Raw genomic sequence first — 62950 nt, 5'->3', positions numbered from 1 at the left:
TATATATATATATATATATATAAAATTGTAAACACTCATTTAATTAATGAGTAAACATATCTTAAATAATATTTACACAAAAATAATTTATTTATAGAATATATAAATATATTCATAAATTTTCCACAAAAATCATTTTAAACTCATCCTATATAAGAAGAACTTATAAAACAACAAAATAAAAAAATCATTTTAATTTTTTTTGGCATCCAAGCATTCTTGGTGCGATACTGTCAAAACAAAAATAATATAAATGACCTTTACGATTGTAATTTGTACAATGAAAATGTTGAAATGATTTACGTTGACCAATTGGTTGTGCACGTGAATCATTTGTAAAAATAGATTTTTCTTTAAAATTGTTTTGCAAATGGGAAACTCTTCTCAAATCAAAACAAAACTTGGTCAAATGACCAAAACGGCCATAAAATCACATTTATACACATGGGCATCTTTATGATGATCATTAAGTGTGTGTACATATGAAGATGAAGTTTGATGGGATGCACAAACATGATTAGACTTGATGGCCTTTTGTGTATTATAACAAAATTTAGCAATATGGCCTTTACGGCCACAAATTGAATACTTGTAAATCTTGTTATACATATGTGTATAGTGTGTAGGTTTCTTGGAAGAATTTTCACGGGACTTTGCACATAAGTCCATAAGTTTGTTGCTATTAACAATGCAAGTTTTTAATGTTGAATCTAAGGTGGATATTCTATTTTTAACATGATTCAACTCATTATTTTTTACATAAGCATTGTTATTAGAAGTAGAACATGCATGATCATTTTTGAAAGAATTAAGCTCTTTTCTAATATTCTTAACTTCTAATATGGTATCACATTTATCATGAAACAAACTAGCATTTTCCAATGTTAATTTTTCATTGCTTTCCTTGAGATTTACATTTTTTACTTGCAATGACATCAAACTTATAGGCTAGAGTTTCATGAGTGGATTTCAATTCAACATGCTTGCTTTTTAAGTCAATAAAGCTACGTTGTAATTTCTTATAATCATGCATCAATAATTCATAACCATGTGCGAGTTCATCAATAGTAAGATCATTTTTGTTATCGGACTCGCATACCTCACTAGGGCTATCGCCTAGTGGCTAAGTGCATGATGATGATGCTCCAATAGAATTTAAAGAGGAAGTCGTCAAAGCTTGTCGGATCGCCTTCAAGTTCCCTTGATGTGCTTCTATGAATTTTTACAATTTGTAAGCACTATCAAAAAGAATCAAGCTTGTTAGATAAAGATGAATCAAAAGCATTGTGTAAAATATCTAACAAGAGCTTGTTCATTGTAAATATTTTATGATCATTTTTACTCCACTTGAATTTCTCCGAAGTGGGTACAATATAAGCACAATCTATAATTTTTCACAAATCAAAGTGTCTAGATATAACAAATAGCTTAAATCTAACACACCATTGAGCATAGGGAAACTTATCTAAATGATGAGCAATATTAATAGCATAACCTAAGCTAGGTGCACCGTGCATATCCATAATGTGTTATGCAAGCAAAAAGAAATATCAAAACAAGATTAGCAACAATATGAAAGCTTGGATCTTTAACTCAAGGCGGTTAAGCCACAAATCAAAGAGCCCGTGTCCTCTTCCTCAAGTGCTCGAATTTACAACCTCTATAGGCTTTACAACCGATGCTACTCCTCTTGGAATCAACCTCATCTCTCACCAACCACTCCTCTCGGTGTACAAGTATAATACAATGTGTAATTCACAATTAAGGCTCAAATACAAATGATTTGTTTTCTATAATGGATGATAACACAATGTAAGCTCACTCTCACAATATCACAATCCCACAACCCAATATATAATGTATGAAATACTAAAAGCTCAAATAGGGATGTGTGCGATAAAATGAGTTCAATAAAATCTAACTCAAATAATAAACTAGCCTAAAAGCTCAAATAGGGATGTGTGCGATAAAATGAGTTCAATAAAATCTAACTCAAATAATAAACTAGCAATGATATAGATATGAAAATCAAGAATAAAATACTAGATAAATGAGTTAGGAAAACTTCTCTATAAACACAAAGAGAGGATGAGAGTGATTAAGGATGAAATTCTCAATTGACAATGTATGCCTCCTCTTTGTAAACAAACACCAAACTTGAAAAGAAACTTAAACGATCTTTTTAAACCCTTTGAAACTCTTGTTAAAACCCACTTAGATAATTTTAGAAGTGAAACAGTAAGGGGGTATTTATAGGATGAAAAACCAAAGCCCAAAAACCAAGAAAAACCAACAAAAAGACAAAAAATAGAAAGCTGGAAAAACTAACCGTTACAGGCATCAGCTGACTGATATTGTTCATCAGTCGACTGATGAGCTGACCGTTACAAGCAACTGGCAGTTCATCTGTCGACTGATTACTCATCAGTCGACTAATGAGTAATTAGTCGACTGATAGTTCATCAGTTGTTAAAACAGATAGTTTTGATAATTCTGGGTGTTTTCATTAGTCGACTGATAAGGATCATCAGTCGACTGATAACAGGTTTTCAGCTTGTTATGAATAGTAAAAATAAATTTCAAACCTCTTTTAAAAATAGCAAATAAATTCTAAAAAATATAAAACTTTAGAAAAACTTTATAAACATAAATATGAACATGTTAGAAAAGGAATTTTTTAATTTGCACTTACCATTTGTGAAATCTCAGAAATATTCAAAAAACACTAAAATACACTTACCATTTGTGAAATCTCAGAAATATTCAAAAAACACTAAAATACATGTGTATTTAAACATGTTAAATTTGACATTTTGCTCAAATCAAGTTTTAATACATGTGTATTTAAACATGTTAAATTTGACATTTTGCTCAAATCAAGTTTTGAAAACTTGTATAATATTTTTATGGACTTAATGAAAGATGTTTATAATGTTTGTTTAGTCCAAAGCATATTAAAATATATTTTGCATAAAAACACCTATGATTTGAGAAATTTCACAAATAAATGTGTGTATAAATTTGAGTTTGAAGAATTTGCACACATTACATATAAACCTATACTAAATATACCAAGAGTAAATCATATGAAGCTTAAACTTGATTGGTTGACTTGGTTTGCATAGGCTTCAATATCAATGCAGCTCATTTTCATGTGTATATTAAACAACACAAAACCAAAATACTAAAACAAATATTAGTTATAAATTGTTTATTAAATCATTATCAAAACAAGAAGGCCAACACCAAGAGCTTGGTGTCATTGCGAGTAACCCCAAGGCATGAAGACCAATCATTAGGAGCTTAGTCGGTCTCGACTCAAAAGACCTTGGTACCCTCCCAAGATAAATCAAGGCACACAATGACACGGCCGACTCGTAAGACCTTGGTATCGCTATGAATAAAACTAAGATACTCCATCAAACTCTAAGACCTTGGTATCCTCTCGGGATAAAACCAAGGCACACAACGACACGGCCGACTCAAAAGACATTGGTATCACTTTAAGTAAAACCAAGGCACTCCATCGACTCTAAGACCTTGGTACCCTCTCGAGATAAAACTAAGGCACACAATGACACAACCGACTCGAAAGACCTTGGTATCAATTTGAGTAAAACTAAGGCACTCCATCAACTCTAACACCTTAGTACCCTCTCAGGATAAAACTAAGGCACACAACAACACGGCTGACTCGAAAGACCTTGGTATCACTCTGAGTAAAACCAAGGCGCTCCATCGGCTCTAAATACCTTGGTACCCTCTCGGGATAAACCGAAGGCACATCATCAGCTTGGTCATCATCGACTCAAAAGGCCTTGGTATCACACTATTACTTGAGTAAAACCGAGGAACTTTGCCAACTAAAAGACCTAGGAACCTATTCAGGATAAAACCAAGGTTTGCTGATAGCACAGACCTTGATGCCATCACAGAAGTCCACAACATCGAAAGCAGTCATGATACTTGTCATACACACAGTTGAGTCGCTTCGACCTAGAGAACCAACTCATTTCAATTATAAATCTCAAAACAAGGGAAATTGCAAATAAATATAAATAGAAACAAAGAGGCATGCTAGACAAGAAGACAAAAACACAATTGTCATTCATATATCAATATATTTACATCACTATCTAAATTGGTATTTACATTGACAAAAAAAGAGAAAGATACATGAAGCTTTAAAGGAGATTGGTTCGGATCAAGAGTAAGATTGGGCTAGGTGGCACCTGACTCTGGGTTGAAGTCAGCTGAGAAGAAGAAGGGATATCCTCTTCATCTTGATCAGAGCTTACTTCCAACTCCTCGACTCCCTCATCCCCATTGTCAACATCCAGGACTAACCTGCCTCCTTTCATCTCTATCTCCTTCAAGAAATCATGGTAATTGTCAACTCGGGAGGGATAATGGAGATGATTTGGGCTTGGTCGAGATTCGTGAGGGAGCTGGCCCAAGAGGAAGTCAAGGCTAGCTTTACAAGCTAGAGCTACCCCCTATCTTGACTAGAGGGCTGTCGTGGTGTTTATCCACGACTTCCACCCTAAAGGCCTCAGACTCAAGATAACTGAGGCGACCCTGTAGTGCTTGAACTTCAACGAGAAGCGACTCTCACTGCTTCTTGACCTCCAATGCCACTCGGGTCACCTCTTTCTTTAGCAGCTCATGGGCATCCACCTCCTCTTTAAGCTATATCTGGAGATTATCAACTTCTAGGCGAGTAGACTGGGTGCATTCAAAAGCAATCCTGCTCTCTCCCTCTCAAGTTCAAGCTCACTCTCCAGGTATTTCACTCGGCCATCTCGCTTGAGAATCTCATGCTGAAGATGGCTGATGTCTTCTTTAAGCTTCTTAATGGTGGTCGACTTCTTATAGTTGTGGGCCTTGAGTTCCTCGATCATCTTGTCCTTAGTCTCTATCTCTCAATGTCACTTGCCATCACTCCATTTCTAGGCATCCAGCTCAACCTCCATGGCAGTAGCTTTCTTCTAGGTCTTCTCCTTAGCCGCCCTGTCATCCTCCCGCACCTCTTGAAACATAACGGGAGGTCTCATGTGAGCTAGAGCTGAGAGAGCAACTCTTGCTCAATCAGAGACCCCTGCAAGAGATAACCCATTAGGGCTTGGTGAAGACTAACAATGTGCATCCCCTCAAGGAATTTGTCATCCCTGGGGAGATAAAATTGCTCCAAGGCCCGAGCATGGACCATTAGGGCCTCCAAGACCGAGCTTTTCTTGTCAAGAGACCACTTGGCCACGTATTGGTTGTCCGAGGATGGCTCCCTATCATCTCGAGGGCTATCTATGGACGAGTCTATTGGCATATTCTTCAGCAGCCCCCACACATTCAGGTCAAGCTCGTTGATACGATGGGGAAACGACCACTGGAAGTTGGTCCCTAGAGTTAGAGCTTCCCCAGTCGACTCTTGGCTGGTGAATATGGGTTGCCCTTCCTCGGCCGGTGCCTTGCCTGGCCTCTGGACGCGGCTCAAGTAGGGAGCTTGTGTTGTCTCCTCTTCAGGCTCGAACCTCGCCTCCTAGGCTCGAGCATTCCTTTTCCTACAAGCCTAGCAGTGGATGCTTCATCAAGTACGATAATCTCGGTTGGCTTAGAGAGGGGAGCGCTTGGAGCTGGAGGGTGTTGGCTGATCTTCCCTGATGAGGGCAGGAGCGCTTGCTTCCACTCCTCCTTCTGACCGAGCCCGAGCCAGCTTGATACTTCCATGAGGACCTCGATCACTCACTTTCCCTAGCCTTCGCCTCTTCTTATTCTCCTATCTAGCACTCGGCCTTACTAGTCCAGCCGCCATCTCGGCAGCATTCGCCACCACTGCCTCAGCCTCTTCAAGAGCCAACTCACCGCTCAAACACTTTTGGGGCCTAATTTTCGACCACGGTTGTGCCTCATTGCATTCTTCAACATTGGATCCACAATTGTCGAGTAGAGTTGCCCTCGAAGATTCATTTCTAACTCCATTCTTTCATAGCTATGCTTAAATCACCAGATTGATAAAGAGCTATAAGATCTTTCCTTTGCGCATTTAATTGATAATGATTTTTGCATTACAAACTTTTTTTTATATGATCATGTGATTGGATCTGTGCGGCACATGCAAGCTGGATTGAGTCGAGGGTTATGGTTACTAGCTGGGAACAAGGGTTATAGCTATGTGAGATGGATTAGTGTAGATGACTAGTTTGAGTAGACTAGGGTATTGTCCCATATCACTTACAGGATTAGGGTTTGTATTCTAGGAATTCTCATGTAGCGTGAAGGAAAAGTGGATTTAGATTTATCCAAACCGCTATAAAATCCTCTGTGTTTTATGATTGTGGTTGCTCAATTTTTATATTGTTTATTTTTTGGTGCATCTCTTTATAATTATTTTAATTTGTCAAAACATTTGTGCATCCCTATTTTCTCATTCCTACGATTACAGCTAAGGGGCTGTTTGTTTGCCTAAAAAACAGAGGGAAATCAAAGAAATGGAAAACTATTTCTAAGAAAAATTGTTTTGGGAATGTTTGGTTGGAGAAAAAAAAAGGAAATCAAACAAATGGAGATGAGATGATGTTAGTTGTTACCTTATTATAGGATGATGTGAGTGATTTTTTAAGAAAAAATGTTTTGATGTTGTTTGGTTGGCGAAAAAATAAGGAAATGAATTACAAGAAATCTATTTCTTGTAATAGGTTGTTTTCTTTTGTTTGGTTCATTCTTAAAAATAAGAAAATAGATGAGATGAGATGAGTTGTCATTATATTATTGGATGATGTGACCCACACTTAAGGAAATTGTTTTCCTAGTTTTTTGGGAGGAAATGAGTGGAAATAAAATGTTAATGAGATGAGATGAGTTGTCACCATCTTATTGGATGATGTGAGTGATTTGAAAGAATGAGATGAGATGAGTTGAGTGATGTTGTGGATAAAAATAATATTTTATTAGATATGATGGATGAGTTGTTGGGTAAAAATAATATTTTATTAGATATGGTGGATGAGTTGTTGGATGAAAATATTTTTTATTAGATGTTGTGGATGAGTTATTGGATAAAAATAATATTTTATTGGATGTTGTGGATGAGTTTTAGGGATGAAAATGTATAAAATTATACTTTTTGAGATTTCTACTTTTTCATTTCCATTCCTTGGTTTTTAGGAAATAACCAAACAGACCCTAAATATGCCAACATGGTAAATTGGCCCATAAAAAAAGGGAAAAATATGTCCAGGCCCTAAAAACAGAAACTTCATGTGCTGCAACCCCTCTTAGTTTCCCCCATGTGATTCAGCCTCTTGAAGTATGACACTTTGTACTGCAGCCCCTTTTTAGCAATTATTACATGCCAGCTAAGCTAAAATCCCCAAAATAACCTTATCTCATCTCTTAAATCCCTCAAACCCGGCTCTCTCATCTCCCTATGTTAGTTCTAGCTAGTTGGGCAAGTTAGAACTAACAATATTCGAAGTGATATAACGAGAGATAGAAAATGAGCCCAAGTGAAAGGAAGATATCGTGTGATAGACAATATAAAGGGCTACACACGGGAGAAGACAGTGGTAAAAACGGAGACCGGAGGTGGCCAAAAAACGCCCGCGAAGTCGGCACGGCGCTGCTATTTTCTGCTCGCTGCTGCCGTCGAGTGATGTTTCGGACGTTACCGAGAGAGATAGAGACCGAGTTAGAGAGTGATACAAATTAGAGGTGATAGGCAACATATAGGACTAGTCAACAAAGAAGAAATTGACGAAAACGGAGATTGGAGGTGATCGGAAAGTGCGTGCGAAGTCGGCACAAAACTGTAGTTTTCTACAGTGTAATTTCTCGCCGTTCGGATTTGTTCTTCACTGTTCGGTGCTTTTCACAGCTGTCCGGGCTCGCCGGATGTGGGAGGAGGTTGTCGGGGTCGTCGGGGTGTCTTGGTGGGCTCCGCCGGAGGTGGGAGGAGCTTTTTCTCAAGTTAGTTCTAGGCTCTTGGACTCTCAAGTTAGTTCTAATTTGCCCCCATGTTAGTTCTAACACGCCCCATGTTAGTTCTAACACGCCCCATGCTAGTTCTAACTAGTTCTAGTTCTAATTCATCTTAGTTCTAGGTTCTTGGGCTCTTAAGTTAGTTCTAATTTGCCCCATGTTAGTTCTAATTTGCCTCATGTTAGTTCTAATTCGCCACATGTTAGTTCTAGCCCACCCCATGTTAGTTCTAACTTTCCCCATGTTAGTTCTAACTTTCCCCATGTTAGTTCTAACACATCACATGTTAGTTCTAGCCCCCCCATGTTAGTTCTAGCCCGTCTCATGTTTGTTCTAGCCCGTTGGGCAAGTTAGAACTAACAATATTCGAAGCGATATAACGAGAGGTAGAAAATGAGCCCAAGTGAAAGGAAGATACCGTGTGATAGACAATATAAAGGGCTACACACCGGCGAAGACGGTGGTGAAAACGGAGACCAGAGGTGGCCGAAAAACGCGCGCGAAGTCGGCACGGTGCTGCTATTTTCTGCTCGCTGCTACCGTCGAGCGATGTTTCGGACGTTACCGAGAGAGATAGAGACTGAGTTAGAGCGTGATACAAATTGGAGGTGATAGGCAACATGTAGGGCTAGTCAACAAAGAAGATATCGGCGGAAACAGAGATTTGAGGTGATCGGAAAGTACGTGCGAAGTCGGCACAAAACTGCAGTTTTCTACAGTGTAATTTCTCGCCGTTCGGGTTTGTTCTTCGATGTTCGTAGCTTTTCGCCGCTGTCCGGGCTTGCCGGAGATGGGAGGAGGTTGTCGGGGTGTCTCGGTGGGCTTCGCTGGAGATGGGAGGAGCTTTTTCTCAAGTTAGTTCTAGGCTCTTGGGCTCTCAAGTTAGTTCTAATTTGCCCCATGTTAGTTCTAGCACGCCCCATGTTAGTTCTAACTAGTTCTAGCTCTAATCATCTTAGTTCTAGGCTCTTTGGCTCTCAAGTTAGTTCTAATTTGCCCAATGTTAGTTCTAATTTGCCTCATGTTAGTTCTAATTCGCCCCATGTTAGTTCTAGTCCGCCTCATGTTAGTTCTAACTTGCCCCATGTTAGTTATAACTTGACCCATGTTAGTTCTAACTTTTCTCATGTTAGTTCTAACACGTCTCATGTTAGTTCTAGCCCGTCACATGTTAGTTCTAGCTAGTTGGGCAAGTTAGAACTAACAATATTCGAAGCGATATAACGAGAGATAGAAAATGAGCCCAAGTAAAAGGAAGATACCGTGTGATAGACAATATAAAGGGCTACACACCGGCGAAGACGGTGGTGAAAACGGAGACCGGAGGTGGTCAAAAAATGCGCGCGAAGTCGGCACGGCGCTGCAGTTTTGTGCCGACTTTGCACGCACTTTCCGATCATCTCCAATCTCCGTTTCCGCCGATTTCTTCTTTGGTGACTAGCCCTACATGTTGCCTATCACCTCCAATTTGTATCACGTTCTAACTCGGTCTCTATCTCTCTCGGTAACGTTCGAAACATCGCTCGACGGCAGCAACGAGCAGAAAATAGCAGCGCCGTGCCGACTTCGCGCGTGTTTTTCGGCCACCTCCGGTCTCCGTTTTCACCACCGTCTTCGCCGGTGTGTAGCCCTTTATATTGTCTATCACACGGTCTCTTCCTTTCACTTGGGCTCATTTTCTACCTCTCGTTATATCGCTTCGAATATTGTTAGTTCTAACTTGCCCCCAACTAGTTAGAACTAACATAGGGAGATGAGAGAGCTGAGTTTGAGGGATTGAAAAGATGTGATAAAGTTATTTTAGGGATTTTAGCTTAGCTGACATATAATAATTGCTAAAAAGGGGCTGCAGTACAAAGTGTCATACTTCAAGGGGCTGAATCACATGGGGAAAACTAAGAGGGGCTGCAGCACATGAAGTTTCTGTTTTTGGGGCTGGACACATTTTTTCCAAAAAAAAATCCAAAAACCTCTAAAAATAAAGACAAACACTCTTGGTAAACAGGAAACACGTCACTATCACGTTGGGTAGTGAAGCCCGATGATCCAACGGATGAGATCATCCAAAGGGTAAATATCATCGGATTCGCTCCCACAAGTTCCTATCGAGTCCATCTCCCGCTGTCCCCCCGCTATATATACAAACCGACCGGGGAAAAGCTCGTCGGTAGACGACCCCTCTTTAAATTCTTCATCGGTGGTAAGCTTAATTTCACTCTCCTCTCCTCTCCTCTCCTCTTACCGTCGAATTCATAGTCAAATTTAGGTTTTTTTTCCTTCTAATTTAAGGTTTTATTCAAGCTTTCCTGTTGTGGATCAATTTTTAATTAATTTGAGAGGAGATTATGTTCAAGTTTCATCTGTGTTTCTCATTCTTCTTGGTTGATCTTTTAAGCTAATTTAGGCGCGTGATTCTAATATCGATGCAGTTGCTGTTTTTAGTTTAGGGCTTATGTGGTTTTTATTTGGACTTTCCCATAACTACAAAGGTTTTGCTAAAGTTTTAGGGGTTTTAGGTTTTTCCTTTGATTTTTTAGGTTAGTTTTTGGATTTTTTTTTTTGAGGTGTAATTCTTATATTCTTGCAGCTGATGTCGAATTTCCCGCTAATTCTGGGCTTTTGAGGGTTTATTTGAGTTTTCCCCTCAGTCTATGGATTTACGGATTTTGAGGTTCTTTTTTGAAGGTTTTCCTTTGTTTTCCTCTGATTACATGTTCGATTCGATTCATCGCGGTTTAGGGGGGTTTTTTTTTGATCGGATTTTTTGTAAAGATACTGGTCATGTGATCAAATTCAAATCTTTTGAGATTTTTTAGGTTTTATGTTAAATTCATAGTTGGTTTCCGGTTGTTTTGGCATCAATCTAAGTTGAAGCTGATCTCTTATAAATCCGATGTATTTGATAACTATGGTTATTGTTTCTAAAACTGTCAGTTAATCTACTTACTAAGTTTGCTCCAAGTCTGTTTTCAAATTATTAGATTTTTTTGCTGTAATTTCCTTTAAAATTATCATACTCATTGGTTTGTAATTAATCTATTTTTTATTTTCCTCAAATTAATTTGATTTGGATTGGCAGGTCAACATGGGAACTGCACTTAGGGCTTTTATTCCGTTTCTTGCCCTCTCAGTACTTGTCCTTCCTCTGGTTCTTCCTGCTTCGGCTGAAGGACTAATAAGAATTGGCCTGAAGAAGAAACCTTTGGATGAGAACAGTAGGCTTGCAGGCCATCTCTCTTCTAAGGAAGGAGAGCTCTTAAAGAGCTGGAGAAACGGCCGACGAGGAGGTCTCAGTGATGGATCAGACCCCTCCGATATCATCTCCCTCAAGAACTACATGAACGCTCAGTACTTTGGGGAGATCGGTATCGGGACTCCCCCACAGAAGTTCACGGTGATATTTGATACTGGCAGCTCTAACTTGTGGGTTCCATCTGCCAAGTGCTACTTCTCGGTGAGTTTGGAGAAATTGGGCAGTAGTTATATTTATTCTGCGAGCATCTTTGGATTTACTGTTTTTTAATTTGTTTTGCAGATTGCTTGTCTGTTTCATTCTAAGTACAGGTCAAGTCGGTCAAGCACATACCAGAAGAATGGTTGGTCTATGCTTTTCCTTTGACCTTTTGATTTCTTGAGGGTTTTTTGATTGCGTGTTTCATTAATTGCATGTCTTCTTAGTTATAAAATCGCTTGTTTTACTTGATTATAAATGAGTTTTCCTGCTTTATTTTACAGTGTAATACCCTTTGTGAGCCATATGAATAACTGTAACATTTGAAAGCTATTTATAGAAATGTCCTTTATTAAATTTATGAGGCACTTAGCTTATATGTACTTGTTATATTTGTTAAGCTATCTCTGCACCTTACAATATGTATATGATATCTGTTCATGTTCTTTTCAATGTTTACGTGGTGCTCTTGTCGGATTTTTGATGATCAGGGGAGGCCGTCAAACTTGTTCAGACTTCAGAGTATCTTTTAGTAGCCTTCTGCTATGCTTTAGTCAACTGTAGAAGCTGATTTCTGTTGGTGTTATCCGAGTTATTGCTGAAGTTTCAATCAATCTGGGTGCTTAAATCTAGCGCTAAATGATACCGTATCTTTGTACTTTCAAGAATAGAGTTTTAACTTGTGGATCTCTGTGATCATATAACTTGAGCATTAATTTGAAATTAGGATGTACGTCTCTTTTGCTTCATGATAAATAGTTTGATATAACAATTTTTAATTCATAGGTATTACTGTAGCAATTCCTTTCTTTTGTCAGGCTTGTGTGCTTTTAATTGGACTTGTTGGCATAAATACTGCTCATTAGATGTTTCTTTTTCGTTGATTTTTTTTTGTATATATTGTACTCATTTTAATACTCACCTGCCAAATGGGGGTACTTCCTCCTAAACTTGATCAGTAATTTCTGAATCTGACACAATATGATTTAGATTTCTGTCATCTCTACAGGAAAATCTGCAGCAATTCACTATGGGACTGGATCAATAGTTGGTTTCTTCAGTGAAGACAATGTTGAACTAGGTGACCTTGTTGTCAAAGGCCAGGTTTGTATTACTATGACCGCTTACAGCTTATTTGTTCTAGTCAGGCATGAGTTTTGTGGTTGAATGACACTCATGGCGAGATATTTAGGAATTTATTGAAGCCACGAGAGAGCCAGGTGTCACTTTCTTGGCAGCAAAGTTTGATGGCATACTTGGGTTAGGATTTAAAGAAATCTCAGTTGGTAATGCAGTCCCTGTGTGGTAAGCTTTTCTCATTTTACCAGTGTATACAGAATGATGCTCTAGCTTTATGTGCGTTAATAAGTAATTGAATCTTAGCTTCCAAAGTCTGGTGTTGGTTGCCAAAAGTTCATTTGGTCAACAGCATTGGTCACCAAAGTATTGGCATGATGGCATCTTGATCCGACATTAAGGTCAACAGCATTGGTTCCTAGGGAAGCCAACATGGTCTAAAGTTCATTTGGTTTCAAATTAATTAACAGCTAAAGTCAATTGCAAACTTTCAGAATTAATTATTAATTCCATATAGCAATTAGAAAATTGCACCCATAACCATATTCGCGGACCTAAAAACTTTTGGGATACCCTATGGAGAGATGGGACACCTCAACTTAGAGCATCTCTTTATGAAATAACAAAATCTATAATATTTCTGTATAAGCGTGAGTAGTGTCTGTGGTCTGTATATTTTCTTCTAAAAAGACAGGCATGATCTACTACTGAAATTTTCACTTATAAGTACATGGTTTGTAATCGAGAGATCTTTTAGTGCTCAATGCAATGTCTTTTGGTGAGGTCTCATTTGATGAGGGTCCATTTGATTACTCTTTGGATATATGAGTTTTCCTGAGTTAATGCAATTGAGAATAAAAAATCTGCACATCCGGTCCATTTGATCTACTACATGCAGTTTCATAGTTGCTTCATATCACGTCTTGGAGAAAATGTAATTCTCTTAGCAAGCTTCTGAAGAAGCATATATGCACTTTACTCGTAGTGTAAGCATTGTAACTTTCCACTAGCACAAAAGGCTTTATGGAAAGCATCTTGCTGATAGGTTGATTGGCTGGGGAATTTTTTCCAATCTACTGAGGGGCAAGGGGGTCACAGGCCCCCTCGCTTGGCTCAATTGCAGTATATATACACTCTTTTATAGTTTAGTAGCTCCTCCTTGGCTACAAAAGAAAACTTAACATACAATTCTTCAAATCTCCTTCATGATCTCATATAATATTTATACTTATGTTTGAGGTTACAACTTTTTTTAATGGAAGTTTGGGGCTTAAGACTTATTGATAGTGAAGGGAATTAATATAACGAGAGAAGTGTATGAGAAACAAGTGATAGGTATAAATTAAAAATCTATCTAGAAGGCTGCAGCGCCAGATGAAAGAGTCACAGATCCGCTGAACATAAAGTGTTTCTCTTGATGCTAGCAGTAGCTAATTGTACATTCTATAGTTGATAGAACGAAAAACAGTAATTTCTAAGTTATTCTTGAAAACCTAGTTCTTTTTAGATATGATCTTTAAGAGGATGTCTAAATATGTCATGGTTGAATTTTTAAAATATTTTTGCTTTATTTTCAGTTTGCCTAAGATTGTATTGTCAATTACACAAATATACTATACAAATCTGATTGCATCTAATTTGTTATTGTTACCTTTTTCCTTTTGTAAACAATCATTTGATAAATAGTATTTGGTTGGAATTTAGAATTAGAGACCCTGTTTCTGTCTCTAAATATATCTTCAATTATCTAATGTGACTATTATTGCAATAATTTTTAGTACTTTTTTATAGGAGAACCGGGGTTGGCCTCCCAAGCTCTAACTCTAGGCTACGCCACTGCTCCAATCTAATGGGGTTTTGTCTAGGTTGCTAGTTGGTTAGTCATAGCGTTTTGTTAAACCTTGTATTTAGTGGTGGAAATGCACCAAACATTTAATAAATAGCTCGGTGTTTATTCTCTTAAATATTCGGTTATATTTGATTCGACAGCTCATTTAACAATAATCGAATATTTTTAGTATTATTCGGTCATAAATGAATAGAACTTGACCATAGGTATATTCGATTTGTTTGTTTAATAAACTATCCATTTATATTTTACGCTTTAATCCAATAAATTTTGTTTATTACATTCTCTAGGCGTTCTACACATCCCAATATATTTGTGTTCATTCCAACTCCAAACTACGCTACCGCTCCAATCTAATGGTGTATTGTCCAGGTTGATAGTTGGTCATAGAGTTTTGTCAAACCTCATATTTAGGGGCGGAAACACACCAAATATTTAACAAATAATTTGGTATTTAATCTTTTAAGTATTCGGTTATATTCGATTCGATAGCTCATTTAATATTAAACATATATTTTTTAGTATTCACTTCATAAAGGAATAGAATTTAACTGTAGGTATATTTGATTCGTTTGTTTAATAAACTATTTGTTTATATTTCCTTATACTTTAATCCTATAAATTTTATTTATCATGTTCTGTAGACATCCTAAAAATTTATTATGCATAGCTTGATATAAATAGTTTTTGATATTTGAATATTATGTTTTTTAGTAGGTTGCATATTCAGTGGCGGTTTTCCCTTTTTTATTCTTTAATTACAACAATTGATAGTAAATGCCATGGTTATAGAAAACTTGGGCGCTGGACTAGCACCTAGGTAGATTTCTTTCTTCATTTAGGTGGTGGTGGTGGAGGATGTTTTGCTAAAGGTCGAAGGAGGTAGAGGAGGTGTTCATAGTTGGCGGATGGATGAGTTTGGAGGATGTTGAGGCTGCAACGGAGAAAATCACGATCAAGTCCCAAAAGGCGTAGTCTACGTATTTAGACCATGCACCCCTAGGCGCTTCCAAAACTTAGGTGGGTAGTCTAGGTATCGCCTAGGTGCTAGGCGAGCGGTCTAGGTTCCGCCTAGGCCTAGGCGTACGCTCAAGCGGGCTAAGCAGAGGCTTCTTAAACATTGTGCAAGACCAGGATAGGATAATAAATATTTATCATTATCTACAGAATATGAACTGAATTCTTAAAGAGTAAGTAAACACTAGCAATTTGACAATAGTTTTCTAATATTCGAATACTATTTGAATCGAATTCGAGTGCAAGTTTCCTATTCGTTTTGAATTTATATACGAATTTGAATAGTCAACTATGAACAGAAAATAAATACGAATAGTGGGGTATTAGATTCGAATTTGGTTCATTCCATCCCTACTCGGCGGCTTCAATGTCACCAGAGATTCAGTTTTCATCTTATTCATAGCAAGTGGGATATTCAATTCAAATTCGATTCATTTCGACATCGCGGATATGCAGTCGCAATTCGACATGTCTGGTGTTTCTTCCATAAATCATCCGGATTTACGCCGTATAGCAACAGATCATGGTTTCGAGGGTCATCCATTATGAAAAGACTTTCCTCTGAGTGGATATGTGGAAGTATGCTATGATGATCCAGAGAAACATGTAGTTTCTGAACCCATTGGGATGACCCAAGAATTTTGCTATTTCGATTTTGCTAGTCCTTGGGAACAATGTAGCGATGGATAATTCAAAATCATAGGTCCAGCCCTAGATCACCTACAAAGAACCACTTGCAATTGCCTTTCAACACACCACATCTCTTAGACACTTGGTTTGGCAAATTAAGTTGGATTTTGTAGCAATTTGATTTCTTTGTTTGTCTTGCCTAGGTTCTTTGGAACCTAGATCGAACAACTGCTTCGCCTTGGCCTCCTTTATTCTTGCTTTTTCTGATGCTGCAATTTTTATTGGTTGCGTGGTTCTTCAACAATCGCCCAAAAAGTGTCTTTACTATGGCTTGACTTCTGTTCTCGAGCAAGCTAGTAATTTCTCGATTTTTTCTTGTGGTGATAATTTACTTGTGAATATTGATGACCCATCCTTCTTGATCGTCCTTTCTCACTTGTCGCCATGTCGCTGGGCTCCAACACCTTGTCTTTGGCAACTCTGTGTGACTAGTAGTCTAAATCTCAGCATACTCTTGGACAACATCGACCTTGGTACCATTGCATAACATGGTCTTTTCATCTCACTGGAAAATTTTTTATTTATTGTCGTTGGTTGTGAAGCCTCTTTTATCTTCTGTCGTTCGCGAATATCTTTTATTTTCATAAGTCACTCGCGAAGTTCTTTTTCTTGGCATTATTTTCACCTCTACTATTTAGCTGTTGACTGTTAATGGGATTGAGTTCGTGTCAGTCTCACTTTTACATTGATAAGAGTGAGATACCACGAGGAGAAAATTATTCGATTCTTTTCGAGAGAAGCTGGATTTCACTAATCTCTACCCTTCAGCTTGAGGAGAGCGTAGTGGAAGATCTCATATTATTTGTTGCCTTTAATAAAGGTGTCTACTTTCAATGTAGTAGTTAAATGTAGTATCCTTCTATCTAGGACTTCGCTGTGTTATATGTTTCCATTCATGGAGATTCTACAAAGTGTGAGTACGGTGGTATTGCCGACTTTTTCATGGTCAATAAAAATATAGATTTTCTCTCTTTCTTTTATTTCAACAGTTACAAAGATATACTTCCTTCTAATATATTTTATAAAATAAAAATTACACTCCACTAGAGGTTGCTGGATGCATAGAGTCAGTATACTCATAGGTCATGAGAATCATGACACTGATAGAGGATTTACATACTCAGCCTTCTTGCAGGTATAATATTGTTGAACAAGGTCTTGTTAAAGATCCTGTTTTCTCCTTCTGGTTGAACCGGAAAGCAGTGGATGGTGAGGGAGGTGAAATTGTTTTTGGAGGAGTTGACCCAGCTCATCACAAAGGTGAACACACTTATGTCCCTGTTACTCAGAAGGGTTATTGGCAGGTAGGTCCCTAATTCTTTGTTGTTTTGACCACTGTGGACAATTCTTTTAATGTAGAGCTTGTCTATGTCAAGATTGTTTTCTTGACTTGTAACTTTGTTATGGGCTTCATCAATGCAGTTTGACATGGGAGATGTTCTTGTTAGGGGCCAATCGACTGGTAACCGTTGAATCCCCTCCATATTATATTGACTTGTTGTGGATATTTATTTTCTGAATTTGGACCTGCCTTAACATTTATTATTTCCAGGATTCTGTTCTGGAGGTTGTGCGGCAATTGCAGATTCTGGAACTTCTTTGATTGCTGGTCCAACAGTATGTATTTGTACTCTACATTTGCATAATAAATCGGCTTTTCACCTATTGTTCTTCTTCCATAAGACAATGCTAAAGTGTACTCAAAAGGGTATTTGAGTACTTTCTATACCTATTCCCCTCATCCTTCTTGGAAGGATAGATACAGATGATGATACTCAGCTTTTTTGCTTCTTGGTATCTAGCTACTCTACGATCATTTGCGTCACCTTGAGAGTTGAATTTTACGTCTTCCTTTCATGCTCTTCTATTCACAGTTGATTCTGAATTGTTGCTTAGCTTTTTAAGTTGTTACCTTTTCCTGAGCACGACTTGCACATGAGCATATAATTAGCTGTACAAGTAAAGTCCAAAACGTTATGCTTACCTTTAACACGGTTACCTTCTCCTAAGCACCATTTGCATGTGAATTTATGGATAACTTTACAAAATATCATGTTTATGATCTTACTTTCTATCTCGATAAACATTGAAGCAGGTCAAACTACTTAGTATCTGAAAATATAACATGCTTCTAATTGTTGATTTGGTTGCTTATTATCTGAAATATCTCATCTAAACTTGTAAGTTAAGGTGAGGGCAAGTTACTGGTGGGTGCTTCTATGTAATATCAAAGAGGTCTCCCTGTAAACTGTTTCATACCTTGAGTTCACCAACTGTTTACAGTCCTCATATATTTGTTATTTTATCCTGCTTTCCTTAGAAAAATTCTCTTAGATGTTTTCCCCATAGGGAATTGGTCCATACGTCAGTTGAGTTTTTTAAAATGGCACGACCACCAAACATGTCACATGTCTAGTTTAATCCTTCATGGTTCCCCATCTCGTAGACCTTTGTACCAAATGTGTTCATTGATTTTCATTTTTTTCTGCAGTAACTTCATATATTTTATTATGATATTTTATGGAAAGCATTCATATACTATACATGTGTGTGTAGGCTATGAAGCACGGATACTCCCCCGATGGCCACGAATCTGTGTCTGACATGAATCAGACACGGATTCGTGCACGACACGTGAAAGACAGGTGTCGGACACGGGTCAACGGGTTAATTGAGGGGGACACGGTCAAACAAGGGGCGGGATACGATTTGGATTCGCCGAACAAAGAAAAAACGCTGAATGCAGACAACCTGTAACCCGAAACCCAAACTCAAAAGGCTAAAAACCCTAATGTTCACTTACCTCAGTCCTGCCGCTCGCCCTCTTCATCCATTGATCTCTTCTCTCAGATCTCGTGCTCATCCTCGTTGTCCTCGCCCTCGCCGAGATCAGATCTCGTGCTCCACTCGTCGCTTGTCCCGTCGCTGCTCTCGTGCTCCTTGGATAGGCTCCACCCGTCGCTCGTCCTCGCCGAGATCAGATCTCGTGCTCTAAAAGACAAAACTCGTAACCGAAACCCAAACGCAAAACAAAACCCTAATATTTTCACTTGCCCGAGTCCCACCGCCGCTCGTCCTCGTCTTCTCTCAGATCTCGTCGCTCGTCTTCTCTCAGATCTCGTCACTCGTCTTCTCTCAGATCTGTCGCTCGTCTTCTCTCAGATCTCGTCGCTCGTCTTCTCTCAGATCTGTCGCTCGTCTTCTCTCAGATCTCGTCGTCCTCGTCCATCGATCTTGTCTCTCTCTCGATCTCTTCGTCTCTCTTTCTCTTTGTCTCTCTGATTCTCTTTCTCTCGAGACGCTAAGGATTTTGGGAGCTTGAGAGTTGCGGCTGATGAGGGAACGCTTAAACCCCTAGAAGCAGTTTATATACAAGGCAGATGACCTCTCGCAACCGTTAGATAATATTTGGATTAATTTCAACCGTTGGATAGATTACTGATGGGTTAATTGCATAGTGGTCTCTTAACTCATCTTTAATTGCCAAATAAGCCCTCACACTTTCACTATTTGTTTATTAGTCCGTTAAGTCTTCAGTTTTCTTACCAATTAGTCCCTCGTGTTAAGTGGTGTTATTATAAATTTTTTTATATATAATAATAATTTTTAAAAAATTCCTTGTCGTATCATCGTATCCTATTTTTTTGGATTTTGCCGCATCCTGTATCCGTGTCGTATCCGTGTCTCGTATCCGCATCATATATATGTATAATGTATGTATATAAAGATGCCCTGTGCAATATAGGTTACAGAACATTATGCTTATAGTTTTTCCTTTTCCGGAGAGAGAACTTCATTTTAGTTTAATTGCGACTAGTTTTTGTAGTGCATGAGGCTTCAGCATTCAGCAATGATTTATGTTCACTAAGTAGTTTTACACAAGTTGCTATTGAACTGCATTTTTGATGCTTTATTTCTCTGAATCTTGGTGAAGTGGTAAGTTTACGGATGCATCCAGAGTCTTTCAGAATTATAATACCTTCATCAAGTTTTATTTTGCTTCAAGCATGATATATCAGACGTAACAGGAGAGCTTGTGCTCTCTTTCTCAGGGAACTTAGGTAAGTAGTTTGATGGTCGGTTTCTTGAATGATTTGATTATCTTGATTATGATGCCCCAACAGTTGTACTCTAAGAAGTAGCGTCTGGATTTTGCAGGATTTTGTAATGTCTTAGCATGTCTTCTACAAATTTGATCCTTCAATGTTAACTTCTAGGCAGTGTCTTAGAAGCAAAAGGCGAGGTTAATGCAATGAGGTCCTATCTTGCCTTAGGCAAAGGGCGTCAAAAAAGGGGTGATCGCGTGAGTGAACCAAGGCGATAAATATTCAAAAAAAATTATACATATATATAAATAATATGCAAATATCAATAAATAGCAGCAAGACAAATTAATCAGTACCAAGTTTTGAAAGTTGCAAATCTAATAATTTTTAAGCCATCTAAATGAAATGATAAGTAATTTAACAATTACTAAATAGTAATATTAACTAGTGCTGATAACACAGATTATTAAGCGGCAAACTTTGAACTTTAAGGTTCAAATTTTGGCATGTCCTCAAAATGATACAGGTAACAAAGTACATCACAACAAAAAGGTAAAAAAACTTGACCAACAAAAAAAGAAATACAAAAATTAAATAATAAAAATAAACTTTACTTTATCGGACATCTTTTACACCCTCAAAATTATGAACCAGAGACAAACACCATGCATCTTGCATCATATGCCTTAGATTAGCGCCACGCCTAAGGCGCCAAGGCAAGGTCATGAGGCGCTAAGGCGAGCTCTTGTGGTGTCAAAAAGTGGTGGCCTTGGTAACCTTCATCGCCTGGCAATGCGCAATACGCTAAGTTAGAAGATTGCCTTGCGTAAGCGCCAGAGGCGCTAAGGCACATCACCTTTAAAACATTGCTTCTAGGTTCCTTGGCCTGAAGGAAGAGCCCACACCTTTTGCCGGTTTTACCGGTCCAAGTAGATGACTATCAGTGGCCCAAGCCTGAGTAGATAATTATAAATACACATGGGCAGAAACAGTGTTTTTTTCGCTGCTGCTTTTTTCCTGCTGGGGGGGAGGGGGATTGGGGGTTTCGTTATGCGTGCGTGCATGCATGCAACTAGGATATTGATTTAGTAATCCATCCTTCTCTGATTTGTAAAGCTGATGTAATTACTTTTGCTATTTAGAATCATTCGTTCACCAAGGTGGTGAGATTAAGAATGATATGATCAAGTAAGGATTGTTAAAAGTGGATGGATGCTTCTGGTATCCTCTGTAATCATAGGATACCTATGAAATTGAAGAACAATTTTTACAGGACAGCTATGCTTTGTTGTTCAGAATGTTTGGCAACTACGAAACAATATATTGCAAAAAATAATTGTTGTAGAAATTTGAATGTTGCAATGGACGTGTGGATATGCTAAAAGAAAATGTTAAGAAATGAGGGCACTTACAGGAAGTTAGATGTTGATTTGATTGAGTTTAAAATGCTAGAGTATCAGTTGAGATTATTTTTATGTGCAATCTAAGGTCACTGAGTGCTCCAGTTAAGGGAAGATAAGATTATAGCTAATGGAGCGAGGAATAGAGATAGACTTAAGAAGATGTTTGGAAGCAACCGAGAAGATATATGCTGGTTAATTTGATGCAGAAAATAGCCCTTAACAGAACCAAATGGAAGAATAACTGAATGGATTATGGAAGAATAGGATTGGTAACCAACCCCAAAAACTTGGATAAAGGTGTTTGTTCTTGTTATATGACTGGTGCTGAATGTTATTGTGGTAGAACCAGTTGGCAGATAAGAGGCACAGTTGTAAATGTTGCAACAATCTTTGGCAGCTGAAGAGGGTGGAGGAGTGCAAGCATTTGCCTATCTTTAGTTACTGGTAACATTAAGAATGATCCTGATTTGTCGAATGGACCTGATGAATCTCCTAGATATCTTTTCCATGTTCAAATGTTTCAGTTCGTCTGTTAGCTTTTAAGGATTCTTGGGTAAGATGAAATTTGAAATAGGTTTGTGATGAGTTGTCAATTTTGATTTACTGAGTTGGATATTAAATTCACTATTTCACTGGTTATAATTTCAATGACACTTTTCAGACATTCTGTGTAGGTTGACTTCTGATTTTAATCTAAATCTTTCTTGCAGACCATCATCACGGAAATTAATCAAAAGATTGGAGCTGCAGGTGTTGTCAGCCAAGAGTGTAAAACCGTGGTTTCACAGTACGGGCAACAGATTTTGGATTTGCTTTTGTCCGAGGTTTGCAAAATTTTCCCCCTTGTTTGCATATTTGATGACATGCTCAAAACTAATTATAACCATTATGCTTTTTCGTTGCAGACGCAACCAAAGAAAATATGCTCTCAGATTGGTCTTTGTGCCTTTGATGGAACTCGGGGAGTTAGGTTAGGCTCAATCCAAACTTTTATAGCAATTTAATTAATTTTTAAGCTTTCATGTTTTTAAGCAATTCCTTGCCATATGGTTTCTGATTGAGCCTCTTCTCTCTGTCTCTAGTATTGGCATTGAAAGCGTTGTGAGCAACGGAAAATCATCTGTTGGAAGTGATGTTATGTGCAATGCTTGTGAGATGGCAGTTGTTTGGATGCAAAATCAGCTCAAGCAGAACCAGACTCAAGAAGCGATATTAAACTACATAAATGATGTGATTTTTTTTCTTTCTATTTCACTGTATATCAAAACATTATTGCTTCTTTAATCGTGTTTTAAGACTTTGTTTCATTGCAGCTATGTGAACGATTACCGAGCCCCATGGGAGAATCAGCTGTTGACTGTAGTGTCTTATCCTCAATGCCTAGTATTACTTTCACTATTGGTGGCAAGACATTTGACCTCACGCCAGAGCAGGTACTAGACAGTGCATCATATTTTTAAGTAATCTAACTGTATTGAATTTGGTGGGATTTTTATTGTTGGTCTTCTTCTTTTTCCCCCGGCTTGCAGTATGTTTTGAAGGTTGGTGAAGGGCCTGCAACTCAGTGCATCAGTGGATTCACAGCTATGGACATGCCACCTCCTCGCGGTCCTCTCTGGTAAATCGCCCCGTTGCCATGTTATGACTCACCCTGAGCTTCGTCATTATTATTATTTTAACCATAATTTGAATAAAAATGTGTGGCTGTAGGATTCTGGGTGATGTTTTCATGGGAGTTTACCACACTGTGTTTGATTACGGCAACATGAGGATTGGATTTGCTGAAGCAGCATAAAAGGATACGAGAGTTACTACGGTAATATCCTCAAATACTTTGCAAAGGGATTTTACCGTTCTGCAGGTAACTATGTCTCGCGTAATGAAGTGGGTAAGGTGGCTGGTATTGTACATACTCTGAATGAGGGCGTCCCTTGTTTAAGAAGCTGAAACTGTAACAAAATTTCTTGCTTTTGCTGAACATTGCTATGCAGTCTTTTGTGAACTTGTAAGGTTTCCTCGTGCGGTTTCTGTTTTATTTCTCCCTGCATCAGTTGTAGGTTCTTAAGAGTATCCACGCGCATGATCCATCTGTTTTCAACAGTAGTTGGGGTGATCAATCGCTTATATTTTGAGATATTTTCTTCAATAATTTCTCTCTGAAAAAAATAATGTAGATGGAGTTACTACGAGGTTTACTTGGGATTATTTGTTATTGATTATCCTGTACCTGTGTTCTTTGTTCCTTCACTTTTTTGAGGAATGATATTAAGAGAGCGAGAACAAGGAATAAGATCCACCATATCTCCGGAGACTATAATGTTTCTGAGACCGGAAGCAATGTCAAAAGGAGAATAAGCTCTCCATTATATTTTTCGCTTCTCTGTATGTAAAGCTAGATTGTGGATCCGTACTTGATTATCAGCCAACGACAAAAATGCGCTGAGTCCACATCAAGCTACAAGAATAGACAAATGTGACTTCCTAGTGGGAAGTGGGTCCCTTCTATTGCTTTCTCAGGGTTTTTTGTGAGTGCTTTCTCAGGGTATTTTGTGAGTCATTCTTCTGTAGACTAAGGGGCGGTTTGTTTGCTAAAAAAAAAATAATAATAAGAAAACCCCTTGTCACGTCAAATTTTAAGAAATTCCTTTCTGTTACGTAGAATTTTGGTCTTAATTGATTTTTAAGTCACATGTTTGTTTCGTTTTGTGATTTAAAGAAATAAGGGTGTCACGTAAGATGTCATGTCCAATTTTTAAGAAAATTGTTTTCACATTAAAAACCTCTGAAAACACTTGAAAATATCACTTCAATGAATTTTTAATTATAAAAATACTGTTGAAACAGTGATTGTGAATAAAACAGATTATTTAATTGCTAAAAATATTGTTACTGTTGTGGTTTATTTTTATTACCTTTTTTATATTCAAACAAACACAAGAAACGAAAATTGAAACACTGTATTTACAATATCATAGTATGTGATGTGGCGGTGACGTGACAGTGATTTCATTGCGAAACAAAAAAAATACGGGAAATGTCTTGAAATCTTTTGAAATGAGTTAAAATATGAGTTTTTCATTTTTGATTTTTTTGGGAAAACAATCAAACAGCCCCTAAATTAATGTTTCTTCTCCCTTCCACGCTTGGGAGTAAAGCCAAGGCAACTATGCTACAATCTTCCCATCTACCACCCTTCATTTTTGTACCCCACTGTTAGTGGCCATCGTAAGGGCGCAGTGTACGAATCCACATATATCTCAAAGCAGTAGGTTTTTCGGTGTTTTCAATTTTCATATGAACCTAGCCATTATAATATCTTTTATCTGTACAGATAGCTTACCTTTTTATAATTTACCATACTTTTATACCTGTGTGTTTAGCCTACATCAAGCATATTTATGTACCACAAGATACGAAAATGTAAGTTTTCTCTTAAAAACTACATTGTGCGCTTGTGAGCTTTTACAGACCTGTAATTCTTATCTCTTTAAGCATAATAGTATTGGAACTCTTGTAGTTTAGTAAGCTAGATATGTCCTTAGAAGAATGCATTTTGTGTGTACAGCTCTAGTAATGGATGGATGAGAACCTCTTAGAAGAACGAAAGTTTATGTTCTAATACTAAATAGAATCTTTGATTTCCGTATAAAACGGATTGTTTAGCAAAATGCTGTTGTTTGTGCAATCAGTATTGTAATTAATGTGGGATTTGGATCCTCTCTCTGTTGTGCGCAGCGGAAATTTCGGCAGAGTTTCTGATGCACAATAAGAGAGAAAGATCGATAAGAATTCTTGTTTCTCAAAGGGAACAAGAATCTGAAAGCCTAATAACACATCAAAGTGGGATATTTGCTCTTCCTCTCGTCAACTCTAGGACTGCGCGTCGAGGGATCCTAAAAACTATTACAATGGCCACAAACTCAAACAACCAATTTTACGTGGTTCGGCAAACTGTCTACGTCCACGGGACAAGGAGCAGGAGATCTACTATTAGAGAGAAAATACAATAGGTTTACAATCTCACAAAATAAACCCTCAAACTAACTGGTTTACAATCTCACAAAATAAACCCTCAAACTAACTCTCTAATCTCTCACAAAATCTCTCTCAAAGGGGATACACAAACCCTTGCTACAGCCTGCCTTTTCTTCTCTGCACCCAGCCGCCAAAAGAGAACAGATTTTTCCCTTCGGTTTGCACACGCCTCCAAGCACTGTTCCGCAGCCGCACAAAGAAAAAGCAACAATCAACCTCCTGCTCGCTCACGAAACCCTAGACAAGGGTTTATATAAATCACTCGGGTGGGCCTTGTTGTTCCGCAACTAGAGAGAAACCGCTAATCACGTGGGTCTGCGTCTGTGGGTTTCACTTCGTGGTCCCCACGTCCCACTCGTTTACAAAAACCGCTAATCACGTGGGTCTGCGTCTGTGGGTTTCACTTCGTGGTCCCCACGTCCCACTCGTTTACAATTCTCCGACACCGACCAAACAAAATGTCTCACTTGTTGTGTCCAGTACACCATGAAACAATTCACGATAACAGACTCAATCCATAACAAGTCGAGAACCCAAATGAGAATGCAAACACTCTCCAAATGTCAGTATCAACTCACCAAATCGATCTCACCCCCATCAAATAACCCAACCCGACTGCATCATAAAGACTGCCTACGTATCCTCTTCCCCAAGGAATCAAGCCTAACGTAGTTCACCTCAATCCACTAGAAGAGTTCGCAACCCTTCTCCAATATCATCAACTCTGCGGCTGATAGCACCTCCAATGGCCTCAAACACCTCCACCTGAGGCGAACCAATGACCATATCCAAACTACGTCTATCAGCTGCACTCGAATCAAAACTCAACTCATCATCTGCATCCACAACAAATTGATCTCCAAACTGTGTCACCTCAGCTGGAATCCCAAACGATGCAATATGATCTGGAGTATTCTTCACCCAATGTGGAGTAGCATCACTCTCTACCCGTTGTGATACCTCTAAGGTCTGTCCAAAACTCTCCACCTGCTGAGAGTCAATTGGCTTCCTCATCGAAGCCTCAACCAAAGTGACACTACCAGACCTATCTTCCAATGGAGTTTTACCTCCAATCACAGCAGTTGACAACTCTTTAATAGGATGACCCAAATATGTCGAAGCCTCAGTCCAGAAACTCTTCTGCAGACCATTGCTTGACAACAAACACCGATCCTCCTCCAGCAAGGCACGGTTCTCCAAATTTGTCACCCTATCTAGCTACCCCAAGATTTCCTTTCCAACGAAGTGTCTCGAAATACCGTGAGCTCGGCTCCAATACAGAAATAGGTCCATCTTGTACCTCCCACCAGAATGGAGTACCTTCACCTTTCTGTCAATATCATACTTCTTCAATCTGTTAGAGACTACTAGGACTTTCTCCAATGGGGATTTGGTTGCAACCCAAACACGCCTAGAACAGCCACCAACAAAGGAAACCAAACGCCTATTACCTCCCAATGATGCCCCCTTGGAAGGCCCCCAGACATCCACGTGAACTCCTCCAGAACGACCCTTAGCACGGTGAATAGAGGTGCCACACTTCACCTCGGTCTTCTTGCTCACATCAACATGTTCACTGGACTTCAAACTGCAGGTCTTTGCACCCTCTTTTAATCTATGCGAGGAATCAATACTGGAATGGTCAAGCCCTAAATGCCGCAGTCTAGTCGAATCAACAGAAGTCGTCAGCTCTCCACCTGCCACTATACCTCCAGTCAAGTAATACAGGTTATTTCTCCTGACGCCCTTCATCAAAATACGAGAGTCTCTCGCAATCTCGAGAACCATGTCCTCAACACGAACCTTCAGACCCTCTCCAACCAAAGCTCCAATTGAGATCAAGTTCTTCCTCAAAGAAGGAACATATCTCACATCGTTTAACTCTCTAACAGTCCCGTCAAACATCTTTATGCGAATTCTTCCTATCCCAAGGATCTGGCATGCACGGTTATCAGCCATGTACACCACACCACTATCCACCAGCTTCTCAAAACTGGAGAACCATTCCCTTCTAGGGCACACATGATAGGTCGCACCACTATCCAACATCCATTCAGATTCCTCCGAATAGCTATCTGTAGGACTGATAGAAAGCGAATAAATAGAAGAGTCAGAATTATTACCATCCGATACGATGTTTGCTTCTGATGATGGTTGCTTCCCTTTTCCCTTCTGCTTATTCTTCATCCATTCGTCGAGCTTTGGGCAGTCTTTCTTCCAATGACCAGTCTCCTTGCACCAAGCACACTGATCTTTTCCTACTCTAGACTGTGACTTCCAATTCTTTCGGTTTGGACCCTTCCCTCTTGCGACCAACGCCTCCGCTACCGGCTCAACCGAAGCCTCCTTATCCTTCTTTCGAAGCTGATAATTCACAAGTGCAGCGGTGACCTCACTATACGAAAGTGATGCCTTCCCATTAATCAGAGTAAGAACGAAGGTCTCATATTCCTCGTCGGGCAAGGAACTCAACAACAGCAACGCCTTGTCCTCATCTTCAATCTTGACATCCACATTCGCCAAATCCGCAAGAAGCTTTGTGTAGTGGTTCATGTGATCTCTAATGGAGGTTCCCTTCTTCAACTGGAAACGATAAAGTCTCCTCTTCAAATGCAAGCGATTTTCCACACTCTTGGTCAAATACTTGCTTTCGAGAATCTCCCAAATCTTCTTCGCAGAAGTCTCATTCATCACATCATATTTTAGATCTTGAGTCAAACAAGACCTAATCACACCACACGCCGTTCGATTCATCTTCTTCCAAACCTTCTCTTCAATCTCATCTGGCTTGCCATCTAACTCCAATGTATCCTCCAAATTCTGCGCGTTCAGCGCAACCTTTATCACCAACGAAGCCCTAAACGAGCCTCCAAATTGATCTACTCCTCCAACCAAACCCTAGATCTGGAATCTGGGCTCTGATACCACTTGTTGTGCGCAGCGGAAATTTCGGCAGAGTTTCTGATGCACAATAAGAGAGAAAGATCGATAAGAATTCTTGTTTCTCAAAGGGAACAAGAATCTGAAAGCCTAATAACACATCAAAGTGGGATATTTGCTCTTCCTCTCGTCAACTCTAGGACTACGCGTCGAGGGATCCTAAAAACTATTACAATGGCCACAAACTCAAACAACCAATTTTACGTGGTTCGGCAAACTGTCTACGTCCACGGGACAAGGAGCAGGAGATCTACTATTAGAGAGAAAATACAATAGGTTTACAATCTCACAAAATAAACCCTCAAACTAACTCTCTAATCTCTCACAAAATCTCTCTCAAAGGGGATACACAAACCCTTGCTACAGCCTGCCTTTTCTTCTCTGCACCCAGCCGCCAAAAGAGAACAGATTTTTCCCTTCGGTTTGCACACGCCTCCAAGCACTGTTCCGCAGCCGCACAAAGAAAAAGCAACAATCAACCTCCTGCTCGCTCACGAAACCCTAGACAAGGGTTTATATAAATCACTCGGGTGGGCCTTGTTGTTCCGCAACTAGAGAGAAACCGCTAATCACGTGGGTCTGCGTCTGTGGGTTTCACTTCGTGGTCCCCACGTCCCACTCGTTTACACTCTCTTGGTACAAGGTAGTGTGGAGAGGCTACTATTTTTATCATAGCCTTTGATTTGATTTTCTTAGTGGGTGGTTATGACTTAATATAAATGTAATGCTCATTGTACTCCCATGAATTGTACATTCTTAATTTATGCCGGAATTATAATAACCCACTAGATATATCAACAGTTGTGATACAGTAGTGATCTTTCGGCTAGCTTTCGGCAGTAAAGCATCCAAATACTCAGCTAGTCCTTGAGGTAATTGAGGAAGGGTAGGCTCTAAACTAACATTTTTCAAAAGTCAAACTAACCGTATCGGATTTTAATCATGCTAATGTAATCTAACATCACTACATGCACATTTTTTATCTACAACATAATGAAGATTGTTCTCTTTTACTCGTGGGAGAGAACAAGGGGGTGCTTTTCAAAGCCAAACAGAAGTTGATATGGGTGCAAATACAATTAATGACGCGTTAGAGCTCCTTTTAAATCACTATCACGGAAACATCTTGAAGATTTGTTCACTCAGATGACTGATGAGACTCCAATACTGAGCTCCAGCAAGGGGAATCCTTGTAACAGTGGGAGCACTGATTTAAGAGAACAAGAGAATCTAATGTGATGTGGATGGATATAAGTTGGCAGGCAACTAATTAAACAAAAGAGAGAATAGCATATGCTAGTAAAGAGTGGGTATTTGAGACATGTGAGATGTATATATATTCTTTGCGAATTGTTAATTAAAGATGAGGATAATGTGGCAAAGGCTAGATATGTTTAGTGGATTTGCATCCCCCCCTCCCCCTCTTTGATGCTGTATATTAGCGATTGGAGTTATTTAAGCAGGGACTGCTGAGGTTTGACTTGCTTTAAAAAAGTTGGTTGGTTGTGGGAAGTTCCAGGTTCTTTGTGCGTAGCTTGCGTTGCGGAAAGGGAACTGTGCATATAATTCTAGTTAATACAACTGTTATCATGTGTAATTGTACTTGCAGTTGTTTACGGTTTAGTTTTTAAAAATTGCAATTTGCAATTGCAGTTGTGGTCACAGCTATTTGTTTTGAGAAATGAATTTTTGGGGACTTCTATTGAGTGTTGGTTTCACTCGAAATAACAATTTAAATCTCTTCTATTACTTTACAATTGTCATTGAAAATCTCTTTAATGCTAGTGCAATCATAATTGTATATATAAGTCACAATGAAACAAATAATTGCGACTGGTCTAAAATGTTTACCTGTATACAATTGTAGATGCAGCCCCCATACAACTAGAAACCAACCAGTATAAAACCATGGTTTAGACAGAGGAAAGCTAATGATGCGCGCATATATGCTGGTAAAATGACAGAATTGTATAGTTGAAAGTTTAAGGGCACATTGGCGAAGTGCGGAATTAATAGTTAAAATTTTCAGATGTGAGAATAAAATTCAAAGAAAAAGTTTCGAAAAGAAGATGGGTGGTTCTAAAGGATGGGAAGAAAAGAATCTAGGAAGACTATCTTGGTTTCTTTGATTAGTAGATTAGGAAGCCTTAAAATATGAACGAAGAAAATCAACAGGCTCTGGTGTTTACTATGTATCTGGTGAAATTTTTATTTATTTATTTATTATTATTATTATTATTATTATTATTATTTGGATAGGAAAGGGAACATTGGCAAGACACGAGGATTCGAGACCGAAGATCGAGTTTGATCCTAACTTCTATCAAGTAAACCCTGAGTGTGTGGGTCCCATCATCCATTCTCACACTTCAAGATATAGACAGGATCGAACCAAGAATCTGGGGTGTTGGCAGTATTACCACTATGCTTTCAGACTACCTACGCTATCTGCGGTGGGTATATTTGATGAAATATTGCTTAATATATCTATAACTTTGTAATAAATGCAAGGAATTTGTTTACAAAATACACCTAGAAACTATTTTTACTGTTGACGACTTGTAAATGCATGGTTAGTGATGACTTGAATACAAACGTCAAACTACTTTTGTATTACAAGAAAGTATTACAATAAACAAAAGTATGAAGTTTATTCTTGGATATTGTCATTCAAATTAATGTGCTATAAGAACTCCAGACTTATGTTTTCCGCAATATGACTGCAGTTTTGAAATTTATAGTGCGCTTATCATTTTCCTTAATTACATTGTTCTTTTATAATCTATTACTATTATTTAAGATAAGTTTATTTTGGTATTCTACCCCTATGTAAGTCACGGATTCAGATAATTCCACAAAATTTCCTCATTTACATAGTTTAAAAATCATGAAAAATAGTAAACTTAGAGATCTTAAAAGGCTACCATTTTAACTTCAGCCATCCATGTTCTTTAAAACTGCTCCTATTAACCACCACTAACTATCCTAATACCCCACTTATTCATTCCTCCCTCTAATTTCTCATTATTTTTTAACCTAAGGGCTTGTTTGGATTGAGGGGAATAAGGGTGAAGGGAAGTTAGGGGAACCATTCACCTTGTTTGGGAACATTTAGGAGGTGAAGTTATTCATCCTACTTCTCCTTGGTTCACCCCCTAATAGTATAAAATTTGTTACCCCCCAAATTGGGGTGTAACCAAGGGGAAGGGAACTCCCTTCTCTTCCCTTCCATTCTCTCACCTAGTTTCCCTTAACTTCCCTTCACCCCATTAAAATCCAAACACACCCTAAATGTTGAATTATGTGCACATTATAATGTGCACAAGAAATACTAGAAATATATGACTACAACCTTTATTAGATAAGATATAGGAATGAGTCATATGGTTTAATGGCACCCAAGCCTAAATAGATTTAGGACATGGCAATAGCTTTCCCACTCCTTAAACATGTGTGGGGCCTTGAGATACTTTTACAAAATTAATATTGAAATGCCTTACAGATTATTGATTCTAGTAAGATTTTTATATAAAAACCACCTTAACTTTTATTTAAATCATAACTTATCATCTTTTTTATTTTAGAAGCCACCTACATTTACTTTCATGTTCTCAATGTCACACTTTCTGATAATTTAGTTTTTAAAAATGTGAAGTTTCCATTATACCCTAATCTAAACCAACAAGGAGAAAGAGAAGAGGAGAAAAGAAAGGGGAGAGGGGGAGAGAGGTCAGTGGTGATGGGGTTGGCGGCGGGAGAGGAGGAGGGGAATAAGGAAGAGGAGAAGAAGAGGAGGAAAGGAAATGAAAGGAAGGAGGTGAGGGAGGTGGAAATGGAGGAGGGGAGAGGAGGGAGGTGGAAGAGGGAAGAGAGGAGGGAAAAAGTTAGGGTTTGAAGAAATCCTAAAGGTGGAGGAGATGATGGATGAGGTAGAGGACGGGGGTAGGAGAGGAGATGAAAGGGAGGAGGAGGGAAGGGGTTAGGGTTTAGAGAAACTTTAGAGATGGAGGAGGGCGGCGAGAGTGAGAGGTGAGGAAAGGAATGAGGTGGAGGAGGAGGGGGAGGGGAAGAGAGGCAAGGACGGGGAGGGGGGGGGGAGAAGAGAGGAAGGGGTAAACTAGGTATTTCTAAAAAAAATTTTGAACTGGAAATTGAAAAATGTGTGACATTGAGAACATGTAAGTTGTAGGCATAAAAATTTGCCTATAGGTTCTCGCACACAGCTCAAAGATCAAAAGAACACAATAGTAGCTCTAAACTGCCTCAGAAAAATCCAAGACAGTGTGGACTGTCTTACACGCGAGACAATGTTAACTGTCTCACACGCGAGACAGTGTGGATCATCTCACATCAGGAGACAGAGTTGACTATCTCGCGATCCGAGACAGAGTGGATGAGCTTTCCGTTGAAGTATATGCATGACATGTGGCTATTAACTGTCAAAGAATGTGGGAGACGTTGTGGGCGAGCTTTTCATTGATAACTACCAAGATAATGGTGTTAAAAATTTGGGAGAACGGTTACATAAATAATTGCTGGGCAGCTCAGGAATTCCGAGACAGTCAGTGATGTCTTGGAAGCCGTGAGAGTAACAACTGTCTCGGCCGCCGAGACAGTAACAACTGTCTCGGCCGCCGAGACAGTCACGACTGTCTCAGAAGCATAGTTTCCCCCATGATGTTCTATTGTAGTTATAATTTTTAGAGGCTATAAATTCCCCCCTGGGATTATTTATCAAGAGCTCGGATTACAGAGCATAGAGCACAGAGAGCAGAGAGACTTGGACAAATTTCAAGAGTTCTTCTCTTTCCGACAATCAGGAGGTTCCTTAAGATCTAAGCTTTTGACTTGATCTTGAGAAGAGTGTTCATCTTACTTCGATAAGATATTCACTGAAACTATTCTTGCTTATAAACGAAGGAAGAATCCTCAAACCCTTCACGATTTAACCAGAATCTGTGATTCGGTCGTCCACAGACTAACGTACCCCCAGCACATGCGAAGATCCTACAAAAGCAGGAGTTGATAAACAATTTATGTGTTATTTTCTAAAGAAATTGTAACCTTTTTTATTTTTGTTGCATAATTCATTATAAACGACTGAAGTTTTATGGATTCCATGATTAAAACGATTTCTGACGAAAATAAACTGGCGACCACAGTGGGAGCCAACGGTCTCACTGCCAAGATCATCGTGTCGCAGTCGATCAAGTTACCGGTTGAATCCATGGTCGAGTACAAATTTGACCAAGCGAAGTTTGAGAAGTATTTGTCATCCTCATCTGCAAAATCTTTCTTGCCTCGTAAATGAAGGAAGATTTCATCTTCTGAGAAGGTTTTCAAGTTTTTGACTCTGCCGAATGCTACGGGTGAAGACTTTTGTTTGATTGTTGCTGAGGATTTTACTCGCAACACCTCTGTTCACAATGACTCTTCTCCAATTAAGGAGTCATTGAATCAAAACCTACCGGCACTGACGAAGAGGGCTCGTCAGAGACAACGTCAGCGTCGTGCTCGCCAAATTGCTAAGGCCCTTGAACAAACCGACGGAGTTCGTTATTATGCGGACTTAGAATTAAGAAAATAACAAGTGATTCGTTCAACACAACGACAAGCCACTCATGTTTCTCACAACTCACGATGGAGGAATGGACTCTCATCAAAAGAACTCGTTCAACTATTAAAGAACGTATACAGAAGCGTCGTGCAAACGTCACTCGTGTCCGTGCTCTCTTGCAACAAAGGCGAAAAGGAAAAAAGGAGATGGTGCCTAAAGAATCACCAAGAACCAGTCAAGTTTGGATTCCAAAATCTAAACTTGCACAAAAATCAAGTCGATGAGATGCATCCTTCAACCGAGACACTTGTAAGTGTCTCGACCAAAAGAACTTCACCTGAGACACACATAAATGTTTCGGCCAAAGAGGTTGTGTCCGAGACACTTGTAACCGTCTCGGACAAAGCAGCTTCATCCGAGATAGTTGCAATTGTCTTGGCCAAAGGGTAGCTTCCAAAGCCTCTCCTTCGAAGTCGTCGACATGCGTTCCTGACCCATCTATCGCAACCACATCATCTACGTCACCGGTGAAGCCTTGGGTCAGTCCTAACCTGTCAAAATTTAAAATCATAATGGCGGATCACCTTGGTCCTTTACCTGATAATCGAGACAAAGCCCCAGTCAAAGAACACTTGAGTCCGGTGGACAAACCCCGAGTAAATTCTTATGTTGGGGGTCGTAAGTATCTTCCTATCAGGATGAAGCAATCCCAGGAGGGAAAAACTCTGATTTCCTCTCGTTTAAGGCCTGTAAAGACTCCATACCCGCAAGGGGGTAGATCTAAACATATAACATTGGATCACTCAGAGGCGACGATAAGTCGTCTTGGGTATGTCAATAAAGTTCAAACACAAAAACAGAAGATATGTTGCTTTGGTCATCATACTGACGAGCTGTACTATCAAACTAAGGGTGGAAACAAGTCATGGAAGAGGACTGTTCGAGAAACAAGTCCTTATTGTGTATGTGAGAGGCTTATTAAAGCAGTGTTATCTGAGGAAGAGGACTGTTCGAGAAACAAGTCCTTATTGTGTATGTGAGAGGCTTATTAAAGCAGTGTTATCTGAATGTAGTTGCTCTAAAGCCATTCAGTCCTTATTGTGTATGTGAGAGGCTTATTAAAGCAGTGTTATCTGAATGTAGTTGCTCTAAAGCCATTCAGCCAAGAGTTTCTGTATTCCAGAGACTTTCCACCGAAATATCAAAGCCCAAGGCGAGACGTTTCCGTAAGAAGCTTGCTGTTCAAGAGGATGAATTCCCTAAAGTCACCATCAATATGGCTGATAAAGGAAAATCTAAGTGACATCCAAGTGAATCAAATCCCGACTTTTCCCCGAGAGGAAAAGTTAATTCAAGAATTGCTCAACGAATGTCTCGACTCCAGTTAGGAGCTATCAGACGTAGAGACTACAAGAGAATGCATGAAGGAATGTCCTCGGAAGATGAACTCTCGAACACTTGTTCTGTGATCACTTCGGATGATACAATGTCTATCTAGCACGAGACAAGCCAGAGAAGTGTTCACAATCACTCCTGATCAGTTTGCTCAAATGCTTCAAGAATCTCTAGCCAAGCAACGTGAAGAAATAAGAGCTGAGATGAAGACGAAGATGGAGTTGGCTATCCAAAAAATGAGAGAATTACAAACTCAACGGCTTCAACCCCCTGAGTCCAGTCAGTGAGCTGAATCCAGCCATCGTACTCATAATGTTATAGATGACAGTGATCCAGAAGTGGATGAAGTCATTATAACTGATACACCTCCTAATAACAATAACGCTGGGGGTGGTTCAACGGATCCTCCTAACAACGATATTGGAGATAGTTCAATTGCACCTCTTAATAACACTGGGGGTGGTCCAATTATTTCTTCTCAACATCACTCAAAGAGAGATAAAGATGAGGACAAGAAAATACAAGACATTGAAAACAAAGTCAATGCTTTGATGTTCGCTCAGGAAGTAAAGAAGACGGGTATTCCGTGTCCCTATCCAAGAAAATGGGATTCAATTCCATACTTGGCAAAATTCAATCTGATTAACTTCACACCATTTGACGAGAAGAACTCGCCTACTCATCACTTGATTTATTTCAAGTCTTATTTGGGCATGATTTCTGAAAATGAGGCTTTAATGGTCCGATCATTCGTTGGCACCATTCGTGGACCCACCTTCGATTGGTACCGACGTCTCAAGCCTAAGATCGTCAACTGCTGGGATGACATGAAAAGTTTATTCCTCAGTAATTTCTTCGATGATGATACCGAAGTTGTAGGCGTCTAAAATTGTCTACGAGAGCCCGCACGAAATCCGAAGCAATGAACGGGCGAGTCAAAGAGATTCACCTAATCAGCTCACGCACGCCGCTCGGCGCACTCACGCCATTCAACCTGTGCGCGCCGGTCAACGCGCGTACGTCAGATCATCTCGTGTGCGCTGGTCAACGAGCACACATCAACAAACTCGTGCGCCGATCAACGCACGCACGTCAATCACCTCGTGCGCGCTAGTCAATGCGCACACGTCAACTAACTCGTGCGCACCGGTCAAACGCGCACACGACAAACCGCCTCGTGCGCGCCGGTCAACGCGCGCACGTCAATCAGTATGCGCACATCAATCAGCACGCGCTCATCGATCAGCACGCGTACATTAACCAACGCGCGTTCAACGATTGGTCTCACGACGAAGCATACAAATCAACAAATCTATCTAATACGCGACATGAATAAGTCTCGGAAGAAAGAAACAAAAAAGGGGAAAAAGTCGGCAAACCCGCGCTAAGCGCAGGACGGAATGATCCGACCCGCGCAAATGCGGGACGGATCAATCCGACCCGCGCAAGCGCAGGTCGGATCAATCCGACCCGTGCATGTGCGGGTCGGATCAATCCGACCCGCGCATGTGCGGGTCGGATTAATTCGACCCGCACAAGCGCGGGTCGGATGATTCCGACCCGCGCAAGCGCGGGTCGGATTATTCCGACCCGCGCGAGTGCGGGTCGGATTATTCCGACCCGCGCGAGCGCCGGTCGGATTATTCCGACCCGCGCGAGCGCCGGTCGGATTATTCCAACCCGCGCGAGCGCGGGTCAGATCGTTCCGCCACGCAGTCTAATGTTTCAAAACACGTTTTGACGGTTTTAAGTTGGTTTTTTGCAGGGTTTATCGGTTCCAGGGGTTCTTAACTGACTTGAGATCACCCCCAAACGTTGTTAGGCTGCTGTTGACTGAAGATAGAGCCAAATCCCTTGTTCTTATCCAAATAACCGCATTTTGAGGCCTATAAATATGAGCCAAAGGCCTCCATTTTCTGGATCTGGAATTTTATCAAGAGGACGAGGTGCTGCTGGATTGGAGAGTGAAGGAGCACGAAATTTCAGCAAAGGACAGCGAGATCCCGGCGAACTTCAGCACAAAGGAGAAGCCGTTCGAAGGATCTGAAGCCCGTACGTCCGTTCCTTGAGATTAGGCTTTGTCTTAATCTCGAGAAGAGCCCTGATTTCGCTTTGTCGATTTCAGGACTTCAAGCAAATACCCCCTTGGTGAGGTAGAAGCTCTGCCCAATTTCCCATCAACCGGATCTGATTCGCGGTCGTCCACGGATTAACCCCGACACCAGCAAAGAACCCACGTAAGCAAGAGCCGATAAACGGATCTTGTGTTTATTTTCAAGAAAGTTATAATCTTTTGTTCTTTTGTTATTTGAATTCATTTGTAACGCTTAAAGTTTAATGAAATCAATGACTAAGGTAACTTTCGACGGAAACAGTGAATTGTTTGTCCAACGAGGTAATCGAAGGCTGACGTGTCGCAACCTCGGATCCCGATCCCGGTTGAAACGGAGGTCGAATATGAGTTCGACCAGCAGAAGTACAAGGAATACTTGTCCTCCTCCTCCAGATCGGCCTCTCCTCACAGATCCAGGAAGGCCTACTCCAGGAAGACCTGTTGGACTTCAGCTGCAGAAGCCCAAGAAGAGGATCTTCCCGTCATCGCTGCACCCGTGGCTCACAACGCCCCGTCGGCATCCGACGAGGCTAAAACTACAGATCTGAACCCCTTAAGCAAAGGGTCGACTGTTGAGGATGTGCCCATTCTATCAAAGAGAGCAAGTCAGAGGCGACGCCAACGCCTCGCACGCCAACTGGCCAAAGTTTTGGAACCAGTGGATGGAATCCGCTATGAGGCAGATCTGAAATATAGGAGGCGCCAACCATTACAACAGAGAATGGACAGCCCCTCCCCTTTCAAACCAGCGAAGAACGAATGGGTTCGCGTCAAAAGGACCCGATCGACTCTTCAAGAGCGGATTCACAAACACCGCGCATTGCTTGCACAAGCAAAAATTCTTGTGCAAGAGGCCAAGAGATTGGAGAAAGAAGGAGTGGCACATAAGCCACAAAGACTGCAGCAAGTATGGAGGCCAAAGTCTAAAACGGCGGCCAAAAACGTCGAGAAACGTCAGTCACTCCAATCCGACCCGCGAAAACGCGGGTCACTCCAATCCGACCCGCCAAAACGCGGGTCACTCCAATCCGACCCGTGAAAACGCGGGTCACTCTAATCCGACCCGCCAAAATGCGGGTCACTCCAATCCGACCCGCCAAAACGGGGGTCACTTCAATCCGACCCGCCGAAACGCGGGTCACTCAAAGCCGACCTTCCAGTCTGCGGGTCGCCCAAACCTGACCTTCCAACTTGCGGGTCACCCAAGTCTGACCCGCAACAGATTCAAGGCAGAAGATGTCCTGCACCTATTTCTTCGATTCCATCGAGTTCCGCGCCTCCGGTTGAGATTTGTGACAGTGTGGATTTGTCCCATTTCAAGATGACCATCAAAGATCGCCTTGGCCCTTCACCCGATGATCGAGGCAAAGCTCCGGTCAAAGAGCGCTTAGGCCGATTGAATGAATCTCGAGCACATTGTCAGGCTGGAGGTCGTCATCCTAAGCAGTGGAAGAGAAGGTATAACGGGAAAAGTCCCGTAAATGACCGCATTGGACTGCGTGTTGAAATCCAGGAGCCTGTTGAGGGCCGACATTCACAAAAACGTCGCCTTAGACATGCGACTCCTGAAAATGCTAACAAAGCGTTGTATCCTCAGAAGAAAACGTACTCGTCAGACGAAGACGTTATACCTGGGAAGTCGTGCCAACACACGATAGGTTGCTCCAGTCATCAAACTGACGAGTTGTACTATCAAGCTGGGGGTGCGAACAAATCCAGGAAAATGAGTGCCCAGGACACAGGTTCTCACTGCCCATGTGCCAAAATCATCAAGGCAGTGTTGTCAGAATGTTGTTGTTCCAAGACCACCCCGGAGAGAGTTTCAGTGTTCGAAAGAATCTCCACCAAAACGTCTGAATCCAGACCAAGACGTTTCCGAAAGAAGAGAGTTGCTCTCCAAGATGATGAATTTCTAAAAGTATCTGTTAACATGACCGGAAGAGGAAAGTCAACACGACACTTCAGTCCGGATCAGTTCACCGAAGTGTCCCAACGTATGACTCGATTGCGAACAGGGACCAGTAGGCGAAAGAACTACCAAAGAATACAGAAGGGACTTCCTTCAGAAGATGAAACTTCGGAGGTATACTCGGATGCCGGCTCGGATGCTTGCTCGGCGATGGCCTCCGATGACACCGCATCAAGTGCAGGACAGTCTTATGAGTCACTTATGATTAGCACTGAACAGATGGCCAAAATACTTGAGGATGCCCTGACTAAGCAGAAGGAAAACTTCAAGTTCGAAATGGAAATGGCCATGCAGCAGATGAGCAAATCGCGGCACTAACAACTCACCAAGGGGAGTCTAGTCGTCGCAATAATCCCGACCAGGCCGATAATGATCGGGAAGGGGAGGATAATGCCAACATGAACACCCCTCCCGCCAACAACAATAATGGGGGTGGCCCTTCGGATGATAACAACACAAAGGAGGATCACGTTACTTCTCCCCGAAATCACTCGAAAACGGATACGAGTGAGGATAAGAAAATGAGAAATTTGGAGAGCAAAATCAATGCGTTGATGAACGCTCAGGAAGTGAAAAGGTCTGGAATACCATGCCCATACCCAAGAGAGTGGGAGTCAATCCCGTATCCAGCAAAATTCAATTTGATCAATTTCACGCCATTTGATGGAAAGGGTTCCCCCACACAACATTTAATATACTTCAAGTCTCATTTGGTAATAATTTCCGGGAACGAACCTCTGATGGTACGGTCATTCGTCGGCACTCTTCGCGGAGCAGCCTTCGATTGGTATCGCCGCCTCAAGTCGGGGAGCATTGGCAGTTGGGATGACATGGAGGATATGTTTCTCACAAACTTCTTTGACGACGACACTGAGGTCTCGATCGGGACATTATTTGATGAGAAGCAAAAGGACGGAGAGTTAGTAGAGAATTTCATTAAGCGATTCCGAAACAAGGCCATGAATTGTAGGGATCCGATTAGTGAAGACTTTATTCTGGAGACTTGTCATAACAATCTTTCATTGGATATTCTTGAAGCTATGGGAATGGCACCATCTAAGACCTGGAAAGACTTGAAGGTCCGAGGGGAAAGAGCCGAACGTTTCCTCAAGAGAAAAAAAGCCGAAAGAGGTCAAACGACGGCACCAGCCCCGCAACAAAATTTTGTCCCTAAGGGAAAAGGGAAAGCACAGGTGAATGCAGTAGATGCGAACCAAACATTTGAAGTGCAAGCGCAACCGCAACAGCAGCAGCAGAGGGCGCCTCAACAGTCACGGTGGCAACAACAGCCTCAAAAACAGAAGACTTCGGAACCAAAATTCCCGAAGGTTTACTCATTCAAGGAAGATGAAGTTCCCGGTATTTTTAAATACCTTATAGAAAACAATAAGATTAAGTTGCCGCCAATCCAAGATCAGGAAGACGCCAAAAGGGTTAATGACCCGAAATATTGCGCGTTCCACAGAGCAGTTCACCACCCTACCAAGTCGTGCTACGCCCTTAAGGATAAAATTCAAGCTTTGATTGATGTTGGGGTCATCACTATGAAACAACCTAAGGAGAAGAAGGTGGGTGCAAATGCAGTATCGATTAGCTTCGGTTCTGTTCCCTTGAACTGGTTCCAGCATGAGCCGGTAATAAATGCAACGGTGAAGACCGTGAACGATGATCCTCATAAACAGCGCCAGAAGGGACTTGTACCACACACGGCCCCGAATGGTGAGATTCCCCAAATGGCGAGATTCTATGGGTTCATCCCGATCTGATTGAAGATGAACAATGGGCCGGATCGTCACCCCAGAAGAAATCAAAAGGCAAAGGAAAATCCTGTTACGAAACCTCGATCGTTCCAGAGGAAGACGACGAAACAATTCCTACTTTTTCATTTTCCGACAATGAACATGAAACTTTTGTAACCACCAAAGAGCCATTCCTCACCACCAGAAATGGGAACGAGTATCGTTTCAAATATCCAAGTGTTTTTGATCGACTGGCTGGGGCAGAGATGATTACAACTACCCCCGCACCTGCTGAGAAGACCCAACAGGAGCCCCTGCACCAAGATGTTCAAAACCCGAGGCAGTCTCGATTCAATCAGCCGATTGGAAGAGATAAACCGGGAAATTCAAACACTTCATACAACTTCGATGTTATGACCCAATTGGCTAACATCCCAGTGAAAGTAACTCTACACGAGTTATCACGTCTTTCTAAAAACACTAGGGATGCGTTCAACATTACTCCTGACCAGCTCACTCAAATAGTTCAAGAAGCGTTAATCAAGCAGAAAGAAGAATTTGAGGGTAAGATGGAATTGACTATGCGACAAATAAGAGAGTTGCAAGCTGAAAGGTGTAAATTTCCTAAATCTGATCATCAAGCTGGGTCTAGCTGTTGCGCTACACCAACCACGCCTATTCTAGATAGGACAAATAACAATGGTCCGAATCTGAATATGGTCATCAAGACTGATTCACCCCTCGATAACACTGGGGGTGGTACGACCAGATCCTTCAATGACACTGGGGGTGGCCTAATTCCTACTTCTCGACATCATTCAAAGAAAAATGAAAATGAAGACGAAAAGCAGAAGAGATAGTGCTAGACCCCGTCTTCTCAATCTAATACGCTAAGCGTCAAGAAATACAAACGAAGGCACAGGTCCCCGATCACAATAGCGAGAATATAATAAACAACTCAGAATAGAAAAGTGACATATCACAAATAGTATATCATCCTAGACACAAAGTTTGGGTCAAACATGCCCTTATTACAAAACAGTTCAACTAGAATAAGAAAATACATAGTCTGACAAAATAAGAAGATAGTACTGCAAATTAACTAAGCCCGTCGAAAGACTAAAGGATAAGGTACTACATAAGTAAATAGAGGACCAATAACTAAGCTTCGGCTTCTTCTGCTCGGTCTATAGAGCACTCCTGTGGGGAATCCTCTGGCTCCTGTACGACTCCGAACTGAACCTGTTCTTCTTCTAAGTCAGACGTACACCAGAGGAAACAGGTGTACGTCAGGGTGCAAGGCACACGGCAAGATCCCAAAAGGGAGAAAAGAACGGTCGTACGACCAATGCAATAATGGTAATAACAATGAAAACATACAATTGAAAGTCTAAATATACTTTACTACTAGAATAGAATAATCATAATAAATCCAAGGGAAACAACCGAGTAACAAGTCGATCATGCAGCTAGCGATCAGAATAATCATCCAAGTACAGGGTTATACACTAGATGGAATTAATACTTAAAAATCTACAACTCGAGACGTAGTACGTCGAGCGAAATAATCCAAACAAGGAAACCCTCATGTATATACCATATGTCTTAAATTGTAGATAATTAAATATTAATCCCGATCTATGTATGGAAAGAAATACAACTGATCTACGTCTCACAAGAATCCATAAATTCTAACCAAAATGACGATACCGATTCACCTTGACTCAACAACCAACCACAGTGGCGACACCGATCTACTGGTAACAAGTTATTCTATAACAGGTCACTGGTCACATCTCACACAGAGCCAACGCTCATATCACCGGATAATTGACTGTTCACAAATCCCCTACGTGCATCCAATCCCGCTACACATGCGGCCTAGAGGACTACACGTAAACCGTTTTCTGCCTGGTTCGAACTTCAAACAGAACCCGAGTGACGAAACGATTTCACTGACTAAAGTGATGTACACACTTCACTTTAGCCCTACAAACCAACCCCGGTGGCGACACCAACCACGGGAGCGAGCCTGGAAGATACATCAACAGTGGACTACACGTAAACCGTTTTCTGCCTGGTTCGAACTTCAAACAGAACCCGAGTGACGAAACGATTTCACTGACTAAAGTGATGTACACACTTCACTTTAGCCCTACAAACTAACCCCGGTGGCGACACCAACCACGGGAGCGAGCCTGGAAGATACATCAACAGTCTTATCCGATCACATGAACATTAACTTCCCCATCCCAACTCTCTTGTTTTTCTAAGCTAACATATAATCATTTTTCTAAAATAAATCCTTTAAAAATATTTATAAATGTCTTAAAATAATTCCTTTTATAAAACTTTCTTAAATTACCGAAATTATTCTAAATTGATAATTATTCTAAAATAAATTCTTTTACAATTATTGTAAAATAATTCTTTTGTCAAAATAAATTCTATTAATTTATTATAATTACTCTAAAAATGATTTTTCACCAACATAATTTATTATAATTATTTTAAAATGATTATTTTGTCAAATAAATCCTTTAAAATCATAAATTAATCTAAAATAATTTTATCTTATTTTATCTTTACAGTATCTATTATCAAAATATTATTTTAAAACCCATTTTGTACCAATTACACTAGCATTGTTAGGTCTAGGAACTAACTTCCAAACTTCATTTCTTTGAAAATTGTTTAATTCTTCATGCATAGCCAAAACCCAAAATTCATCATTCAAAGCATCATTAACCTTTTTAGGTTCTAGTTGAGATAGAAATGCAACATTACCACATTCACTCAAGGCTTTTGAGCGAGTTATAACTCCTTTTGAAGGGCTCCCAATGATTTGTTCCTTTGGATGATTTGATGTGAATTTCCAAGCTTTAGGTGGTTCAACTTGATCTTGAGCGTTTGTGCTATCCACATCCTTTTGAACTTCTATAGAGGGAGTGTCATTGATTTGCAACAAGTCCAATCCTCCCTCAATATCATCATCATCATCTTTCCTAGGCAACACAACTTGAGAGCCAACATTAGTCTCATCAAAAGTAACGTTTATAGACTCTTCAACAACGAGGCTTCGTTTATTGAAGACCCTATAAGCCTTACTTCGAGGTGCATAACCCAAGAAAATACCAACATCAATTTTGGAATCAAATTTATCATGGTGATCTTTTGTATTTAAGATAAAACATTTGCAACCAAAAACACGAAAATAACCAATGAAAGGAGTTTTTCCATAATAAAGTTCATAAGGGGTTTTCTTAAGCTTTGGTCTAATCAAAACACGATTTAAAACATGGCAAGCCGTATTGACGGCTTCCGCCCAAAAGTATTTTGGTAAATCAAAAGAATTTAACATAGTACGTGCCATCTCTTGTATGGTGCGATTTTTCCGTTCAACAACACCATTTTGTTGTGGTGTTCTAGGAGCGGAAAACATATGAGTTATACCATGATGAGCACAAAAATCATAGAAAAATTCATTTTGAAATTCACCACCATGATCACTTCTTATCTTAACAACTTTCAAATCTTTTTCATTTTCAATTCTTTTAACATGATTTGCAAATTCTTCAAAACAATCATTTTTCTTAGCAAGAAATATTGTCCATGTAAAACGAGAAAAATCATCAATAATCACAAAAACATAGTGTTTGCCTCCAAGAGAGGTAACACGCATAGGACCAAATAAATCAAGATGAAGTAATTGCAAGGGTTTAGAAGTCGATACCTCATGGATGGATTTGAAAGAAGATTTTGTTTGTTTACCTTTGGCACAATCCTCACAAATTGTATCTTTTATGAAGTGTAAGTTAGGTAGCCCTTTCACAAGATTCTTCTTAGACAATTTTGATATTAACTCCATATTTGCATGTCCAAGTCTCTTGTGCCAAATCCAAGGGTTTTCATCAATAGCCGCAAGACACTTCACATCTTGATTAACTAACTCATTCATCTCAAAAATATAAACATTAGACTTGCGATTTGCAATAAAAACAATATTTCCATCCATACTAATGATGCATTTATCCGGTTTAAAGGAAATATCAAAACCTTTATCACTTAATTGGCTAATGCTAAGAAGATTATGATTCAAACCACTTACTAAATAAACATCTTCAATTGTGGGTGAGGGTTTCTTACCAATAGACCCGATACCAATGATTTTACCTTTCTCACCACCACCGAAGGAGACATTGCCTCCTTCAATCCTTGATAGGGTTGCAAATAACTCTTTGTTGCCCGTCATATGATGTGAGCAACCACTATCAAGGTACCACATCTCCTTACGTCGTTGCCGTGACGTTCCCTACAAAAGAAGAAGATGAAGGTGTAGTAGCTTTAGGTACCCATGTCTTGGGTCCTTGGTGGTTAGTAGTTTTGGTACCTTTGGGTACCCATATCAAACCATAAAAATCTTCATTGTCTTTAATTCTACAATGAGTAGAAATGTGTCCATGTCTCATACAATAGGTGCATACAAAATTTCTTTTGTATGTACGAATGTTAGAACCATGAAACCTATTTCTACCATGGTGATTGTAGTTGTCATAAGCATGAGTGGGTCTAGTTCTACAACCCTCAATTTCTAATTTTTCAATCTTTGATCTTAATTGCTTGTTCTCGAAATCGAGATCTCCTAGCAATTCATCTTTTAGAGCAAGAGAGGTTGTTAGTTGCTCTAGCTTAATATCACAAGAGGTATGCAATTTTTTGAAAGAAGAGTATTCTTTAGACATTCTTTTAAATTCAAAGTTCAACTCTTCTAATGCCATAGCTATGTCACATTGCATATAGAAAGATTCACTTTCGGCCTCGGATATTACCTCATGTTCATTTGCCATGAAACAAACATTTGGGTCATGAAGAGCAAGTTTGGCTCCTTCTTCATCACTATCCGAGTCACTTGGTTCGGATTCTTCCCATCCGGCATACATAGCCTTCTTCTTCTTGTACTTCATGTACTTTTCTTTGAGCTTGGGGCAATCCTTAGCGATGTGACCCGGTTCATTGCACTCAAAACATTTACCTACACGAGAGGAAAACTTGTTGTTAGATCGAGGGTTAAATTTTTTGTTCATTTTTATAAGTCTAGAGATTCTTCTAGAGAGATGAGCCACTTCTCTAGAAAAATCAACTTCACTCTCCGACGACGAAGATGAGTTGTCACTAGCTCCTTTGAGAGCTATGGTCTTCAACTTTGGTGACGGCTCCTCAACTTCTCGTGATGGCACTTCCTCCTTCTCCTTCCCCTTGAGCTTCTTCTCATGCACTTTGAGCTTTCCGATGAGGCTATCAAGAGCTAAGGTAGTGAGGTCATGAGCTTCCTCAATGGCCGTAGCCTTGGGCTCCCATGCCGGAGTCAATGAGCGAAGTATCTTGTAGTTCATCTCTTGAATGGATAATTGCTTATCTAGACCATGTAATTCATTGATGATATTAGTAAAACGAGAAAACATAGCATCAATGGATTCATTTGGAAGCATTTTAAATAGCTCATAATCATGCATAAGTCCACTAATCTTAGATTCCTTAACTTGGGGTGTTCCTTCATGTGTGACACATAATTTTTGCCAAATTTCGTATGCGGTTGCACACGTGGAAACTCTATTATATTCATTAGGGGAAAGACCACAAATTAAGGCGTTCATAGCCTTAGCGTTGAGATTAGCTAGGTGCCTTTCTCCATCGGTCATGTTCCCGACTTTGGACTTTTCTTCATATTTCTCTTCTATGAGCTCTAGAATGTCAAGGTCTATGCAACGAAGGTAAATTCTCATCCTAGCCTTCCAATAAGCAAAATTAGTGCCGGTGAAGAGAGGTGGTCTAGTTGTGGATTGTCCTTCTAGCATATGCATATTCAAAGAGGCCTCCATTAGATCTTTTCTCTAAGGTTGTTAAACCAAAAACTGATATAGAGACCAAGCTCTGATACCAATTGTTGGACCCTAGAGGGGGGGTGATTAGGGTCAAGAGGCTCTAATATGCAATTAAAAAACAGCACAAGCAAACCACAAACAGAAATGCGATAAAAGTAAGAGAGATAAGGTTAGGAGTTCGTTATCCTTGACGCTCGATGTGTTAACGAGGTTCGGCCCTCTGGCCTACGTCCCCGCTCCCCACTCTCGAGGAGAAATCCACTACACACCCGGTTTGGAAGCCGGAACTTCGTCTACACAGCGATCCCACAAGATCTCTCTCTCACTACACAGTTTGATCTCACAGATCACACTCCCTCACAGTAGATCTCCACAGATCTCACTCACACAGCAGAAGAAAGAAATGCAAGAACCTCTCTTTACACAGCCCTTATAGCAAAGAGAAGGTATACTGAAGCTGGGAGGTGAATCACACTTGAAACAGAGAGAAAAACAGAGTTTTGAAAATTTTCTCAGGAAACAGAAAAAGCTCTCTGGTTTTCAAACGTTAGGGCTTAGAGGAAGAAGAAGAGGTCTGGGGATTTTATAGGAGAGTTTAAATCATTTTAAAACAAAAAACAAATCTACCCAAATGAGATAATAATCTCTTCTTCAGACCCTCATCACAGACTGTGCCAATCACTAACAAGTGAAAGCACAGGGTTCGAGGCAAACGACCGTTTTAAAAAAGTCGCGGCTGAACAGAGGCAAAAATCGGTTGACCGAAGAAAATATCGGTCGACCGAAAAATACCTTCGGTCGACCGACCGAAAAAATCGGTCGACCGCCAGCAGCTAAGGAGTTTTGACAAAACATCCAGAGACTCATCGGTCGACCGGCACGGTCGACCGATTAAGGGTTGAGAAATTCGGTCGACCGTATCGGTCGACCGACGACACTCTGGAGACATAGTGAAGAAAGGTCATCGGATCGGTCGACCGATTTCTGACATATTCTGAAATCAGGTTATTTGACCAAGTTGAAATATTTCCAAAATATTCATTTGACCTCTGAAAATTCTGAAACTTTGTAAAATGTTTTTAATACTAAAAACAAACTGTTTGGAAAAAGAATTTTGCAGATAGGTACTCATACTTGTGAAAAATAGTATTTTGTGAAAAACGCTTAAAAGCACAAGTCTAAAAACGTGTGTGTGATTCCCAATAGCTTCAAGTAAACTCAGTAACTCTTTGCCTACATTCTAGCACTAGAGAGAAAAACAAAAGAAAGCTAATATCCTCATATAGAGAGCAATATACTTGAGCTTTGATATAGCTTGAATCGGATGAAGCTTTTGATCGAATTTGTCGTTCTTGAAATAACGTTGCTTCATCTCTTGGCCTCCTCCTCCTTTGGATATCTTCGTTGTAGCATATATTCCATCCATCCTCCATTAATGGCACTAACGAGCTTGACAAATGAATTTACTACATTTATACTCAATAAGCCATTAGTACCGATAATGGTGGTTGTAAGAACATCATCAAAACATAAGGGCTAACAATCTCCCCCTTTTTGATGATGACAACCAACCATTATATAAGAGCAAAAATAAAATAGCTTATAGATAGGTGCTCCCCCTATCTATGAGCTCCCCCTAAATATATGCAACAAATGAGGAGATTTCTCTCCCCCTTTGTCACCATCAAAAATGGGGTAAAGAGAAATGCCAAATGCAAAATGCAACTAATCAAGCAAGCAATGTAGAACTTTCACATAGTGCATAAGCCCAAACCATTTCTTATGCGACAAAAATCATCCTCTCCAAGAGGCTTAGTAAATATATCCGCTAGTTGAGATTTGGTGTCAACAAATACTAGGGATACATCTTGTCGCTCTACATGATCGCGTAAGAAATGATGGCGTACATCAATATGTTTAGTTCTAGAATGCAAAACCGAATTTTTGGAAATATTTATAGCACTTGTGTTATCACAAAAGATTTTAATATTTTGAAAATTCAAATCATAGTCAACTAAACTTTGTTTCATCCATAAAACTTGAGCACAACATAAGCCGGCGGCAATGTATTCCGCTTCCGTAGTGGACAATGCAACACAATTTTGTTTCTTGGAAGCCCAAGAAACAAGGGAATTTCCTAAGAATTGGCATGTTCCACTAGTACTCTTGCGATCTACCTTACATCCGGCAAAGTCGGCATCACAAAAACCATATAAATCAAAAGAGGTGCTTCTTGGATAAAATAAGCCAAGGTTAAAAGTTCCATTAACATACTTAATGATTCTTTTAACCGCAATTAAATGAGACGCTTTGGGAGAGGCTTGAAAACGTGCACATGCACATACACTAAACATGATGTCGGGTCTACTAGCGGTGAGATAAAGAAGACTACCTATCATACCTCGGTATAGTTTTTGGTCCACATCTTCACCACTCTCATCCGCATCAAGCTTAACACTAGTACTCATGGGAGTAGGCGCATGCTTAGAATTCTCCAACTTGAATTTCTTCACCAATTCCTTCGCATACTTGCTTTGTGAAATGAAGATCCCATCCTTAGTTTGCTTGACTTGGAGCCCGAGAAAGAATGTAAGCTCTCCCATCATACTCATCTCAAAGTGATCCTGCATTACTTTAGAAAATTCCTTGCACAAGGATTCATTAGTAGCACCGAAAATGATGTCATCCACATATATTTGAACTAAAATGAAATCATTTTTCCTTTTTCTCACAAAAAGTGTGTTATCAATTGTTCCTTTTGAAAAACCATTTTCAATAAGAAAACTAGAGAGGCGAGCATACCAAGCCCTAGGAGCTTGTTTCAACCCATATAAAGCTTTTTGTACCCGGTAAACATGATTAGGAAAAGCATGATCTATAAAACCGGGGGGTTGCTCAACATACACTTCCTCTTCTATAAAGCCATTTAAGAAGGCACTTTTAACATCCATTTGAAAAAGTTTGAAATTTTTAAAGCTAGCAAATGCCAAAAACATCCTAATAGATTCCAACCTTGCAACCGGTGCAAAGGTTTCATCATAGTCTATGCCCTCCTCTTGATTGTATCCTTGGGCAACCAAACGAGCTTTATTTCTAGTTACAATGCCATGTTCATCAAGTTTGTTTCTAAAAACCCATTTTGTACCAATAACACTAGCATTGTTAGGTCTAGGAACTAACTTCCAAACTTCATTTCTTTGAAAATTGTTTAATTCTTCATGCATAGCCAAAACCCAAAACTCATCATTTAAAGCATCATTAACCTTTTTAGGTTCTAGTTGAGATAGAAATGCAACATTACCACATTCACTCAAGGCTTTTGAGCGAGTTATAACTCCTTTTGAAGGGCTCCCAATGATTTGTTCCTTTGGATGGTTTGATGTGAATTTCCAAGCTTTAGGTGGTTCAACTTGTTCTTGAGCATTGGTGCTATCTACATCCTTTTGAACTTCTATAGAGGGAGTGTCATTGATTTGCAACAAGTCCAATCCTCCCTCAATATCATCATCATCATCTTTCCTAGGCAACACAACTTGAGAGCCAACATTAGTCTCATCAAAAGTAACGTTTATAGACTCTTCAACAACGAGGCTTCGTTTATTGAAGACCCTATAAGCCTTACTTCGAGGTGCATAACCCAAGAAAATACCAACATCAATTTTGGAATCAAATTTATCATGGTGATCTTTTGTATTTAAAATAAAGCATTTGCAACCAAAGACACGAAAATAACCAATGAAAGGAGTTTTTCCATAATAAAGTTCATAAGGAGTTTTCTTAAGCTTTGGTCTAATCAAAACACGATTTAAAACATGGCAAGCCGTATTGACAGCTTCCGCCCAAAAGTATTTTGGTAAATCAAATGAGTTTAACATAGTGCGTGCCATCTCTTGTATGGTACGATTTTTCCGTTCAACAACACCATTTTGTTGTGGTGTTCTAGGAGCGGAAAACATATGAGTTATACCATGATGAGCACAAAAATCATAGAAAAATTCATTTTGAAATTCACCACCATGATCACTTCTTATTTTAACAACTTTCAAATCCTTTTCATTTTCAATTCTTTTAACATGATTAGCAAATTCTTCAAAACAATCATTTTTCTTTGCAAGAAATATTGTCCATGTAAAACGAGAAAAATCATCAATAATCACAAAAACATAGTGTTTGCCTCCAAGAGAGGTAACACGCATAGGACCAAATAAATCAAGATGAAGTAATTGCAAGGGTTTAGAAGTCGATACCTCATGGATGGATTTGAAAGAAGATTTTGTTTGTTTACCTTTGGCACAATCCTCACAAATTGTATCTTTTATGAAGTGCAAGCTAGGTAGCCCTTTCACAAGATTCTTCTTAGACAATTTTGATATTAACTCCATATTTGCATGTCCAAGTCTCTTGTGCCAAATCCAAGGATTTTCATCAATTGCCGCAAGACACTTCACATCTTGATTCACTAACTCATTCATCTCAAAAATGTAAACATTAGACTTGCGATTTGCAATAAAAACAATTTTTCCATCCATACTAATGATGCATTTATCCGGTTTAAAAGAAATATCAAAACCTTTATCACTTAATTGGCTAATGCTAAGAAGATTATGATTCAAGCCATTTACTAAGTAAACATCTTCTATTATGGGTGAGGGTTTCTTACCAATAGAACCGATACCAATGATTTTACCTTTCTCACCACCACCGAAGGAGACATTGCCTCCTTCAATCCTTGATAGGGTTGCAAATAACTCTTTGTTGCCCGTCATATGATGTGAGCAACCACTATCAAGGTACCACATCTCCTTACGTCGTTGCCGTGACGTTCCCTACAAAAGAAGAAGATGAAGGTGTAGTAGCTTTAGGTACCCATGTCTTGGGTCCTTGGTGGTTAGTAGTTTTGGTACCTTTGGGTACCCATATCAAACCATAAAAATCTTCATTGTCTTTAATTCTACAATGAGTAGAAATGTGTCCATGTCTCATACAATAGGTGCATACAAAATTTCTTTTGTATGTACGAATGTTAGAACCATGAAACCTATTTCTACCATGGTGATTGTAGTTGTCATAAGCATGAGTGGGTCTAGTTCTACAACCCTCAATTTCTAATTTTTCAATCTTTGATCTTAGTTGCTTATTCTCGAAATCGAGATCTCCTAGCAATTCATCTTTTAGAGCAAGAGAGGTTGTTAGTTGTTCTAGCTTAATATCACAAGAGGCATGCAATTTTTTGAAAGAAGAGTATTCTTTAGACATTCTTTTAAATTCAAAGTTCAACTCTTCTAAAGCCATAGCTATGTCACATTGCATATAGAAAGATTCACTTTCGGCCTCGGATATTACCTCATGTTCATTTGCCATGAAACAAACATTTGGGTCATGAAGAGCAAGTTTGGCTCCTTCTTCATCACTATCCGAGTCACTTGGTTCGGATTCTTCCCATCCGGCATACATAGCCTTCTTCTTCTTGTACTTCATGTACTTTTCTTTGAGCTTGGGGCAATCCTTAGCGATGTGACCCGGTTCATTGCACTCAAAACATTTTCCTACACGAGAGGAAAACTTGTTGTTAGATCGAGGGTTAAATTTTTTGTTCATTTTTATAAGTCTAGAGATTCTTCTAGAGAGATGAGCCACTTCTCTAGAAAAATCGACTTCACTCTCCGACGATGAAGATGAGTTGTCACTAGCTCCTTTGAGAGCTATGGTCTTCAACTTTGGTGACGGCTCCTCAACTTCTCGTGATGGCACTTCCTCCTTCTCCTTCCCCTTGAGCTTCTTCTCATGCACTTTGAGCTTTCCGATGAGGCTATCAAGAGCTAAGGTAGTGAGGTCATGAGCTTCCTCAATGGCCGTAGCCTTGGGCTCCCATGCCGGAGTCAATGAGCGAAGTATCTTGTAGTTCATCTCTTGAATGGATAATTGCTTATCTAGACCATGTAATTCATTGATGATATTAGTAAAACGGGAAAACATAGCATCAATGGATTCATTAGGAAGCATTTTAAATAGCTCATAATCATGCATGAGTCCACTAATCTTAGATTCCTTAACTTGGGGTGTTCCTTCATGTTTGACACATAATTTTTGCCAAATTTCGTATGCGGTTGCACACGTGGAAACCCTATTGTATTCATTTGGGGAAAGACCACATATTAAGGCGTTCATGGCCTTAGCATTGAGATTGGCAATGTGCCTTTCATCATCGGACATGTTCTCAACTTTGGGGGGAAAGACCACAAATTAAGGCGTTCATAGCCTTAGCGTTGAGATTAGCTAGGTGCCTTTCTCCATCGGTCATGTTCCCGACTTTGGACTTCTCTACATATTTCTTTTCTATAAGCCCTAGAATGTCAAGATCTATGCAACGAAGATAAATTCTCATTCTAGCCTTCCAATAAGCAAAATTAGTCCATGTGAAGAGTGGTGGTCTAGTTGTGGATTGTCCTTCTAACATATGCATATTCAAAGAAGCCTCCATTAGATCTTTTCTCTAAGGTGATTAAACCAAAAATTAATATAGAGACCAAGCTCTGATACCAATTGTTGGACCCTAGAGGGGGGGTGATTAGGGTCAAGAGGCTCTAATATGCAATTAAAAAATAGTACAAGCAAACCACAAAACAATAATGCGATAAATGAAAGGGAGATAGAGTTAGGAGTTCGTTATCCTTGACGCGCGATGTGTTAACGAGGTTCGGCCCTCTGGCCTACGTCCCCGCTCCCCACTCTCGAGGAGAAATCCACTACACACCCGGTTTGGAAGCCGGAACTTCGTCTACACAGCGATCCCACACGATCTCCCTCACTACACAGTCAGATCTTAACAGATCAGTAGATCTCCACAGATCTCACTCACACAGCAGAAGAAAGAAATGCAAGAACCTCTCTTTACACAGCCCTTATAGCAAAGAGAAGGTGTACTGAAGCTGGGAGGTGAATCACACTTGAAACAGGGAGAAAAACAGAGTTTTGAAAATTTACTCAGGAAACAGAAAAAAGCTCTCTGGTTTTTCAAACGTTAGGGTTAAGGAAGAAGAAGAGGTTTGGGGGGTTTATATAGAAAAGTTTAAATCATTTTAAAACAAAAACAAATCTTCCCAAATGAGATAATAATCTCTTCTTCAGACCCTCATCACAGACTGAGCCAATCACTAACAAGTGAAAGCACAATGTTCGATGTAAATGACCGTTTAAAAAAGTCGCGGCTGACCAGAGGCAAAAATCGGTTGACCGAAGGAAATTTCGGTCGACCGAAAAATGCCTTCGGTCGACCGACCGAAAAATTCGGTCGACCGCGAGCAGCTAAGGAAATTTGGTAAAACACGCAGAGACTCATCGGTCGACCGGCACGGTCGACCGATTAAAGATTGAAAATTCGGTCGACCGTACCGGTCGACCGACGACACTCTGGAAACATACTGAAGAAAGGTCATCGGATCGGTCGACCGGACCGGTCGACCGATTTCTGATACTTTCTGAAATCTGATTTTTGACCAACTTGAAATATTCGCAAAATATTTATTTGACCTCTGAAAATTCTGAAACTTTGTAAAATGTTTTTTAATACTAAAAAAAACTGCTTGGAAAAAGAATTTTGCAGATAGGTACTCATACTTGTGAAAAATAGTATTTTGTGAAAAACGCTTAAAAGCACAAGTCTAAAAACGTGTGTGTGATTCCCAATAGCTTCAAGTAAACTCAGTAACTCTTTGCCTACATTCTAGCACTAGAGAGAAAAACAAAAGAAAGCTAATATCCTCATATAGAGAGCAATATACTTGAGCTTTGATATAGCTTGAATCGGATGAAGCTTTTGATCGAATTTGTCGTTCTTGAAATAACGTTGCTTCATCTCTTGGCCTCCTCCTCCTTTGGATATCTTCGTTGTAGCATATATTCCATCCATCCTCCATTAATGGCACTAACGAGCTTGACAAAAGAGTTTACTACATTTACACTCAATAAGCCATTAGTACCGATAATGGTGGTTGTAAGAACATCATCAAAACTCAATAAGCCATTAGTACCGATAATGGTGGTTGTAAGAACATCATCAAAACATAAGGGCTAACAGCGGGAAGGTAGGAGCTTCATTACCATCCTCTTCGAAGATCGCGGAGGTAGCATTGTAGGACTTGCCTTTACCCTTTTTGGTCGAGGAAGTCGTCCACTGATCGTCTTCAATTAGATCGGGAAGAACCCAGAGGATTTCACCGTTTGGGGCTGTGTGTGGCATAAGTCCTTTTTGGCGCTGTCCATATGGGTCGTCATTCACTATCTTCATTCCAACTTTGGTGATGCGTTCTGGTTCAAACCATGCTGTGGGCACTGATCCAAAGCTGATTGATACTGCATTTGCTCCGACATTCTTGGACGGCTTCGGGGTTATGATGCCTACATCAATTAACGCCTGGATTTTATCCTTAAGATGGTAGCATGACTTGGTAGGGTGATGGACCGCTCTATGGTATGCGCAATACTTCGGATCCGTCACTTTGCTAGCCCCTTCTTGGTCCATGATCGCCGGCAGGTGGATTTTCTTATTCTCCAACAGGTACTTAAAGATGCCGGGAACTTCGTCATCTTTGAAGGAGTACACTTTAGGAAATCTTGGCTCCGAAGATTTCTGCTTCTGAGGCCGTTGTTGCCATTGCCCCCGAGGTTGTTGTGGTGCTTGTTGCTGCTGCTGTTGCTGAGGTTGCAATTAGAAAGTTTGATTAGCATCAACTGCATTAGCATGTGCCTTACCTTTCCCTCGTGGGATGAAATTCTGTTGCGGAGCATTCGTTGCCTGTTGGCCTCTTTCCGCCTTCTTTCTTCTAAGGAATCGCTCGGCTTGCTCTCCTCGGACCTTCAAATCCTTCCACATTTTGGACGGTGCTGTCCCCATTGCTTCCAACACGTCCAATGCGAGGTTGTTGTGGCAAGTCTGGAGAATGAACTCCTCAGTGATCGGGTCCCGACAGTTCATCGCCTTGTTTCGTAACCTTTTGACGAAGGTATCAACCAATTCCCCGTCTTTTTGTTTCTCGTCAAGCAATGACCCGATGGATATCTCGGTGTCGTTGTTGAAGAAGTTAGTGAGAAATTTAGTCTCCATGTCGTCCTAGCTATTCACACTTTCTGGCTTGAGGCGGCGATACCAATCGAAGGCGGCTCCACGAAGAGTGCCAACGAAGGACCGTACCATCAGAGGCTCATTACCAGAGATAACCCCTAGGTATGATTTGAAGTAAATCAAATGCTGAGTGGGTGAACCCATCCCATTAAACGGCGTGAAGTTAATTAGAGTGAACTTCGCCGGATACGGGATCGATTCCCATTCTCTTGGGTATGGACAAGGAATGCCCGTCTTCTTCATCTCTTGAGCAGAAATCAACGTATTGATTTTGTTCTCGAGGTTTTTGATCTTCAAACTTTCACCTGTGTTTTCGCTAGCATTCTCGTTACCACCCCCTACTTTGACGGGAGGATTATTGGCATTATGAACTTCATTCGCATTTGTGTCTTCATCTTCCTGATTAACCTGGTTACGACGACTTGGGTCGCCTTGCTAGTTTGTCAGTGCTTGGATTTGTTGATCATGCATTTCTCTCATATTATGCATGGCCATCTGCATTTCGAACCTGAAGCTCTCCTGTTGTTTAGCCATGACTTCTTCGAGCATCTTGGCCACTTGTTCCGCACTTATAATAAGTGAATCGCGAGGTTATCCCTCGCTGGATACCATATTATCTGATGCGACCGCAGAGCCGGCATCCGATTCTTCATCTTCTGAAGGTAATCTTGTCCGAATCCTACCATAAGTTGCTCGTATGATGGCTCCAGACTGCATACGTGTTATACGCCGGGATGCTTCCGGAATCGACTTGGGATTATCCCGTGTTGATATCCCTTTGCTGGTCATGTTAGTGGTGACCCTCGGAAATTCTCCATCTTCAACATCCGTTCTTCTTTGTCAGAAACGCCTATGCCTTGGTTTTGGCATTTCGGTACTGAGTCTTTCAAAAACTAAAATTCTTTCAGGGACTGTCTTGATGCAGTTACACTCAGACAATACTGCCCGAATGAGTTTGGAACAGGGGCATTGAGTTTCTAGTTCTCGAGGACTCCTTTTCCTGGTTTTACTCGTACCCCCAACACGATAGTACAACTCGTCTGCTTGAAGGTCGGAGTAACCTATCGTGTGTTGGCACGACTTCTCAGGTATAACGCTATCGTCATCAGACGATAATGTTTCCTTCTGAGGGCGAACTGCCTTCTTTGGGCTTTCAAAATTCACGTGCCTCGAAACATGCCTTTGTGAGCATGAGTTCTCAGCGGGCTCCTAGACTTCAATGCGCAAATTGGTGTGCCTAGCTGCCCTGATCTCTTTGTCATGTTGAGGGTGGCGGCGACTCCCAGCATGTTGAGTCATTCGGGGCTTCATTATCGGGCCCAAACGTTCTTGAACTGGAGCTTTGTATCGTCCATCAGGAAGTGGACCGAGGCGCTCCAAAACTGACTTCTTTCTTCGGGATGATTCTGCGTGATCTCCCAGAGTAGTTATGGGAATTATTGGCGATTTAGGTTGGTTCGCCGAAGGTTGAACTTTTGCTGAAGGCTGCAAAGGTTGTATGGGAATTATTGGCGATTTAGGTTGGTTCGCCGAAGGTTGAACTTTTGCTGAAGGCTGCAAAGGTTGCTCTTTAGCCTGAATCGCCGCTTCAAACTTCGGCCTCCAGACTTGGCGAGTTGGTGGCGGCTTTTTGGCCACTTCCTTCTGCAGTCTTTTGCGGTCTTTTTGGACTTGAGCTTGTGCTTGCGCTGACAGTGAGCGGCGCTTGCGAATGCGCTCATCAAGTGTTGAACGATTCCATTTGACACGGATCCATTCATTCGTTGGCGGCTTGGAGGAGCTGCCATTCATTGTTTGTTGAGGCTGTTTGCCTCTCCTGCTCTTCAGATCCGCGTGATAGCGGATTCCGTCAGTGGACTCCATTGCCTTTGCGAGTTGCCACGCCAGGCATTGACGTCACCTCTGGCGGGCTATCTTTGAAAGAGTCACTACTCCTTCAACGGCGGAGGCGTTGGTGAGAACATATTTGACCTGGTTGGAGGTCGGTGGAGCTTCACCCGATGCAACTTCGGCATCAATTGGGGTGAGATCTTCGTTGGCATTCTGCACTTTTTCATACCAACGGACCTTTCTCCTGGAGGAGAACTTCTTGGACTTGCGCGGGGAGGTGATTGCGGACGAGGATGACAAGATAACTGCTCAGAACTTTTGTTGGTCGACATTTTATACTCGACTCCTCCCTCGACCGGATCTATGAGATCGCGGCTGCTTCGCGAGCGCAACGATTCGACAACGAGATCAGGTGCTCCCACTGTGGTCGCCAGATTGTTCGCGGGGAAAATTGCTTTCATTGACGTCATTGTGTTCTTGTACAATAGTTTATCGGTTACAAAAGATCTGGTCTTTTTATAAGATCCGGTTACAACAAAATCAAAGAAGAAAGAAAAATTACAACTCTCCTTTTTTCGAACAAATCGCAAGACCCTATTTTGCGGTCTCTTGCTTGTGTGGGTTCTTTGCCTGCGCCGGGGTTAATCCGTGGACCACCGTGCGATCTTGATCCAATCGGATCTACACGGTATGCCGGATGTTATTTCACGAAGGAAATAACAGCCGGGGGTACTATTTCACCAAGGAAATAATAGCCTTTAGTAATCGAAATCGACCAAGCGAAATCGATACTCTTCTCGGGATCAAAAACCAAGTTTTGATCCGGAGGATAACCATGTGGATCTCAGATCTGATCTCTCTCTCGAACTCCTGCCTTGTTTGACGTGGATGATCGCCAAGAACTAGATCTGAAAATGTCCGAGTCTTCAAAGCTTCAAAACTCCAAAGTTGAGCTCTCAATCCAGTAGAGTTTCGCCTCAAAAAGTTCCAACCCTTCAAACAATGAGCCTAGGGGTCTATTTATAGGCTCCTCAAACCAGATCTGGGCTCAGATCTGGGCCCAGATCTGGTGGCTCAGCCCAGGTGGCTCGGCCACCGAGCCACCAAGAGGTGGCTCGGCCGGCCACCTAGGTGGCTCGGCCACCGAGCCACCTTGGTGGTCGGCCACCGAGCCACCACAAGGTGGCTCGGTTTTGGCCGAGCTCTCCCTTGGTGTTTGGTTTTGTTGTTTTTTCAGTCTCGTGGTTTATCTGAACTTCATTGGCAGTCCGGATCTTGATTTGGCGGTACAGATACTAATTTGGTAGTAAATCCACTTTGGTATTCGAGTTCAAGTCCGCTCCCGATCTTGTTTGATGTGGTGGACTCCACGGTTGGATGACTCGTTGATTCATCGACCCGTTAGCTTGATTGGGCATGCGATTGGATGTATTTCGTTATTTGCGTGCGGTTCGTTAAATTCGTCGCCTCGTTAATCTGCTTCGTCGCGTGTCACTTGGCTTCGGTGTTGTGGTCTAACGACCATGCTTGGATATACCGCCCGATGGTTCGTTGGTTTGTCGAATCACCATGCCGAGCTGTATTAAGGGACCTATAAGCAGTTTTTATATGCCTACAAATACCACTCACCAGGTTTTGGATCAGCCCGACCCAAGAGATTGTATCCCGATCATCGATTACGTCCTGTACGGCATGCTGCTCGAAGACGCTAAGGAGCGAGAGCCTGTCCGCCGACGTGCCTCAAGGTTCTACTACGATTCGACTACAAAGATGTTGTATCGAAGGTCATATGATGGCTTGTTACTTTGATGTCTTTCAAAGACAGAAGCACAAGAAGCTCTGCGCGTAGCCCATGACGGCACTTGCGGAGCTCACCAACCCGGACCCAAGCTTTGAGATCAGTTACGGAGGATAGGCTATTTTTGGACTGGGATGGTCAGCGACACGGTTGCTTATGCTAAGCGTTACCATACGTACCAAATCCACCCCAACTACATACATCGACCTCCTGAAGAACTACACTCGACAATGACGTCATGGACTTTCAAAGCCTGGGGTATGGACATCGTCGGACCAATATCCCAACTGTCGGCAAGCAGTCATCGCTTCATCCTCGCGATTACCAACTACTTCTCTAAGTGGGCCAAAGTCGTCCCTTTAAGAGAAGTCAAAACCAATGACGTGGTTAAGTTCATCAAGCATCATGTCATATACCGATATGGGGTACCTCAGCGTATCATTCATAACAATGGCACACAATTTGTTAGTCATGCATTCACTCGGTTTTGTGACAAGTTTCGAATACAGAATCTTTCCTCTACAGCCTACAACCCTTCAGCGAATGGCTTGGCCGAGGCCTTCAACAAAACAATTGTTAAGATCTTAACCAAGCTGACTTCCAATAGCAAGCGTGATTGGAACGAGAAGCTGGGCGAGAGCTTATGGGCATATCGCACAATGGTTCACACATCGACCGACAACATGCCTTATTCCTTGGTATATGGCTGTGTGGCCGTGTTACCATTAGAAATTTAAATTCCATCCCTCCGTGTCACCCTAGCTATAGGGATGACAACCGAGGATAATCATCAACGACACCTCGCGGAACTTGAAGTGTTGGATGATAGGCGGCTTGAAGCCCAACAACACATTGAGTTCTACCAAGCCCGAATGGCTAAGGCCTTCGATAAGAAAGTCAAGCGTCGATCCTTCAAGGAAGGAGAATTGGTACTTGCCGTTTGATGACCGATGGTTCTCACTTCCAAGAAAAAGGGCAAATTTCAGCCCAAATGGGAAGGACCGTTTGTGATTGAGACAGTCTATTCGAATAGAGCTTATCGTCTTGTCAAACCGAATGGCGACAAGATCATGATGCCTATCAACGACAAGTTCTTGAAGAAGTACTACCCTTAGTTTTCTACCAAACTCCAGCGAGTGCATGAGTCTAAACTGGCCCTCACTCCCTCACACTGGTGCACAAGGCTAAACTGTTCCTACTTCACATACTCCGACGGGAAACCCTACACAAGACGCTACATACAGTGTTCTTGAGTGTAACCTAGATCGCCACTCGATCAAACCTTCCTACAGTTAGGACCAAAATCAACTATCAAGTTAATCTTTACCTTTGATGGTCTCCCCTAGATTTCACCTGTCGATCCTCTCCAATAGGACGATGGAACCAATCTTGTCATGTTAATAATCACCTCTGACAAAATCAACTTACCAATCCTCTCCAATAGGATGGTAAGCCCCCAAAGTCGCTCACATCACGGCAAACAACCCCGTCATGTTAACCTTCACATCTGACAAAATCAACTTACCAATCCCCTCCAATGGGGTGATAAGTCCTAATAGTTACCCCGATTGCAACAAAATTCTATCATGTTAATGATCACCTCTGATGACTGGCCCCGTTATTCCCGCGAGTAACATGGCCTAAGTAGTAACCTACCATGTGACGTATTGCTACTTCGTTCGATAGTCACACTCCTACGTCCCTGAACTACCTGACCTATTCCGTGTATCCTAATATTCTCTTAGAATAACCGATGGGTAGCAACCTACCATATGACGGCTCCTACAGCAATCAATCGTCATATTCCTATATCCCTGAACGATTCGATTATCATCCATGTCGTCACCCTCAGGAACGACGATAATCATCAAAAGCGGCCTATCAGGCGACATGCCCCAACTGCCCCCTCAAACAGCAACTCGCTAAATGGAAAGTCATTGTTGGGGTCTTGAGCTAGTCGCATACACACACAAACCGCCTCTTTGTTTGCATCAAAGTGTTACCCTCTTGAACTCGCCTGGACTACAACGTGAAAGTCAGAATCAACCCAACCCCACGCTGTGAACAACCGAGGGCGAGAGAGAATCTTAGCGATTAAGCCTAAGATAAACTCCTTGAAGGTCCGCCACACTACAAAAAGCTGTATGGCTAGCTCGACTTAGGCGAACAACGAACGACGAAAGCGAGTCCAACACAGTGACCGCCAACGATCAATCAAAAAAGTTCTAAATGTAGAAAATAAAGAAAAAGCTGTGCATACAAAGCGATGAATAACTAAGAGCATAAAAGGCCATTCCAGGCCAAGTTTGGAGACATAATGTTTTGTAAGTTACGATGTAACAGGCATCGGCAAAATTACAGTGACGTCTAACAAAAAAAAGAGAGAGCAAAAGACGCGCTACATCAACTTTAGTAGGCTAAAAGCGGCGACCTTGGCCTTGACGTCCGCCAGCTCCACCTCGCGCCTTGTCTGCGCCCTCTCCTCCTGTCGCTGTTGAAGTCTGGCGAGAGCGGCCTCGCCGTTTTCCTCTTCTTGGCGAAGGAGTTGGAGCGCCTTGGCCTCCACCTCAGCAGCACGACTGACCCGCACATTCTCACGCTCAAGCCTCTTTAGTTTCGCCTCTCCTTCGAGGGACCCAGCATCTGCGAAGAAGGCGGCATCCACGTAGGCATCCATCTTCGCCAGTACAGCGTGATGTTGCCTGTGCAGGCGTCTGAGAAGAGCCTCATGTTTCTGGATACGCCTCGCCAAGGCTTCGTGCTCTAACAGGGCGCTCATGGCGAGAGGCGCCGGATCAGGGTCGGCATGTGCCAGGTCCTCTAGGCGGTACATCAGCCCTTCCAAGTGCTGGAGCTCCCGGTCACATTGCCGAATGAGCTGATGACCGATTACGCGTCAGAGTTCCTTAAGACATTCCTCCACAAAGGGGAGCATGTCGTGGTATCTCCTAATACCCTGACCGGTGATAGTGGCCGTTCTGCATTGGTCATCCTCTAACCTTTAGAGGATGGCAAACGTCAAACCAGAGGCCGCAGCAAAAGATCCTCGGGTCGAACTAGCTGC

General features: G+C 40.9%; 1 protein-coding gene across 3 annotated transcripts; it reads left to right on the top strand.

Moving 5' to 3' along the window:
- LOC109843577 (phytepsin-like) lies at positions 10031–23723 on the top strand. 3 transcript variants are annotated; one of them, XM_020412517.1, is made up of 14 exons: positions 10031–10174; positions 11054–11428; positions 11510–11570; positions 12435–12529; positions 12618–12730; positions 17194–17362; positions 17481–17520; positions 17611–17675; positions 22218–22331; positions 22413–22477; positions 22590–22737; positions 22821–22940; positions 23037–23125; positions 23218–23709. In XM_020412517.1, the coding sequence occupies exons 2-14, from the start codon at positions 11060–11062 to the stop codon at positions 23300–23302; spliced, it is 1533 nt and encodes a 510-aa protein (XP_020268106.1). In that variant the 5' UTR covers positions 10031–10174; positions 11054–11059; the 3' UTR covers positions 23303–23709. The 3 variants fall into 3 exon arrangements, with proteins under 3 accessions (XP_020268106.1, XP_020268108.1, XP_020268107.1); XM_020412518.1 differs by lacking the exon at positions 10031–10174 and adding an exon at positions 10239–10263 and having other exon boundaries at positions 23218–23723; XM_020412519.1 differs by lacking the exon at positions 23218–23709 and having other exon boundaries at positions 23037–23129.

Source organism: Asparagus officinalis, chromosome 5 (genome assembly GCF_001876935.1).
Source record: "Asparagus officinalis chromosome 5, Aspof.V1, whole genome shotgun sequence".
In the NCBI taxonomy this organism is placed as follows: Eukaryota; Viridiplantae; Streptophyta; class Magnoliopsida; order Asparagales; family Asparagaceae; genus Asparagus; species Asparagus officinalis.
Note: the sequence above shows the minus strand (reverse complement) of the source record. Positions and strands in the feature narration are given on the sequence as shown.

What these genes read in the sequence shown, in the direction of transcription:
- LOC109843577 (XM_020412518.1), top strand. Translation starts at nt 11,060, where the DNA reads ATGGGAACTGCACTTAGGGCTTTTATTCCGTTTCTTGCCCTCTCAGTA. An exon ending in GGTAATGCAGTCCCTGTGTG is followed by an intron (nt 12,731 to 17,193) that starts GTAAGCTTTTCT and finishes GCCTTCTTGCAG; the next exon opens with GTATAATATTGTTGAACAAG. An exon ending in TATTAAACTACATAAATGAT is followed by an intron (nt 22,738 to 22,820) that starts GTGATTTTTTTT and finishes GTTTCATTGCAG; the next exon opens with CTATGTGAACGATTACCGAG.